The 72,089-nt window shown below is 44.1% G+C and overlaps 1 protein-coding gene across 1 annotated transcript; it reads left to right on the top strand.

Annotated features, from left to right (window-relative positions):
* Nucleotides 1–43,904: 43,904 nt before the first annotated feature.
* On the top strand, nt 43,905–68,022 carry LOC129132426 (RNA-binding E3 ubiquitin-protein ligase MEX3C-like). Its single transcript, XM_077193176.1, has 2 exons — nt 43,905–44,490; nt 65,600–68,022. The coding sequence occupies exons 1-2, from the start codon at nt 43,905–43,907 to the stop codon at nt 66,823–66,825; spliced, it is 1,812 nt and encodes a 603-aa protein (XP_077049291.1). The 3' UTR covers nt 66,826–68,022.
* The last annotated feature ends 4,067 nt before the right edge of the window (nt 68,023–72,089 follow it).

Here is a 72,089-nt window from a genome sequence, read left to right as displayed (position 1 = left end):
TTCCAGTGGCTGGAAGCTTTGCATCATTTCCCTAAATGTCTCCTGTGCAAAACCATGACAAGGACTCATTTTAGAGGTTTTAGAGGTGTTGAAATTGCCTGAAAAAATAGCTGTAGTACATGTTAAAGGACACCAAAGGGGAATGACCTCAGAAATACAAGGGAGTAATTTGGCAGATCAAGAGGCTAAAGATGCAGCAGAGAATGGGACCAAAGGGGGTTATGTTAATTTTGACCCCAGACAAGGAAGAATTTGAAGTTCCAAAGTTTAGTGAAGCAGAAGAAAATGAATTAAGTAAGATAGGAGGAGAGAAAGATCAGTTTGAGAAATGGAAACTTCCTGATGGGAGACAGTTAATAAACCACTTACTAGGAAAATATTAGAAAATATGCCTCAAAAAACTCATTGGGGCACTCAGGCTTTGTGTGATCACTTTTTAAGGAATTATGGGTGCATTGGGATTTTTGGATTGGGAAAACAAATAACTGAGAAATGTATAACTTGCGAAAAGGTGAATAAAAAGGTAATGAGAAAAACAACATTAGGAGACTGCGAGTTAGCTCTGCGACCATTTCAAAGTACCCAAGTGGACTTTACTGAACTTCCCCAAGCGCAGAGGTGGAAGCTTTTATTAGTAGTAATAGACCATTTAACTCATTCGGTAGAAGCAGTTCCCACTGTCAGAGCTACAGCTAATGTGGTATGTAAAACCCTTTTGGAACAAATTATTCACAGGTATGGAATGGTTAATAGAATAGACTCAGATAGAGGAACACATTTTACGTCAAGAGTCTTACAGCAAATAAGCCTTGGGAATAAAATGGGAATTACATACCCCATGGCATCCACAGAGTTTGGGCGAGGTAGAAAGAATGAACCAGACTTTAAGAGAACTTTAACAAAATTAATGATTTAAACCCAAATGTCATGCATAAAATATTTACCTTTGGCTCTATTGAGGGTCCAAATACAACCCAGGTCAGACCAGGGAGTGTCACCCTATGAGATGATGTTCAGATTACCCTTTCTGACCACCCAACATGAAACTGCTACCTATGAAGTAGGAGAAATGAGTGTTAGAAAATATGTAACCACAATTGCAGAAACGCTTGAAAATTTGTGGTTAATAGGGATAATCCCTCAAACTACACCTTTAGAATTTAAAATAAATAATATCCATCCAGGGGAATGGGTATTAGTAAAAACATGGAAAGGGCAATCTTTAACTCCACAATGGGAAGGTCCTTTTCAGGTACTACTGACGACTGAGGCAGCAATCCAAACCAGCGAAAGAGGGTGGATCCACACCAGCAGAATCAAAGGACCTGTGAATGAACCTTAGGAGTGGACTATCACATCTAAACATGCTGATACCAAATTGACTCTCAAGCAGGGACTGGGTGGTAATAAACTGGGAAGACCTAAATGATACAAGGAGTGTGCAAAGAATCACACTTAATTCGTAAATAAGGCCAAGCTTATATCAGTGGTTTCAAGTGCCGCCTGGACAAGTTCTGAGACACCTCTGATACTCCTTGGGAAGGAATACTTCCACTTCAAACAGAAGGATTGGAACTGTTTCAGTCAGCAAGTTCTCATATTCTTAAACCCGACAGCCTGCAGGGCTGGTTTTGCCCCCGAGCAGGCAGCACGAGCCGGATAGCTCAATCCCTCCCGGGGACAGAGTGTCTGAATACCCAGGCCGCTCGTAGCCATGGCTACCTTAGCAAGCCCAAAGGATATCAGCTCTTTAGTGATTCAGCTCTCTTAGGATTCCAGCTCTTTGCTTGCTAAGGCGCCTGGCAGGCTAGTGGGGAAGCAGACGCGAGAGAGGAGAAGCAAATGTCCTGGGGTTCCACAGCGATGGTTTTATTGAGGGGTCTGTGAAGGGTTCCAGCGACGGCTCTTCTTCTGCGGAATGGGCTAAAACACCCCTTTTTATAGGGTATAAAGGGATCCAAACTTGTCCAGTAGTAGGGGTTAGGGGAAAGTGACCTATGGGGTTACAGAGATAAGCTAGGGTCCGAAAGGCGGAAGACAGGAGCTTATTTTGCTATTTCATCATGACTCAGCAATTCCTACCGTTAGGCCTCGGCCCTCCATAGGGCCCTAGCCAACTCCATGGAGCCTGCTACAACTCCACTTTCTGTTTTTAGAAAAAAGGCGTTCGTTCCCTATAGTTCTTTTGAAACAGTGAACAAGGCACAAGAACATAGCTAACACAATAACAACTACAAGGAGAATCCACAACATTCCCTTAACCAAAGATGCAACCCATCCTGTTAATCCCCAATGACTGAAAAGGTCATTGACCAATCTGGGGTTTTTTCTACTTTCAAGTCCTTCACAAGTTCTTTCAGTTTTTGGATGTTTGCGTGAATGGATTCCGAGCATGAAGAGAGGTTGAAGCAGCACATCCCTTGGAAGTCTTCACAGCCGTGTCCGTGGGCAAGCAGCAGGAAGTCGATTGCTGCTCGGTTTTGGAGCGAAGCCTGTCTTGTGGTTTCTTCTTTCTTTAAGAGATCACTCAAGGCTGCAGATGTAGTGTTAGCTTGTTTACTGAGCCAGCACCCGAGGTGATTTATTTCACCAAGGGCTTTGGCAGCAGCTACCCATGGTAAGAATAGGGAGACAGCAATCTTTTTTGGTTTGTTCCAATTGTATAATTTGGGACCACAGTTTTCATCAAATTCAGTGTAGGACCTTTTGTGGCGTTTTGATTCACTTTCTTTTTTCCAATTATGTAACAGGGTGATGTTTGGAGTGAGAGTAGAAAGTTTTCCAAGGGTACAGGGACCTCCCTGGAGTCGGGAGGGGATCCCAGCCCATACTCTGTCACCACAGATGAGAAACGTTCCCTTGGGTAATACTTTGGGATGGAGAGAGGACACAGAAATAACACGAGCCGTGTAATTGCACCAATCGTGAGAGTTATAGGCTTTGTTAATTGGTGATATGTCTTTTTGGTATGTGCTTTTTGTCTGGTCAATTTCTGGCCAATTTTTTTTCGGACGTCTAAAGTAAAATTTGACACAGTATGTGGTCTTGGAGGACCCCAACAGGTCCAATTCTTGGGGTTCCTCTAGAGCATTGGGCAGCATTTTTGTCCACTCGTCCCAAGTATCTACCAGATTGTGTCTCTTACCTGTGGTATGGAGGATCTCTGAGTTATAGACAGGCCAGTCATCTGCTACAAAGGGAATTCCTACTAGACATGTGGAAAGTGGGTTATCAACGCTTCCCATGGACAAGCACATGTTGTCTTGTTTTAATGTTTTTGCTAAGGTTACCCAAACATTATGGCTAGGCTGTGGGCTAATCCAGCCAAAGGCACGCTGTACGGTGAAGAACATCCAGGCAGCAGTGAGGACAGCACCAACGGAGATATTTTTCATCTTTGGACAGGAATAGGGCTTCTGATAGGGAATATAAGCAAAATTTGTTATCTTTATGATGGGAAGGTTTTCTCCCTTGTTCTTTTCTCTGTTCCCCTCCTTCCCCCCCTTTTTTCCTTTTATTTCTAAGCTAAGCTAAGGGAGGGGGAGTGGGTATAAGGTTAAGGGGTTTTAAAAAGAGTTAGGAAAAGGGAATAATAGGGTTTTTTGAGGTAAAGAAAAAGGGGTAACAACATATAATTCAGAGAACACTTTTGTGTTCAGGCTATCTATGGTTTGATGCAGTAGAATGCTATTTAGCTTTCAATTTTGTCTGCTGTTGCGTGATGGTGAGGCAAAGTGGAAAATTTTTTAGGGTAGAAATCCATTTTGATTTAGGTGAAATGTACATCTTTAAGTCTGTAGTTTGAAACATAGCTATGTAGCTTGACTGCAAAGCTTAGGCTCAGAGATTTAGTGAAGGACAGAGATAAAGGAAGGGAGACAGAAGGTGATAGAGAGAGACAGAGACTGCAGTGAGAGCAAGTCAACCTGACCTAGGAATTCTTTCTGATAAAGAAGAACTAGCGGCAAATGTCATGCGAAATTCATAAAAATGAACATGTATGAACCTATTGTGAAATTGTATGCATATGTATCTGAGAGAGGGATAAAAAGGGACCTGAAGTTCCCAGAGGTACGCATGCCTTTTAAGGAGAGTAATCTCCGCATGCGTCTGGTGCTGTAATAAACATACTGGTTTTGCAACTTTCACAAAGTTGTGGAGTTTTTGGCTATATCTCTGCAAAACATTTTGGCGACCCAGGTGGGACTTCTCTGTCCCCACAGGGGCAGAGGGAATAGACGGACCTCCAAGGCGCGCCCCGAGATTTTCCTGGAGGGGCTCCGCTCGTCTCGGCTTGCCTCCTGCGGAGACAGACAAAGACCTGCTGGCGTGTGGAGGATACAGTATGTATTGAAGGACCCCCGAGGGAAAAGAGAGATAGGATGACTGAATAAGTTACTCAGAGATGTCTAAGTGCTCGGCCTGTAGATGCAGCTGATAGAGCAGCTGGACTAGAGACGGGGGTTCCCTGTCTGATAGGGCGGACCGCTAGTGACCCTGGGGGTGGGTCAAGTGAACCTGTGTGTGTGTGTGTGGTGTCCAGACACTGTATCATTGTATGGTGAATGCATTGCGTGGTTAATGTTAATGTGTTTGTAATCATGCAAGTGTGTGGCGTATGAAAGAGAGAGCGAACAAGTGAGTTCACCCATGGCATGGGGAGTGAGTTCTACCCGTGTTTGAAGCGGCCAGGTGAGGCTTGAGGCGCCGGCTGAGGCAGGCTGTGGAGGCAGAGACTGCCCTGCAGAGAAGTGGAACAAGTAGAGAAACGTCAGTGAGGGTATTTATTGTGTTTAAATGTGATTTGTGTAGATTTGGCACATTTTAACCGTGAGTACGAGCTCAGGGAGTTCCTTTGCCCTGGTAGTTTAGACTTGATCTCTGGAATTTTACTGTGTGCTGTTATTTTGACTGTGTCCAGAGAAAGCTGATGTGGGTAAATGCTGAATTATTGTATGCTGTGTTGAGAAAAGTGGGCACTTTGAGAGATATGCCCTTTCCCAGTGCTTTTGTGTAGTGATTTTCTTCCCCCGCATTGTGGTAATTTGATTCTCGGATTGTATAGTGGTGATTGTGGAGATTTTAGGATTTTGTTTGCAACAAGTGTAGCATTTTACACAGAAGAACTATGGTATGGTGATTTATGTTTAACTGTGGTAAAGCAAATTAAAGGAATCCCAAGAATTCCCCCCCACAGCAATTCAAGCCCTGGCTTTGGTGAATTTAAGATAAGGGGGGTGTGTGTGTGTGTCTGTGTTTGTGGGCATATCAGAGTTTTTGCTGTAACAAGCACAGCCTTTTGCAAGGCAGTAAAGTGAGTGTCAGTAGAAACAATGCTTTAATTAGATTGTGCAAGAAGATAACTAGAAAAGACTGACATTTTGTAAAACAGAGTTTAGACAGAAGAGATGAATGAGTTTATAGGACTTCAGTAGGTATTATAGTAAGCTTAGACTGAGAACAACCTGCCGTAGAGGTTAAGTGATAAACACCGAAGTGATAAGCGGGATAGCCTGCAGGCAATTCCTGAGAGTTTGGTGCATTGAGAGGCTGGCGCCTTATATGCAGTGCAGAGTTTGGAAGAGGTGCTGGTATTGCTGTTCTGTGTCTTAAGTGTAAATTAAAGGTTCCTGATCAAGCCAATTCAGAACCTGAGATCTTAAAGCTTGTATGTGGAGAATCACATCTGATACCTGTCACCTGGAGATCTGTGTGTGAGGAAAAACTGAGAAAAGACACTGTGAGGCTTGGGGGGAAACAAGATAGCATAAGGAGAAAGAGATAATGAGAACTGACCAGAGCAAAGAAGTTCCTGAACTAGCCCCTTTTGGGAGGGGCTCACTGGGACAAGGCTACCAGTAGGGGCAGCTCAGAAAACAAAAAGATTTATAATACCTCATTGCAGTTAATGCTGTTTTTAAGACAAGAAAGTAAATGAGATGAGGTTTTGTATGCTGATATGTTTTTTTGTTTTAAGAAATCACCAAGAATGGCAAAGGGACTGTGAGATCAGACCGCCCTCGGACCCACTGGTCTTGGCCCTGGAAAAGGGAATCAAAGCAAAGAGAAGGCAAATCAAACGTGTTATTCAGCATGCAGCATAAGATAGCAATGTATGAAGTCAGACAAAGATTATCATGCTGAAACGCAAAGCAATTACAGTTCGCAAAATGAGTACATATGATTTGTTAAAGGCTCCTCCTAAAGTAAGGGAAGAAGGATAAAGATGACCTCCCCAAAAGGGAAGAGGACTCAGGCTCCAAAGGTATACCCATTCGCACCCATCCCCCTCCTGGCAGTCCAATTTCATCCAGAACTAGGAGGTAACAGACCCCTCTGCGAGAGGCAGTGAGACCAGAAGAAAGAAAAGGGTAGAATTTTAGATGATACAGGGGCCATATATTCAGTTTTAAAAAAAGCTTTAGTACCTGTGGAGAATGTTTATGTTGTAGTGTGGAGAACAACTGGCCAGTCTGAGAAGGCATACTTTTGCAAACCTTTAAAGTAACATGTGTACTTAGAAGCTTTTGTATATACTCAATTTGCTAAACATTCTCAAATGAAGAAGTTACTCTAGAAGCAAATCATATAAAGATGTTAGGCTTAACATTAACAGCCATTTAAATTAGGAAAGACATTAGTAAAGAGATATTAGAATAAGTAAATAAGTATTTTTGAGGGTATGGGCCTCTGCTGTACAGGGAGGGTGAAAAATGCCCCCCCATAGTAATCAAGCTTAAGGAAAGAACACAACCAGTAAGAATTGAGCAGTACCCCCTGAAAAAGATGATAGGGAAGAAATCAGCCCAATAATTGATAGTACTAGATTGAGGGCTGTCAATAAGATAACAAAGAATCTATACCCTGTGGTAGCAAATCCATATACTTTACTAACTTGTTTAACACCTGAGCTAACCTGGTTTACTGTTTTAGACATGAGAGATGCCTTTTTTTGCCTCCCTATCCACGAAGCCAGCCAGAAAATTTTTGCATTCAAATGAGAAAGCTAGAAGCAGTGCAAAACACAGCTCACTTGGTCCATGTGCCTGAAGACTTCAAAAATTCCCCCACTCCGATTGGAGAACCTGCAAAGACCCAGAGTCCCGAGAATCTCCACAAGAAGAATGGAGGCTGTTGCAGTATGTGGATGATCTTCTAGTAGCCACTCAGACGAAGGAAGCATGTGTGGCCTAGACAGTAAGCCTTTCAAATTTCCTAGGACTCCAAGGATACAGAGTATCAAAGAAAAAGGCACAGGTAGTGAAACAGAAAGTAATCTACCTAGAGTACAAAGTGAGTGCTAGGCAACAGACTTTAGGGCAGGGAAGCCATATGCCAAACCCCAAAACCCCAGACAATAAAAGAACTCCAAACCTTCTTAGGCAGGGCAAGGGGGTGCCAGCTGTAAGTTTATAATTATGGACTGCTCATCAGACCCCTCCATGCTCTTATTGCCAATGGAAACAGAGATCTCCAGTAGACAAAGAAGCCACACAAGCCTTTCACCAGCTAAAGAGTGCCCTCATGTCAGCTCCAGCTTTGAGACTTCCAGATGTAAGTAAACCATTCTTTCTATCTTCCCAAGAAAGACAAAGAATTGCCCTGGGAATACTGGCTCAGGACTTGAGTCCATACCAGAGGGCAGTTGCTTACTTCTCCAAGCAACTAGATGCAACAGCCAAAAGATGGCCAAGTTGCCTCAAAGCTGTAGCAGCAGTCATGCTGAATATTCAAGAGGCACCCAAGTTTACTCTGAGACAAAAATGACTGTGCTAGTGTCCCACACAGTGTCTGCAGTACTGGAAGTAAAAGGCAGCCACTAGTTCTCACCACAAAGGTTCCTGAAATACCAAGCCATCATGGTAGAGCAAGATGATGTAGAGATAGTAGTGACTAATATTGTCAACCCAGCTTCTTTTCTCAGTGGAATCAAAGAGAAGCAGTACACCACGATTGCCTGGAGACCATTGAAGCCACCTACTCCAGATGCCCAGACTTGAAAGACACTCCTCTGGACGATGCAGAGACCTAGTTCACTGACAAGAGCAGCTACATTGCCAGTAAAAAGCAACATGCTAAGTACACAGTAATTACCTGCAGTGAAGTAATAGAGTCTAGACCCTTACCAACAGGTACCTCTGCACAGAAGGCTGAGATAAATGCACTGACCCATGCCTTAGAAACAGCAAAAGGATGCATTCAGTCCTGTGTGACCGTGGTCACAAGGGTTTTCAGGATGAAGAAGAGACGAGAATGTTGACTCCATGATCAGAAGGCTTGATTTATTATTTTATGATATATGTTACATTAAGACTATACTAAAAAGAAATAGAAAGGAAAAGGTTTCTTCAGAAGCTAGCTAAGATAAGAATAGAAAAGAATGAATAACAAAGATCTGTGTCTCAGACAGAGAGCAAGAGCCAGCTCTGTCATGAGTGGTCAGTAAATCCAAACATCCACAGGAGACCAATCACAGGTCTACCTGTTGCATTCCACAGCAGCAGATAACCATTGTTTACTTTTGGTTGCTGAAACTGCAGCTTCTCACAAGGAAAAATCCTAAGAAAGGATTTTTCATGAAAGATGTCTGCGACAGGCAACAGCAGCTCTGATCATATGGGGAGGGGGTGAAGGTAATTTTGCAGCTGAAATTCAGAAAGTTGTCTGAGATAATGCGATTGATTTTGAAAAGAAGTTTCAATCCTAGTAGACTATAGTAAATTTCACCTATTATCCTGCTTCTAATGTGGCCACTGCCTTTGTGCTTACCATATGTAATGTCACTGTTTACATTATCCATCCCATCATTGCACCAAGATTAAATCATGAAAAAACAGTGCTCTACCCTTCAGAACATAGGGTGTGGGCACGAAAAGTGAATGAAAAGTCATTTTAATAATTTTAAATTTTTTTTAAATCATTTTAATTTTTGTATTTGTAATTTGTTAAGATTATTGAGTGTAGTTTTTCGTACTTAGCCCGAGTGACATCCCACCAGTTGATTAAAACCAATTACACAATGTATCACTGACTATCACCTACTCCTATTAGAATAGACCTTACATTAGTAATTAAGCACCAAGACCTACTAGAGATCTTGAAGAAAAACCCAAGAAAGCAGAGAGAACTGTCCAACATGATACAAAAAGAAATAACTAGAATTCTGCAAAGAATAAAACAAAATGCAGATCATCACTGGTGAAATGTGATCTTTAAGTAGTCACCAACTGCAAATAGAATCTTTAATAAGTTGTGTCATCCCATTGTAGTTTTGTTAATATTAGTTAGAATAAGTTTAAAATTATCCATTATATTGCTAATTTAGAATTAGAGAATACTACAGCGCATAGCTGTGTTAACTTCCTTATCAAACATAAATAGCAAAGCACTAAAGTATACTTATTGTCATAAGAATTTGCATGAAGTAAAAGAATTTACTTCCTCCTTTTTAAGAAAAGAGAGAATGAGGCAAAGTGAAAATTTTCCAGGATAGAAATCCATTTTGATTTAGGTGAAATGTACATCTTTAAATTAAGTCTGTAGTTTGAAAAATAGCTATGTAGCCTGACTGCAAAACCTAGGCTCAGATTCAGCGAAGGATAAAGGAAGGGAGACAGAGGGTGATAGAGAGAGACAGAGACTGCTGTGAGAGCAAGTCAACCTGACCTAGGAATTCTTTCTGATAAAGAAGAACTAGCGGCAAATGTCACGCGAAATTCGTAAAAATGAACATGTATGAACCTACTGTAAAATTGTATGCATATGTATCTGAAAGAAAGATAAAAAAAGACCTGAAGTTCCCAAAAGTACGCATGCCTTTTAAAGAAAGTAATCTCCACATGCGTCCAGCGCTCTAATAAACATACCAGCTTTACAACTTTCACAAAGTTGTAGAGTTTTTAGCTATATCTCCGCAAAACAATGGGGCGGTCTGTTCTTGTGTTTGTGGGTATTTGGCGACGTCTTCATCTCCAGGCTGAATTGGTTTGGTTTTGAGGAGGTCTTGTGTTTGACTCAGGAGAGTTCTTGTCACCATTTGCCAGAGTAGTGTTTGCAGTGCCTAGGTATGGTTTCATGTTTTTTCCTGGGTACCACCTTGGACCAGATGGTAGTAGCACGCACGCATATCCTCTACCCCAGGTGATCAACTGGAAAGGCCCAGAAATTTGGTGTGTTTCAGGGTCCTTCATGAGCACAGGTGGTTTCTCAGTGAGCTTTGCTTGGGTGGTATTTGCCAAGTGGAGAAGTATTGGTGGGTCAGGTTCTGATGTTGTACAGTTCAGGAAGTTGATGATGTAGAGAGCCTTGCAAAGTCTTTCCACTGGAGATATGATTCTCATGTCTCCGTGCTGCTGATTGAGGACTCTTTTGAGGGTTTGATGTGTCCTCTCTACAATTGATTGTCCTGTGGGATTTGCAGGTAGACCTTTCTTGTGTTCTATTCCCCACTCACTGAAGAACTCTTTTAACTTATGGGATGTATAGGCAGGTCCATTATCTGTTTTGATCTCCTTTGGTACTCCCAGGGTGGCAAAGGTGAGGAGGAAGTGTTTTATTGTGTGCTGCGTAGTTTCTCCTGGATGTGATGATGCAACTACTGCTCCTGAAAACGTGTCGACCAATACATGCACATATTTTGACCTTCCAAAAGGTGTGAAGTGAGTCACATCTGTCTGCCACAGTTGGCAGCTGTTCAGACCTCGGGGATTGACTCCCATCCCCATAGATGGTATCTGATAGTTTTGACAGTTTGGACACGTAGCAACAATAGCTTTTGCCTGATTTTTTGAAAGCTTGAACATTCTGATAAGGGCAGGTACATTTTGATGGAAAAATGCGTGCGACGACTTTGCTTGGGCAAAGATGTTAGGGACATTAGCAGTTTGTACTGCCATGGCTAATGCATCTGCTTTCCTGTTCCCTTCTACGATGATACGTCGGAGGTCCGTGTGTGACCTCACATGCATTATATGGTAAGGTTGCTTTCTGTGGGAGATTAGGTGTATTAATTTAGAAATCAACTGGTACAACTTTGTATTGGAAACCTCTTTGAGAAGAGCATGTTCTGCTCTCATAGCTATACCAGCAACATAAGCCGAATCTATAAACAGATTGAAGGGTTCGTTTTTGAACTTCTCAAAGACTCTGACAACAGCTGCTAACTCAGCAATCTGTGGAGATCCCTCCACTATTTGTATGTCAGATTCCCATTTTTGTGTCTGGGGGTCTTTCCATGTCATTACCGACTTGTGGGAAGACCCTGAGCCATCTGTAAAGATAGTTAGAGCTTTGAGAGGTGTTCTACTTTGGACTAATTTTGGGGTCAAATGAAAGGTTACATCAGGGTTAAAAAGTTTGTGTTTTGGGATCTGAACTGAAATTTGGCCTGTATAGCTATCTAGGGCAAACTGGAGATTTTCATTGGTCTGGAGCAAATCCTCCAAGTCCCCAGTGGTTATTGGCAAGTATATGCATGTGAACTCACACCATGCAAGAGAGCGGAGGCGAGTTCTAGCCTTTTTTATTAGATGTGCCATGATTTCCTGGAAGGTGGTAACTGTCTTTGTAGGTTGGTTGTTTGTAAAAATCCATTCCAGTATCAGCAAAGGGTCTCAAAGCTGAAAGTCTCATTGGAAAATCAGTCCATAGAATCGAGGTGCTTTTCCCAGGATGACAAACTGGAAAGGCATGCTGGACTCAAAGCGATGGGCTTTGCATGAAGACAGGGCTTCCTGGACCTTGGTGATGGCACCTCGGGCTTCTGTTGTGAGAGTGCATGGAGAGTCCAGGTCTTCGTTGCCATGAAGAAGATTGAACAGGGGAGCAAGGTCCTCTGTTGTAATTCCTAGCAGTGGATGTACCCAGTTGATGGATCCGCACAGGCTGTGTAAGTCTCTCAGGGTTTTTGGGTTGTCTCGGATGGCGAGCTGCTGGGGTACGATGGTTCTTTCCCGGATCTGGACTCCAAGGTAAGTCCATGGTTTGGTGTACTGGATTTTGTCCTCACAGATCTCAAATCCTGCCTTTTCTATGGTTTCAATGGTCCTTTTAACTGTTTTGTCCAAGTAAGCTTTATCTGATGCACAAACCAGGATATCATCCATATAGTGGTGGATGATAGCATCTGAAAATAATTTCCGAACGGGAGACAGGATGTGAGCCACGTACCACTGGCAAATAGTGGGACTGTGTTTTAGTCCTTGGGGAAGAAAAAGCCAATGATATCTTTTGAGTGGGGCCTCTTTCTTAAGAGAGGGAACAGAGAAAGCAAACCGTGGAGCGTCCTGATGGTGCAGTGGAATGCTGAAGAAACAGTCCTTAATATCTATGATAGCAAGTGTCCAGTCTCTAGGCAGCATCGATGGGGAGGGCAGGCCAGGCTGGAGGGGGCCCATGTCCTCAATGACCTTGTTAATTTTGCGAAGGTCGTGGAGGAGCCTCCACCTGTTTGTTCCAGGCTTTGCAGTACGAAGACTGGAGAGTTCCAAGGGCTGGAGGATTCGATGATGTGGCCTTTGGCGAGCTGTTCTTCCATGAGGGTGTGTAGTGCGCGCAGCTTGGCTTTAGAGAGTGGCCACTGTTCAATCCAGATTGGGTCATAGCATTTCTAGGTGAGACGAGGTGTATCTGGCAGTGCGTGTTGCTCAGTGGCCCTGATTAGAAATCCCGAGTGGGAATACGTAGGGAAGCCCCCTACTGGGATAGAACATCCCTGCCCCAAAGGGTGATGGGAGCCCTTACCACAAATGGGTGGATGGTTGCCAGCTTGCCTTCAGGCCCTTCCACGAGGATGCTGTTCTTGCTTCGCATGGATACCGTAGCTCCACCAATCCCTGAAATCATGTCTGCAACAGGTTGTAGATCCCAGTGTGCTGGCCATTTGGAGCAAGTGATGATGGTCACATCAGCACTGGTGTCCAGCATCCCCGGTAGGTGGATCTTCTCTCCTCTGCAGGTAAGACCACACTCGATGGTAGGCTTGATTGGTCCCACAACTTGTGCCCACATTGCTGTAGAGTTGAGAGGAATCTGTTCCCTGTGATCCTTTGGGAGTAGAAAGGCTTGTGTGATTGGAGTTCCCTTTGAAAGGAAAAATGGTAAGTCCGTGCAGTACACCTGGAGAAGAATCTCTTGTCCTGGGTGCACGGTCTGCACTTCTGGAACAACGAAAATTTCCTTTGGGCTATGGAGAGAGTCACCTAAATTAAGATGTCCGAAGGACCACCTTTTGGCCCATATTTGCCTGTGGGAACACGATAAACATTCTCATTAGCAAAGTCAATGGACACAGCAGTTACCAGTTGGCGGCAGGTTCCCATCTGTATCGCCCTGTGTGTTGGATCCTCTTCTTGTGGTTCGGAATCTCCTGGGATGGTGCAGGGTTGGGTCTGGGTGGCCTTTGATTTGCTGTCATAGCCCGGGGCCCCACCAGGCTGCGCGGGGCATTTCCCAAACACTGCTGGTAGTGCTGCTGATTCTGGGGTCTTTGATAGGTATTGCGGGGGTATCGGGGAGGTGACCTATCTGGGCAGTCCTTTATATAATGTCCAAGATCCCCACAGTGATAGCATTTAGCTTGGTCTTTAGAAGCTATTACTGCATATGCCCCAGAAACTCCTTCAGCAATACCTTTGGCAACTGCTTGGGCCACTGTATTTTCTGTGGACATGTGACGTGTACAGCATTCCAGCATTTGCTCTATGGTGGGGTCTGTATCCATGGGTAGAGACCTCAGAATGGCTTTGCATTGTTCATTTGAGTTACTCAAGGCAAGTTTACATAAGAGTTCCTTCCTTGCCTCTGAGCTCTCTATCTGTTTCTCCAGAGCATCTCAAAGTCTGTCCACAAATTTGATAAAACTTTCATCTATCCCTTGTTTAATAGTAGAAAAATGCATTGTTGGCATTGACTCATCATGCATGAGAAGTAAGGAGGTTTTTGCTGCAAGTGCCACATCTTGCAGTGCCTCTTTATTCAAGGTTTCCAATTGGTCCCCCGGTTTCTGTAAATCCCCTTCCCCAGCCAGCTGTTCTACTGTAAAATTTGTCTTATCGACATCTGCAGAATATGAGTCTGATAATGTTTTTAATTGTTTTTTCCAATGCCTTTCACATAACATATATTCTGCTGGGGACAGGAGGCAATGGGAAATATTTTTAATATCGTGGGGAAGTAAAACATGTGCTAAGAACATAGCTTCTAAGAAATTTCGAAAAATATGTGAGCCTCTGCCATGTTCTTTGGCTATATTTCTTAATTGTATGAGTTCCTTATTTGAGTTTGGTTTCCACATCTTTATAGCGGATCCCTCGCCATTTCTTCCCTGTCTATACTCTACATGGAAAGCATTCATTTTCTGCGCCAGCTGCCAATCACCCGTCTTAATCGCTTCTATCTTAATTAGAGCCCATGGATCAATGTCCACTGTATTAAAATCAGAGTCACTGGAACTATGCTTTTTATGGCATGTAGAAGTGGGATTTTTCAAGGGCTTAGGGGGCTGTGAGGAGGCACATGGCATAGCTTGGCCAGAGGGAGGCACCATTGGGGCTGGGATGGCAGCACAGCGTGCACAGGACTGGGGGAGAGGGGTGGTACCGTGGGGGTTGTCTGGGATTCCGCTTGGGTGACATTGAGGGTGGGTGGGGTGCTGGGAAAGCTGGGGGTGGGGGCAAGGGGGGAGAGGGGGTGAGGGGCCAGTGAGACCGGTCTGAGGTGCCTCGGGTACAGGGTGGCGTGCCAGAGCTGTGGTGTGCCAGCAAGCAGGGGGACAGCCTTATGTGGCAGGCAGGCAGGAAGGGGTGGGGGCGGGGATACAAGCAAACACGGGAGTGGTGGCAGCAGGGGTTGGGGCTGGGATCGGGGGACCAGCGGCGGGAGTGGGGAGGACCGGAGCGGGGATGGAGGTCCGGGAGGGAGGGTGGGGGAAGCCGCGGCGGAGGGAGGCAGAGCCACCGTGGGGGGGGGGGGGGGGCTGCAGCGGGGGCGGGGGAAATGGCGATATAGGTGGGGGTGGGAGGGGTGGGCAAACCCGAGCCGGAGGGAAAGGGCATGGCTTCGTTCTCAGATAAGGGGGAGGCTGCGTTTGGGGGGTTGGGTGGGGGAGGAAAGGACTAGTAAATATAAATCTCTCTCGTTCTGGGATCGTTTCAAAGTACGAATAATAACGTGTCCCTTCCAGCAGATAAAAACGAGAAAAAAAAGAAAAAAAAAAACAAAAAGGGAATTAGGACCCAAAGAAAAAAGCACGCAATAGAGGCTGATTTAAAACACACTTCAGCCGTGTGGGGTCCGAGGACTGCTAGAAGGTAGTCTGCTTTCATCAGTCTCCTCGAACAATTTCGTTCAGATGTAAATTTCTGAGTGTCGAACTGACACCCCCTGCAGAGAAGATCTTCTAAAACGAAGAGCTCTCTCCACAAGAGGACGCGGCGTTCTGAAGGCAGTTACTGTTTTCCAAGGAAAACGCTGCTCTCCTGAGGTATTCTCCTCCTGTTCGATGCGCCACGTAAACCCGACAGCCTGCAGGGCTGGTTTTGCCCCCGAGCAGGCAGCACGAGCCGGATAGCTCAATCCCTCCCGGGGACAGAGTGTCTGAATACCCAGGCCGCTCGTAGCCGTGGCTACCTTAGCAAGCCCAAAGGATATCAGCTCTTTAGTGATTCAGCTCTCTTAGGATTCCAGCTCTTTGCTTGCTAAGGCGCCTGGCAGGCTAGTGGGGAAGCATACGCGAGAGAGGAGAAGCAAATGTCCTGGGGTTCCACAGCGATGGTTTTATTGAGGGGTCTGTGAAGGGTTCCAGCGACGGCTCTTCTTCTGCGGAATGGGCTAAAACACCCCTTTTTATAGGGTATAAAGGGATCCAAACTTGTCCAGTAGTAGGGGTTAGGGGAAAGTGACCTATGGGGTTACAGAGATAAGCTAGGGTCCGAAAGGCGGAAGACAGGAGCTTATTTTGCTATTTCATCATGACTCAGCAATTCCTACCGTTAAGCCTCGGCCCTCCATAGGGCCCTAGCCAACTCCATGGAGCCTGCTACATATTCTGGCCTTAGCCTGTGACTTCTATAAAGAAGAGGAGGACTTACAACTTCCATCAGTGCCATACCATGTACACTGTCTCATTCATCCCAACACCAGACATGCTAGCTGGGTTATAAGTAAATGTTTAAATTGTGGAAAAAAATGGTATTGTAGTTCACAAAGTCAACGCTCGCATTGCATGAAGTGTCAAGAACCAAATCTATTCCCTATCCAGATAGAACTAAGAAGAAGTGAAATAATAACTTTGCTTTGTGGATGGGAATAACTAGTGCCTTTTGAATGGGAGATATTTGAGGAACAGTGGGAAACTACAGTTAAGGAGTGACAAAACTATTTGCCTGGAAATTAGCAAAAAGGAAGTGACGATGAGATAGAAAGCAACCCCAGATTGTCCGCTGTACTCACCACCAAGAAGATCATATACACCGGCTATGGGCAGCAGCCCTATAGGCAAGGGAGGTGGGGATACAAGCCATACCGGAACTCTGTTATTCCTTTTTCTGTCACTCATTTGTTGTCTTTTCCCTTTCGGGATACCAGCAATATCTGTCACAAATGCTACTGGAAGTTTTACATGAAAAGAAACCGAGGTTCCTTTGTTATTACACCCATGTCAACAGTCACTGCTATTACTGTTGAAGGTTGGATCTTCTTTTCTGTTCATTCCTTATCACCCGGGTGTGAAAAACGCCATTCACTTGTGTTAAAATTTTAGAAGTTTAATAGTAATAAAATAGTAATGAAAATAGTAATAAAAATTAGGACAATAAGAATTTGGACAATTAAAGATAGGACAGTAAAAGACAATAAAAAACAAAGAATTACGGACATCCGGGTGCTTTGCTCTGCCACAAAGCATGTTTTCCTAACAAAGAATTAACCCTTAAAAGCAATAGCCTATTGCATCTTCATATATCTCATATATGATTCAAACATTCCTTTCAAAATTAAGGGTGTTTCTGCTTAATGTCTACTTCCCCCCCTCACCTTATAAATCAGTCACCTTGGTCCCGCGAAGTCTGAGTCGTCCAGATAAGGAGGCAATAATTCTTCTCTTGCAATTTTGGTGTCTTGTTGCTGTTGTCTCTGTGCAAAGAATTTCCTGATTATCTTATCCATTCCTTGAGCTAGTTACAAAAAGTTCTCACATCACAAAGTTTCTATTTTAATATTATGCTATAGCCTAAAAACTATATTTACCACACTACTTAAAAAGATTATTACAGCATAACTTTCCAACATAACACATATAGTATTTATTTTAATATTTGCAAAGAGCAAATCATATAATATGCATTTTTCATAATCCCCCTCTTATTCTTTATAAATTATTTGGCTTGAGCAATATTTCTTGTCCACTTGCTTTCTTTGGACTATGCTGGTAATCAAATAAAACAGGGGATTTGTTCTAGACTGCAAGGCAATGTGTATTCTATTTGCTATCTGTTAGAAGTGTGGTGGTTATCTTCTGTTAATTGTGCAGTTTTCTTTAACTCTTCCACAAACCAATCCTCCCTCCAGGGAGACATCTGCTGTTAATGGGCTATTGAATGTCACTGCATGACTGATAAAATTACAGGATCCCATTGTGAGATGTTCCGCCCAGAGGGAGGAACCAAGCATTCCTAACTGGATATAATCTGAGATTTTTGGGACACGAGCACAGCCTTTCCCCTGGATTCCCAGAGGAGCAGCTGCCTCTTCCACTGGATCTTTAGAGGAAGACTACACCCTTCTACAGGATCACTGCTTCAACAGAACCACATCTGCCACTCCAGGAGGACTGCAGCCACCATTTCAGTTGGATTGCTCCCAACACCCTGACCCACAGTGTGTCAGGTTGTGTTCTGACTCTAACAGTGTTGTTTTGTTTTACTGCATTGTTTATTTTATATTTATTTTCTTCCCTAATAAAGAACTGTTATTCCTGCTCCCATATCTTTGCCTGAGAGTTCCTCTTAATTTCAAATTTATAACAATTCAGAGGGAGGGAGTTTACATTTTCCAGTGCAGGGGTGGCTCCTGCCTTCCTTAGCACACACCTGTCTTTTCAAACCAAGACAGGATTAAACAAGGAAGAAATATCAAAACAGTTGTAACACTTAAAAGGAAAAATCCTAATTTCTTCCACCATCCTATCCCCAATACATTACCCCACCAGCAAGTTTTTAACATTGTTTTCCAATTTTAGACTGGTACCTGGGTTATTTTTCTGATATCTTTTGCTTTTTTCAGAATGACATCCCCATTGCCATCTATTTCCAACAATCTGATATATTAAACTTTCCACAAACACCCCCTTCTTTAGCCAATAAATAGTCTAAAGCCAACCTATTCTGATACACTACAGTTGTTGTTTGGCTTTGCTGACTTGATATTAATTCCAATGCCTGAGCAGCTTTGTTTGTCATCATCTCTATAACTGCTTGGAGTCTTATAATGCGATTCAGCATATAATTTGAGGCCATTACAGAGTTAAATTGCTGTGCTGGTTTTACCTTTTTGTTTACTAGTTGTTTTTTTACTGAATCGTGGACTATATCCCTAAGATCAAATGTAAAACAAATCCATCTCTCTCCTTTTGGACATTCAATCCCCTGTCTATTACCACTTTTTCCTGAGTTTCTTGTAATCCAATATTTTTTCTTGTTTTGCCTACAGGTACTTAATTTGGATGGGTTATAACAGTGACTGTTGACATGGGTGTGTGTAATAAAAGAGGAATTTTGGTTTCTTTCTATGCACAGCTCTTGGAAGCATTTGTGACACGATCTTGCCACTATCCCGAAAGGGAAAAGACAACAAATGAGTAACAGAAAAAAGAATAACAGAGGTCTGGTATGGCTTATACCCCCATCTTCCCTGCCTATGGGGTTGCAACCCATAGCAGGTGTATATGATCTTGGTGGCGAGTACAGTGGTCAACCCAGGCTTGCCCTCGTTTTCCCTTGTCACTTCCTTTTTACTAATTTCTAGGCCAATTGTTTTTGACACTCCTTAACTGTGGTTTCCCACTGTTCCTCAAATATCTCCCATTCAAAAGGCACGAGTAATTCCTATCCACAAAGCAAAGTTATTTCAGTTGTTCTTAGTTCTATCTGGATAGGGAATAAATTTAGTACTCGACACTTCCTGCAATGAGAGCATAGATTTTGTGAACTACAATACCAATTTTTTCCACAATTTAAAACATTTACTTATAACCCAGCTAGTGTGTCCAGTACTGGTATGAATCAAATAAAGTATACAGTATGGCACTGATGGAAATTGTAATTCCCCCTCTTCCCTGTACAAGTCACAGGCTAAGGCCAGAATATAAGAACTCTTTGACCAAAACAGTCCTGATATCTCTCATGTTTGAAGTGGAAGTATTCCTCCCCAAAGAGGTTGTGGAGGCATCTCTGGGCTTATTCAGGCAGTACTATGAAACAAGTGATGTAAGCTTGGCCTTATTTCTCAATTAGGTGTGATTCTTTGTACATTCCTTGGATCATTTGGGTCTTCCCAAACCATTACCACCTAGTCCCCATTTTAAAGTCAATTTGGTATCACCCGGTTTAGAAGTGATAGTCCATTCCTAAGGTTCCTTCACAAGTCCTTTCATTCTGCTGGCATGAATCTACCCTCTTTCCCTGGTTCGGATTGCTGCTTCAGTAGTACCTGAAAAGGACTTCTTAATAGCACAGGGACTGTACTATTCACATTCTCTGAACAGAGAGAGACATAATTCTCTCTCCCAGGATTTTTCCTAGGGAAGGCAGTGAGAAAACAATTCTTATCTCTACTTGCTGCTCCTGTTGTTTGGCACATGTGGAATGTGTTATGGAGATTGTTTCCCGAGAGTGATTTGTTAATTGGATTCTGGTGATGGTTGTTTGGATTGATTGGCCAATTGGGTCAAAGCTGTGTCGTGACTGTCTTAGTCACGTTTTTCTTTAGTAACTTTTTAGTATAGTATCTCTTTAGTATAGTTTTAATATAGTATTAGTATAATATAACCTAGCTTAATAAAGCATTGTTCAGCCTTCTGAATCATGGAGTTGGAGCGCATTACTCCGGCATTGGGGGCTCCCAGCAACGATACAGGGACGGTGATAAGAGGATGACAATACTATATCGGCTTTTGCCATCAGCTTGTCCCAAAACTTTCTGGGTTTAGCAAAAAGTTTTTTTCCACAGCCACCTCTTCTTCTTGTATCCAGCTGTGCCAACAGCTGCAAAGGCAAATTCTTCTTTTTTTGTGAGCTACAATTAGTTAAACAAGAAGGGCCAGACTGATTTAAACGCGAGATGAATCACATCTATTGCTTTTAACCCTTTGGGCAACATTTAACTATTTTGGCATTACAGACCCATTCCTCAGAACAGAAGCCTTCTCTTCTTAACAGCAAGAAAACAGAAAGAAAAAAAGAAATCTTGCTTTAAAAAAATAAAATTTGTGAGGTTTGGAGAGCCAGCGAGAGATTAAGGCTATCTCTGCCTTGATCTTATCTCTTGCGCTGGCCCCTCTTCCTCTTTTCACATCAGTGCTTTTAATGCCGTCCCTTGCCCTTCCCCCGCTGCCACCGCCACTTTACTGCAGCGGCCCCAGCCAGGGCAGACCCTGCACTAGTGGGGGGAACTCACAGACAGCTACCAGTGCAAGGACCCTGGGGGCATGCCCCGGCTCCCTTTCACCCTCTCTCTCTCTTTCTCTCTCTCTCTCTCTCTCTCAACCCACTTGCTAGGGCCAAGGCAGCCATCCTGGACTTGTGACCCTGGCAGGCTGGGAGCCACCCTCGGCAGCTTTGCCACTGAGCCAGCCTGCTCCTGGGCAGCAAACCTGCGCTATCTGCACCCAGCACCGCCACCGGGCTGGCGAGTGCATCTGGCAACCCCTCGCCCTCTGAGACCCTGGCACAACCAAGCCAGCCGCCAAACCCCAGCGGTACCCCATGCAAACTGAGCCCTGCGCCGCCTCCACTGGGTGGGCAGACACTGGGAGTTGCTGCGCCGGGTCACCCCCATGAATTGGTCCCTGCCGCAGCCCCTGAGACCCCACCACTCGTACAAGAGCAGCCAAACACCTTCCAACCTTGGCAACCCCAAACCTGGCATCCCCAGGTGCTCCTGACATTCTTTTTCCTTAGTCAACATATCCTCTTTTCCCTTCAAGGAAGGCCTGTTCTGCTAACCCTTCCCAGACCCCAGTTCAGCATTGAACAACCTCCTAACAACCATGTGTTAAGACACTTCCTTGCCCTTCATACAGAAACCGCACTCAAACTCCTGTCCTCCTCCAGCACCAAGACATCATCACTCCACATTCCAACATCCCAGAGTCTGCCAATCATCTCTCCCCCTTCTTCAACTCCTCTCTTCCTTCCCTTCTCACTTTTCTTTTTCCTACCTTTTCCTCTTTTCTCCAATTCAATACACTTCGGACTTTACGAGGTGTACACACAACTAGTTTACTTCCAAACGTAAGCTTACGACTTTCTTCTACCAGGATTGCAGTAGCTGCTATAGCTTGAATACATACTGGCCATCTGTGGCTCACTGGGTCCAACATCTTTGATCAGTAAGCTACTGGTCTCTTTACTCCTCCCCACTCCTGAATTAGAACCCCATGAGCTACCCCATTTTCTACATTTACGTACAGATGAAAGGGTTTTTCTAGTGAGGGTAAGCTTAAAGCTGGTACTGAGGCCAGTTTTAGGTTCAAGTCTTCTAATTTAACATCATCTTCCTTGGTCCACTTTATATCATTTGTAAGTCTCTTCCTAATAAGTTGCTACCTGCCCCAGGAACTAACACGACATCACCTATCTAAATTCTAGTTTCTCTCTCAATTACCACATCTTTAATGACAAGAACTGCAAAACTCTCTCCCCTTGCCCTTGCTACATCCAGTGTCCCTACTTAGACTACAACTTTTTGGTATATTTAATAGGCAGGTCCTTTCTGCCCCTGTGTCCACCACAAATTCTATTTTTTTTTCTTGGAGACACACTTTTAAAGTTATCACAGGCTTCAGATAGTATTTGTCCCCCAGAAAATAGAGCTTATGACTTCTCTATTCCTCCTCTGGGTCCATCTCTCGGAAGATTTTCAGATCTTATATCCGATCAGGGCAATTTCCTTTATAATGTCTTTCGACCCAACAGTAAAAACAGATATTTCAAGAATGCTCCCAATATTTGGTTTGTACTGGAGTTCTGTTCTTTTCCTTTCCCCTGTCTCTACGACCTTCATGTCTAGGAGTGGTGCCTGGAGGTTTTAGATTCCTCTAGAAATTACTTTCTCGCATAGTGGTTACCATAATTTTTGTTTTCCCTTTAGCTTTTTCTTCATCTCTCTGGACATAAATCTTTTGACCCTCTTTTAATAACCCATCTAGTGATCTATCATACTAGTCTTCTATTTTTTTCTGGTTTTTTCCTAATATCTGGCCAGGCATTAGTGACAAAATTAATCCTTAACAGAGCTTGTCCCACAGTAGTCTCAGGGTCTATTTTAAAATATTGTTTCATATTTCTCTTAAGTCTGTCTAACCATTCAGTTGGAGTTTCTTTTTTCCCCTGCTGTCCCTTAAAAGCCTTTTTAGCATTTTGCTTTCAGGGTGCCCTCTCTTGTATTCCCTTGATTATCAAATTACGATAATTATTCATGTGTTTCCTCCCCTTCTGAGAAAAAACTATTTTTATTATAGATTGTATTTCTTCTTAAGTAAAAATGTTTGGACTTAAGAATTGGTTTGTTTAGCTGTGCCTATGCGATTTTTCCCTCGTTTTGAGGAAAGATTAAGGGAGGGCTGTCTTTTTGGCTGAGCTTCTTGTGTTTCGATAAGGTTCTTCTTCTTCAGGGAGAACGTTTCCTTGAACAGCAGGAGCTGTCATTACCAAGGGAATGGAACCCAGGGCAGGGACAGATGGAAGTGTCGGAGGAAGGGGGGTGAGGAGACATATTCGCACCAAGGCTTGGTCCTCCAAGGGGTCTGCTGGTGGAACTGCCAAAGAAGGGGGGTCTTCCGGTGGAAACCAAGCCAGAGCGTGGATAGCCCGCACATGGTTCATGGCAGCTGGGTTGGCTGCTCCAAGTGCAATCAGCATAGACAAAGTAGGCAGGGCAGGGGCGGCAGCAAGTGGTGTCACCCAGTGCAGTCGGCATGGGCAGAGCAGCTGGGCGTGGGGCAGTGGGGACAGCTGCTGAAGAAGCGGTCAGGGATGGGACAGCCCGGACAGACAGGGCCCTCGGCATGGTCAGCTCGGCAACCACAGACCACAAGGCAAGAGGGACCCTCAGCATGGCCGGTGGAGCAGCCGCTGGCCAGGCGGCTGGGACTGGAGCAGACAAATTCACCAGCAGGGCCAGAGCTGGCACAGGGGCTGAATCAAGCAGTGCAGCCACAAGTGGTGAGACCGGAGCCAGGACGGGGGCTGGGGGGGGGGGGGGGTGTAATACAGCCACAAACAGTGGGGGAGCAAGCGGGAATGGAGGAGGTAATACCTGGAAAGGATCTTTCTTTTTTTTTCCCCTCTTGTTTCTAGCTCTTTTCTTTCCCCTTTTTCTTTTCTTGCTTTGTCTCAGGGGTTTCTGATATTTTAAAGATTTTTATTGTCCTATAATCTCCCATCCAGCATGTGGCATATTCTCTTTCTTCTGGATTAAATAGTTCTTTTGAATTTATAAATACATTTAGAGCCTGACAAATCCAAACTTCAAAAAACCGTATCTAGGCCAATAAACATGGTCAGATCTTATTTCCTGCTTTGCCCATTCTATCATACAAAATTGGATCATCTTTACCTTGTCCTTTCTCCTTATACAAGGATTTGTATCCCTGTTAGCTAACATAATTCTCAGAGGGCTATCTTGGGGTATCTCTGCTGGTACCCTTTTATTCCCCTTTTTTTCCTGTACCAAACTTACTGGTTTTTTGTTCCGTTTTTCAAGATTTTATCTATTCGTCCCCTGCCTCTCTTTCCCACTTTCTCTAACAACCTAAATACCACCTTCTTCCCACAATGGAAAAAAACCCTTCCTCTCACAATACAATTCAATACAATACACCTCCCTCCAAGGAGATATAGTAAAGCTTAAAATAAACAATCTACATTGCATATACTTTCATTCATCTACATTTACTCACTTTTATTTCTCACTCACTCTCACACATTCATTCACACCCTCAGGCCTGTTCATTCATATTTCTCGACTTCTGCTTAGCTGAGTTCTTGGTTCTTGTGCCTTGCCCACCTGGACTATGTAAGGTATCTTTTGTTCGACACCCCAGAACCTTAAGTACTGATACACCTGATTTTCCCCACTGACCTAGGTTCAGCACCCTGTGAATTTCCCTTTTTTTTTTTTAACAGAGAAAGGAAATGTTAGCAAGCCTCTTAGACTTACACAAAGGGAACCCTTGTTGCCAGAGAATCACTAGTCCATGTAGGCCCCCCCCAACCCCAACTCCTTCCACCTCCCCTGAGGATTGGCTATCCCTCTTCCCTAGACATACCCTCAGAGTCAGGGGTTTGGACCTCCACACCTTGCCCAAGCTGGACTTCCCACCCTCATACCCTTGAGGAATGGGTCACATGACCACCCTTCACAGCTGCAGTGCTATAAAAGTCCTACAATACTGTAGCCCCCCTTGCCTTGGGGTCGGCCTCTCCAGGCTTCAGGACCGCCGGGCCTTCAGGAAGGACCCTGAATCTGGTCGCCTCTGGTGCCAGTTCACCTGCGAGGCTGCCTGCGTGTGACTCACTCTCTCTCCCCACAGTTCCCACACGCCTGGGGAACAATGGCTTGTTTGCAGGTCACATACACCTTTTGCCACAGCCCCCCACCCACCCGGGAAGCTGAAGCTGATTTTGTGTGTGACTCACTCTCACACACAAGACAACAATAAAGTACCTTTTACTTTCAAATCACTTGCTCAAATTTCAGATATTATTGGCCAGCCCTGGATTCTCTTGGGTATCCCTCAATCCAGCTGTGTTGTCCAACCCTGGATGTTCTTGGGCATTTTTATCCCTCAATCCAGCTGTGTTGTCCAACCCTGGATGTTCTTGGGCATTTTTATCCCTCAATCCAGCTGTGTTGTCCAACCCTGGATGCTCTTGGGCATATCCTCAGTCCAGCAGAATTTTGCTTAACCCTGGATGCTCTTGGGCATACTAATCCCTCAAGCCAGCAGGTTTAATCCTGGATGTTCTGGGACATTTTTATCCTTCAACCCAGCAGAACTTTTAGGGGCCCCCTCCACTTTTTTTATCCCACTTTCCCAGTGTATTATTCCAGGAAAACCCTTCGGTCCCTCTCTCCAAGGGGTCCCACCCCTACCCTGAGACCCAGTCCCAGTTTCCCCAGGGGATTCTCTCACTCCTTTTATCTCTCGCTTTGTCCCTTTACTGGCCGTTTTTCTCGTGAAAAGTTGGAAATGCAGCATGGTGTAAGTCTCTGTCTGAAGTTTCCCTCATCTGCCTTACCATCGTCATGAAAAGGACAGAGATTAGGACCACCGAGGAAAAAGGACCCTGCCTGAAATCCTGGCCTTGGAGATGGTTGCTTGCCAAGATCCTGAGGCCTGAGCACAGCCTCTGGCATTGCTAAGCTATTGTTCACAGGTGTGTTTGCTGTATGCAACACTGAGCCCAGTGAAAGAAGAAAGGGGCACTCTGCCCTTTCTCCAGTTGCACCCACTTTGCAACAACGGCCCTGGAATTTCCCCACCCCTTGGCTTGCCCAGACTTTTCCTTTGGTAGCTTTTTGTGGTCCCCACAGAAGACCCCTCACTTGTTTTACAACCACCATGATGAATGGACTGAGATGGGAGAAGCCTCTCCCTCAAGGACTGAGACATGAAACCCCTATGTGGAAAAGCCCCCCCTCCTTCCAAGGACCGAGACTGAAACCCCTAACCCCGGGGGAGGTGTGTGGGGGAGGTGAGCTGACCAAAGCAAGATATTCACCTTCAGGTGTGACCATCAGACCAAGAAGACAATGGTTCTCGCCCACTGCTGAGAACATGGACTGTTTGTACCCTTCTTCAACACCCTTTTTTTTCCCCAGAAATTACAACAGACTATTCTTTACTTACTTTTGATTCGATTTCAAGACTCATCCCCTTTCCCCATCAAAAAAGAGTATAATAGGAGTTCGAATCAACTAGAATCTCCGAGATCTCCCCTGACGTGACCAAACGAACTCCATTGGCTGGACTTTGAAGGACTTTGTTGTTCTACGTTTGGTAGCCATATACCTTCCTTCTCTTCCTCCCTCTTTTTTCCTATTCTTCCCTTTTTCCCCAATTTCCCCCAATGCATTTTGCTGTGGTCATTCAATAAAGGTGCATTTGTTTTTTGATTATTACTGCAAATCCCCTTGCCATGTTGGTTTTTTGCACTTTGAGATCAATTAACGAACCATCACAAAACCCGTTCGTAAGGATGGATCGTGACACATGGGAGACTCCTCACCCACATAGCAGGTCTGGGATAACCAGCCCGCCTCTCAGTCACACACATTCATCTCCCCCGTACCTGCCCCCCAGAAAAAGTACTTAGAATCCTTTTTCCTTTCTGGGTCTTCATGTACATTTAGTCTTAGGGGGCCAATTACCACGGTTTTAAGGAGCCTTTTCACTTTTTCTTTGTTTTATTGTCTCTTTTTGTCCACCGGGTTGGAACCTGCGTCTGCCAATCATGCCAGAAGAAGTTTGGCAAGGCTGCCAAACTTGACAGGGCGTGCCTTCCTCACTCAGAATCCTCTGAGGTTTCGGCAGCAAGCTGTTATATCTGAGTCATGGTACCAATTGTGAAAAATGCCATTCACTTGTGTTAAAATTTTAGAAGTTTAATAGTAATAAAATAGTAATGAAAATAGTAATAAAAATTAGGACAATAAGAATTTGGACAATTAAAGATAGAACAATAAAAGAAAATAAAAAACAAAGAATTATGGACATCCGGGTGCTTTGCTCTGCCACAAAGCATGTTTTCCTAACAAAGAATTAACCCTTAAAAGCAATAGCCTATTGCATCTTCATATATCTCATATATGATTCAAACATTCCTTTCAAAATTAAGGGTGTTTCTGCTTAATGTCTACTTCCCCCCCTCACCTTATAAATCAGTCACCTTGGTCCCGCGAAGTCTGAGTCGTCCAGATAAGGAGGCAATAATTCTTCTCTTGCAATTTTGGTGTCTTGTTGCTGTTATCTCTGTGCAAAGAATTTCTTGATTATCTTATCCATTCCTTGAGCTAGTTACAAAAAGTATCTTACATCACAAAGTTTCTATTTTAATATTATGCTATAGCCTAAAAACTATATTTACCACACTACTTAAAAAGATTATTACAGCATAACTTTCCAACATAACACATGTAGTATTCATTTTAATATTTGCAAAGAGCCAATCATATAAATATGCATTTTTCACACAGGGAATTTCTTCCCACTGAGTTGCTGATGGGAGCTGATGTCTGGGTGCTTGGGACAAAGGGGGAACTGTGGTTTTTTGGGTGTTTTCCCTTGGGGGAAGGGGCCGGGCTAAGCTGCTGGCCCTCTCTCAGTTTGTTTTTTTTCTCAGAGGAGAAGGATTGGAGCCTCTGCTCTTGGGAAAGGGAGTTTCCACTGCTGCTGTCAGAGCCCGGACCAGAGCTGATTCTTCTGCCATAGGGTGAGCCTGTGCTCATGAGAACAGCCATTGAACTGGGACCTTATTAACACCTACCTCACTAAAAGAGAGACCTATTCCCATCTGCTCGTGTGGTTGGGATCCTGAGCTCGGCTCTCCCTGCCCTGTTGGGAGCCCCTCACCCCCCTGCCTGCCGAGACATCCTGCCGGCCCAGCTTGCTGCTTTCCTGGAGTCCTACTACAGGCACCAGAGCTAGCTGCCCCAGGGTTTTGTAAAGCGGAGACTCTCTTCCATCCCTTCCCGTCTTCGGACAAACCCACCATTGCCATGTGCTCCCCAAGACCGCACCGGAGGGACCCCTGCAGCCACGTAGGGATCATCGCACCTGCCGTGTCCAGCGGGAGCCTGCCAGCACTCCTGCTGGCTCTGACCATAACTACACCAAAGGGAAAAGTGCCGCAGCCAAAAGGCTGTTACTGGGTTCCGGGTTCTGTTTGTTATTAATGCCGTAGTTGTTGTTTATTGACTTTATTATACATACTAGTAAAGAACTGTTATTCCTATTCCCATATCGTTGCCTGAGAGCCCCTTGATTTCACGATTCTAATAATTTGGAGGGAGGGGGTGTACATTCTCCATTCCAAGGGAGGTTTTGTTTTCTGCCTTCCCTATCAGACACCCATCTTGTAAACCAAGACAGGAACCCATTCCAATTAGGTGCCTGTATGCAGAACGGGAAAAAATACTGGATTGTGGAAAACTGAGGAACAAGTGGTAATAGGTTGGGAAGTGAATGTCCAAAAGGGGAGAGATGGCATAATGTCACTGTGCTAGGGTGATGTTATGATGCTTGTATCCCCATCCATGTGTTCTGTTTATGCTGGATATTATGTTCTGTGCCTTCAAGACGCTCTGAAGACTGAATGTTTTGTTTTGGTTTTGCTATCAGCTGCTCCCCCACAGCTGGCGGGACACACAGACAGGGCAGTACATAGTGCTGCTTTTGCTTTTTGCTTGGCTTTTTGCTGTGCTCTTGCTCTTGCTTCTGCTTCTGCTCCTGCTTTGCTCTTGCTTTTTGCTTCTGCTCATTAGTTAGTTTAGCTAAGCAGTCCAAATTTTTCCTGGACTGTTTCTCCTTTCCCTTTTTTTCGACCTACTCGAACCTGCTCTGGACTGGGACCTGGGAAACACCGAGAGTTTGCACCTTGTGGCTGCAGCAGCTGCCCCAGCACTGGAGGGACTTATAACAGAGCGACCACCCCCGAGAGAAACTTTCTGAATTTGTCATCTTTTTTCAGAGCAGTGAAAGAGTGGTGTCATTCGATATTGTTCATTTTGTGTGCTGGGGGTTGCTGTGCCTGTTAAATAAACAGGTTCTTTCCACTTGTCTCCAAGGAATCCTTCCTGAACCACTTGGGGGGAGGGGCCGTGTGGGTTTGCTTTCTGGAGGGGCCCCCTTTGGAGGTTTTCTCCCAAATTTGCCCTAAACCAGGACAAAATTTGGCACCCAAAGCGTGGGGCTCGAGAGAGAGTGGAAAAAACCCTATTTTGAGTGCATTTTTGTTGCCATTACTCTGTGTTCATATAAAGCAGTTAATTGCCATGCTTTTTGAATTCATAATGTCTTTTGGGGTGAAGGCTTGCATGCATTTCTGGTCCCTAGGTTTTTTTGAGATCTTAATACCTCTATGGTCCCTGGGCTTATTTTCTTATCCAGAAATAGCTCTAGTATTGTCCCTAATACATAATTTTCACAGCAGAAGGGCAGTGACCAGAATAGCTATCCTGCTGGGCTTGGTGGTAATGATTTGTAAGAAGTTTATAAACATGCTGGGGTCTGTTCCAGGTATGAATGGTTCATGGCTATGGTTATGCACCCAGTTTGTTAGAGGAGGAGCAGGGAATGAGGATTTTCAGCCTTTGCTTTCCTTCTTCTCCTCTGAATCTGTTACATCACTACTGGAGAATTTTCAGTTTCCCCTGAATGTTAGAGACCATCTTTCTGGTATTTAATCTGATAAGCTTCCTCTATACAGTCTTCAGCTTCTCTAGAATGAGGGCTGAGATTTCTAGACGGGCTGATGAGACCCCTGACCCAGGAGTAGTCCCAGGCGTGGAAAATCCTGAGTGGTGTGGGAAATGGGAGGATATGGGCCAAATCCTGAAGGAATTCTCTGACCCTATAGTCTGGGACTTTCCCCATGAACAAATTCAGAACCCAGCTGAGGTGGGGAAATACCTGAAAGAGAAGCACCAGGATGACCCTAAGGAGAAAAATATCATTGCAGTGAGCTGGGCCTTGGCATATGCTTATCGCACATTGCTAGATACTCTAGGGCAGCAGACAGAGGCAGGGGGGCAGGGAGATAAATCAGCAGCCATCCCAGTCATTTAGACTACAGCCAACACCCCAGGCTCGAAGCCAGCAGCCAAGCTAGATAGTGAGCCTAAGCCAGCAGCTAAAGCACACAATAAGCCTCAACCAATGGCTGTTGCTACCAGCACTAGAAGTGGAAAATGCACGGACAAGACCGATCAACCAGTGGATGATTGTAGAGAGCTTTTTGGATAATTGGTTAGCTGAGAAAGGACATTTCGATGTGATACTGATGGATAAGGATAGGGGAAACAAGCTGGGGATTATGTAACCGGTGTCCAATCACTGACAAAGGTCATAGTGACCTTCGCTGAAACGGGAAGACGGGGGAGAAAATCGCTTGCCAGAAAATGTAGATATCTTAGGTAGAGAAGCTAGAAGAATGCAAACATAGAAGCAAAATAATTGTTAGAAGATAGAAGTAGGTGTGGTTGATCCAAGTGTGCTTTAACCAATAATGAGCTCAGCTTTTGCAATATGTATAAGCTTCATTAACACCAATATAAATATGTGTGAGTTTTCAATAAACTTGGGGATTTGTCATCCACGCATATTGTGTGCTGCAATTCCTCCGCCGTTCACAACAGATGATGATGATGATGATAATGATGATGATGATGCAGGAGAAGGACTCTCAATGCCTCCTGACATAAAATCAGGAGTCAAAGCAGCAGGTGCAAGATCAGAAGCCAATATTGAGTCCTTTTCCCTGAAGGACCTTCGTGGCTTATGGAAGGATTACACTCGAAGACCTGATGAATCCATAATTAGTTGGTTAGTCCATCTTTGGGATGCTGCAGGTGAGGCTACAATTCTGGACAGCAATGAAGAGAGGCATTTGGGATCCCTGTCACATGATCCTGTCATCGACCAAGGAATGATGAGGGGGGCTAACCCTCACAGCCTCTAGGCACGGGTCTTGGAAAGTGTAGCACAGAGATACCTGTGTGCAGATGATCTTTATATGCAACAAACACAGTGGAAGACCATAGAGCAAGGGATTCAACACCTGAGAGAAATGGCAGTGGCAGAGATTATCTTCTCAGATGACGTAATAACTAGGAATCCAGACTTGGTACCATGCACGTCTGTGATGTGGCGAAAACTTGTACAACTTGGGACACATGAATATGCTTCTACTTTAGCCATAATGAAGAGGGATGAGAGGGATGAGACCATGCTTGATATGGCAAGGAAGCTCCGAGCATATGCGGATGCTGTACATGGCCCAACACATGCCAGAATCGCAGCAGTGGAAACACATCTGCAGAAATTAGAGGACAAGATAGAGGAGAATCATAAGAAGCTCAGAGAGGAGATTAAAGAAGACCTTCTCCAAATCTCAGCAGTACAGATCAGAGGTTCTGCTGCCCAATGCAGATGTTCCCCAGATGGAGAGGGAAGGTACACCCCACGAGCTGAGCTGTGGTTCTTCCTGCGTGATTGCAGAGAAAACATGAGGAGATGGGATGGAAAATCTACTGCTGCTCTGGCACGACGGGTGCATGAATTGAAGGAAGACAGGGCTCAGAGAGGAAGTTCCACCAACAGGAAAGCAGCTCCAGTTGCCCGTAGCCAAACTGCCAGGTATGATGGTGATGATGACATGTCCAATCCCCTTGAAGGAACCTCCAAGACATATGTCCAAGGAAAGAAGGATAATCAGGCTTAGAGGGGCCCTGCCTCTAGCCAGGTAGAGGCTAGGGAAAATCGTGTTTTCTGGTCTGTGTGGATTCGTTGGCCTGGCACATCGGAACCACAAGAGTATAAAGCTTTGGTTGATACTGGTGCTCAATGTACATTAATCCCATTGAGACATGTGGGGACAGAGTCTGTTTCTATTGCTGGTGTGACAGGGGGATCCCAGTATTTCACTTTGGTGGAAGCTGATGTGAGCCTGACTGGAAATGAGTGGAAGAAACACCCTATTGTGACTGGCCCAGAGGCCCCATGTATTTTGGGTATAGACTACCTACAAAGTGGGTATTTCAAAGACCCAAAAGGACTCAGGTGGGCATTTGGGATAGCAGCTATAGTGACAGAGGGCATCCAGAAATTGAACACCTTGCCTGGACTGTCCGAGAATCCATCTACAGTAGGACTTCTGAAGGGAAAGAGCAACGAGTGCCAATTGCCACTTCCACAGTGCATTGTCGACAGTTTAGAACCACTTGAGATGCTGTGATTCCCATCCATAAGATGATTCGAGAGCTGGAGAGCCAAGGGGTAGTCAGCAAGACCCACTCACCCTTCAACAGCCCCATTTGGGCTGTGTGTAAATCTGAAGGAGAATGGAGATTGACTGTGGACTACCATGCATTGAATGAAGTGACTCCACCGCTGAGCGCTGCCATACCAGACATCTGGAACTCCAATATGAGCTGGAGTCCAAGGCAGCAAAGTGGTACGCTACTACTGACATTGCCAATGCATTTTTCTCCATTCCTCTGGCAGCAGAATGCAGGCCTCAGTTTGCTTTTACATGAAGGGGAGTGCAGTATAACTGGAAGCAACTGCCCCAGGGGTGGAAGCACAGTCCTACCATCTGCCATGGACTGATCCAGACTGCACTAGAAAAGGGTGAGGCTCCAGAACATCTACAGTATATTGATGACATCATTGTGTGGGGGAACGCAGCCACAGAAGTGTTTGAGAAAGGAGAGAAAATCATCCAAATCCTCCTGGGAGCTGGTTTTGCCATTAAAAAGAGCAAAGTAAAGGGCAGCTCGTGAGATTCAGTTCCTAGGAGTGAAGTGGCAAGATGGACGGTGTCAGATTCCTACAGATGTCATCAACAAGATCACAGCTGTCTCCACCAACCAATAAGAAGGAGACACAAGCTTTCCTAGGTGCCATAGGCTTTTGGAGGATGCACATTCCTGAGTACAGTCAGATCATGAGCCCTCTTTACCTGGTCGCCCACAAGAAGAACACTTTCCACTGGGGCCCTGAGCAGCAACAAGCCTTCACCCAGATCAAGCAGGAGATTGCTCATGCGGTAGCCCTTGGCCCAGTCAGGACAGGACCAGATGTGAAGAACATGCTCTACTCTGCAGCCGGGAACCATGGCTTGTCCTGGAGCCTTTGGCAGAAGGTGCCTGGGGAGACTTGGGGTTGACCACTGGGATTTTGGAGTCGAAGCTACAGAGGCTCTGAAGCCAACTACACCCCAACAGAGTATAGTAGAGGAATTGTATTAGAATATCTGTATAGAGGCTTTGCCCCAGAGGTCCTGGTTGCCCTTGATGGGCTGCAGCTGTGATGTCCTTAATTGGGCTGCAGCTGTAACCAATGAAGATGACTGGGATAAAAGGGGGGGTGGGATAACCAGTCAGGGAGAGCCTTGGAGGAGCCCTGACCTGAAAGAGAACAGCATGCAGCTGAAGCAGTCAGTGAAGATCTACAGTCATGAGAATACGCCGAAGAGGTATGGACTTTAGAAATCTAATAACAACAATATGGGACTCTAGAAATAATAGAAGAACAACAGAGGAAGAAATCTTGGCTGCCTATGAAGGAGTTCTAGCTGCCTCAGAGGTGATTGGTACAGAAGCACAACTCCTCCTGGCACCCTATCAGTGCTGCGGTGGATGTTCAAAAGCAAGGTTTCTTCCGCTCACCATGCCACCAGTGCTACATGGAGCAAGTGGATTGCTCTTATCACTCATCATGCCTATATAGGTAAACTGAATCACCCTGGGATTTTGGAGGTAATTACAAATTGGCATGAAGGTGAGAATTTTGGTGTCACAGATGAAGAACAAGAACCAGTGATACGGGCTGAAGAGGCTCCTCCATATAACCAACTGCCACCAGAGGAAACACGCTGTGCTCTTTTCACTGACGGTTCCTGTCGCATCGTAGGGATGAACCGGAAGTGAAAAGGAGCCGTATGGAGCCCCACACGACAGGTCGCAGAGGCCACTGAAGGAGAAGGTGGATCAAGCCAAATTGCAGAACTCAAAGCCGTTCAACTGGCCCTGGACATTGCTCAGAGAGTTAAGTGGCCAAAGCTCTACCTTTCTACTGATTCATGGATGGTAGCCAATGCTCTGTGGGGATGGCTGGAGAAGTGGAAAGAGGCTAACTGGCAGCATAGAGGAAAACCAATTTGGGCTGCTGATGAGTGGAAAGACATCGCTACCAGCGTAGAGAGACTACCTGTGAAGGTCCGCCATGTAGATGCCCATGCCCCCAAGAGTAGAGCTAATGGGGAGCACCAAAACAATGAGCAGGTAGATCAGGCTGCAAAGATAGGGGTGTCCAAGATAGACCTAGATTGGGAACACAAGGGACAGTTATTCCTAGCTCGATGGGTGGAGCAGTGGCCGGTGAAAAGTGAAACGCCCAGGCTAGATAAGTGTCCAGCCAACCTCCAGCCAGTAAGGCACTTCCCCAACCCGGAGTCAGGGCCTTGTGCCTAAGGCGATGTCAAGCCTTGCGGACGTGTGGCCGCAGTAGAGAGCTCCGAAGTCGCAGGATGAAATGAAGAGGCGACCCTCAGTTTCTTCGGGGGGGTGGTTTTATTGGTAGGGAAACGTGGAGTTTTCGGTGGAAGAAGCTGAGAGCCCCGAGGCAGGGAAAAGCCTCGGTTTTACAGAGGGTGGGAGGGGTGAAAGATAGCAAATCAGAGAGGGATACATTAAGGATTGGCATGATTGGAGAACCCATCAAACACAGTTGCGGGAGGGACCCTGGCCCCTAACCCAATCACTCGACACCCTGGCCCGAACTCTATAGAAAAAGAGGCAGGGGTGTCGAGTGACAGGCAGGCTGCCAGGGGTGGGGAACAAGAAAGATACATTTGGTAACCAAGACAACTGGGGAGGGGTTTGGGGATTGACACAAACTGGTAACAGGGCAGGACTTTCTGAGAGAACAATGGGGGGAAAACTGAACAAGCATAAAACACACTACAACAGATGGGCCCATGATGCCTCAGGCCATCAGGGCAGGGAGGCCACATATAAGTGGGCACGAGACCGAGGGGTGGATTTAACCATGGACAATATTTCACAGGTTATCCATGACTGTGAGACCTGTGCTGCAATCAAGCAGGCCAAGTGAGTGAAGCCCCTGTGGTATGGTGGGCGGTGGTCCAAGTACAGGTATGGGGAGGTCTGGCCGATTGACTATATCACACTGCCCCAGACATGCCAAGGCAAGCGCTATATGCTGACTATGGTAGAAGCCACCACTGGATGGTTGGAAACCTACCCTGTGTCTCGTGCTACGGCCCAGAACACCATACTGGGCCTTGAAAAGCAAGTCCTGTGGAGACATGGTACCCCTGAGAGGATTGAGTCAGACAATGGGACTCATTTCAAGAACAGCCTTATCAACACCTGGGCTAGGGAACATGGCATTGAGTGGGTGTACCATATCCCCTACCATGGACCAGCTGCAGGCAAAGTGGAGAGGTACAATGGACTACTAAAAACACAGCTGAAAGCCTTGGGTGGGGGATCTTTCAAAAATTGGGAGCAGCACTTAGCAAAGGCCACCTGGCTAGTTAACACCCAAGGTTCACCAACCAAGCAGGTCCTGCCCAGTCTGATTCCCTGAATAGAATAGATGGAGATAAAGTCCCAGTGGTACATGTCAGAGGTTTGTTAGGGAAGACCGTGTGGATCAATTCTGCCTCGAGTACAGACAAACCCATTTGTGGGGTTGTCTTTGCTCAGGGTTTAAGTTGCACATGTTGGATAATGCAAAGAGATGGAATGACACGATGTATACCTCAGGGAGATCTGATTGTGGGGTGAGAATGATATGCAAATATCACTGTTTGTTGGATGTTACTGCCATTGTCTGTACATTAAACCATACAGACATGAGATAGAAGGAAATGTGTAAGTGCTGAAGGTCTGAGCAAGTGAAAGATGGAGTTTTGAGTGAGTAAAATGAAAGTGGGGAATCCTGCAGCTCTGTAGTATGGGGCCTGGATTCAGTGGTCCGGTGTGGGGATGTGATGAGGGCATGATGGGTATTGCTTGTAATTTTTGGGGGAACAGATGAAAGTTTTATGTGAATAAAATGCATGATGTGTGGTAGTATGTTGGGGATATGGGGATAAGGGCTGGAATGTCCTAGGGTGATGTTATGATGCTTGTATTCCCATTCGTGTGTTGTGTTTATGCTGGATGTTATGTTCTGTGCCTTCAAGACTGGCTCTGAAGAGTGAATGTTTTGTTTTGGTTTTGCTATCAGCTGCTCCCCCACAGCTGGCGGGACACACAGACAGGGCAGTACATAGTGCTGCTTTTGCTTTTTGCTTGGCTTTTTGCTGTGCTCTTGCTTTGCTCCTTGCTTTTTGCTTCTGCTCATTAGTTAGTTTAGCTAAGCAGTCCAAATTTTTCCTGGACTGTTTCTCCTTTCCCCTTTTTTCGACCTACTCGAACCTGCTCTGGACTGGGACCTGGGAAACACCGAGAGTTTGCACCTTGTGGCTGCAGCAGCTGCCCCAGCACCGGAGGGACTTAGAGCGACCACCCCCGAGAGAAACTTTCTGAATTTGTCATCTTTTTTCAGAGCAGTGAAAGAGTGGTGTCATTTGATATTGTTCATTTTGTGTGCTGGGGGTTGCTGTGCCTGTTAAATAAACAGGTTCTTTCCACTTGTCTCCGAGGAATCCTTCCCGAACTGGTTAGGGGTAGGGGCCGTGTGGGTTTGCTTTCTGGAGGGGCCCCCTTTTGGAGGTTTTCTCCCAAATTTGCCCTAAACCAGGACAGTTTCACATTAATCCTTAGGGGTAGAGTCCAAAATTTGGTAAAAGAACAATTAGTAAACAAAAAGGCAAAGCCAGTGCAGTAATCTAACTCTATCAACCACACATCAAGATTTGTATATGAAACTTAAACAATTAGAAAAGGAAATAGATATCTCGAGATTTGGGAAAAACCTGTTTGTGAAACTGGAGGAAAGAATAAGTAAGGGACTTAACATAACCAACTGTTGGGTCTGTGGAGGGGCTTTGATGATAGAGGAATGGCAGTGGAAAGGCAGTAGCTTAGGCTCAGTTGAACTCCTTAAGTGGAATCGGACAAATATAAGGGGGGGAAACCGACTAGAAGGGTGGATTCTAAGTTCAACAGTGATAGGAAAAGAATGTCTCTGGTGCACCAGGAAAGTTTTTTTTAACGAAGTAGGAAATACTCCCTGTAAGAGATGTAAAGTCAGTAATGGAACTTTTACATGGTGGATTCCAGAGGAACCAACTGCATTGGACTCAGAAAAAAACAAAAGAAAAAATTGCAAGTATAATAATGAAATTAGACTTGCCAATGTAATGATACAGGTAAGGATCCTTATTTTGCGATCCCCGAAATACCCAAATTTTGGGAGAATATAAATCAACAGAAAAATTATTATTGGAAAGCACCAGATGGCTTATTTTGGATATGTGGGAAAAGAGCATACCCAAGACTCCCCTCCCTGTGGAAAGGGAGTTGTACTCTGGGAATCATACAGCCAGGATTTTTTCTTTTACCAGGACCAGATGCAGATCAATTAGGAGTACCAATTTACGAGGACCTAAAAAGAAATAAAAGAGAATTGATCAGAGGATTTCAAAAATGGGGAGATGAGGAATGCCCTCCTGAATGCATATTGGAAACATATGGGCCAGCCACCTGGGCACAAGATGGGAGTTGGGGATATTGAACCCCAATTTATGTATTAAACTGTATTACAAGACTCCAAGCAGTTGCAACGATAATAACAGAACTGGTCAGGCATTGGAATTAATATCAAGTCAACAAAGCCAGACAAGACCTGCAGTGTATCAAAATAGGTTGGCTTTAGACTATTTATTAGCTGAAGAAGGGGGTGTTTGTGGAAAATTTAATACATCACATTGTTGTTTGAAAATAGATGACTATGGAAATGCCATCTTGGATATAGCCAAGAATATCAGAAAAATAGCCCATGTACCGGTCCAAAATTGTGAACCAATGCTAAAAACTAGCTGGTGGGATAATGTATTGGGGATCGAATGGTGGAAGAAATTAGGCTTCTTCCTTTTATGTGCTACAGCTGGTTTGATATTTCTTCCTTGCTTGATCTCCTGTTTTATTTGGCTAATCACCAGTGTAGTCCAAGGCATGCAAGTGGTAACAATGCCTATGGACCCAAAATTGGCTACATCTGGAATGGCACAAAAAATCATGGTGTTAAAGAAAAAAAATAATATGGAAGACCCTTTGAAGATGCAAAATTGATTTGTGAAAAAAATGAACAAATAATGGAGGTTAGAAAAGAATTTTTGCTCAAGCCAAATTATTTATAAAAAAGGAGGGGTTGTTACAGATATATATTATAATATTGGCTTTTTGAAAATATTAGAATGGATGCTGCCTTAGGTTGGAAATAAGCGTGTGTATTGTATTCCTATCTGTGGAGCAGTTATCTTCTGTTAATTGGGCAGTTTTCTTTATCTCTTCCACAAACCAATCCTCCCTCCAGGGAGATACCTTCTGTTAAATGGACCATTGAGTCTCACTGCATGACTGATAAAATTACATTGTCCCATTGTGAGAAGCTCCACCCAGAGGGAGGAGCCAAGCATTTCTAATGGGATATAATCAATGATTTGGAAGACCATAGGCAGCCTTTTCCACTGGATTCCCAGAAGAGCAGCTTTCTTCTTCACTGGATTCCCAGAGGAAGACCAGGCCTATCTACACCACCATTGGGTGTAGATGAAGAGAGGAAGACTATACCCTTCTACAGGATCACTGCTTCAACAGAACCACATCTGTAACTCCAGGAGGACTGCAGCCACCATTTAATTGGACTGCTACCAACTCACAGGGTGTCAGGTTGTATTCTGACTCTAACAGTGTTGTTTTGTATTACTGCATTGTTTATTTTATTTTTTAAAATTTTCTTCCCTAATAAAGAACTGTTATTCCTGCTCCCATATCTTTGCCTGAGAGCCCCCCCTTAATTTCAACATTATAACAATTCAGAGGGAGGGGGTTTACATTTTCCATTTCAGGGGAGGCTCCTGCCTTCCTTAGCAGACACCTGTCTTTTCAAACCAAGACAGATGCTATATATATAATGTTAAAGTAACTTTGCTATAAAGATATAGTTTTTAATTATCTTGTTAATTATGCTTAGACATAGTACTGAAATAGCTGATATAGATATGCTTGTGTTAAAATGCCTGCTTGGTTGGGATAATATTCAAGGAACATGTGATGAAGACCCCTGCTACTGATATGACTATCAACCCTTACCATCAGTAGAAAGTATGGACCAAAGCCCATAACTGGCAGTGATAAGAACGGACTAAAACCACAACCAGGAAACACACATGCTCTAAAAAGGTGGACCCAAAGATAAGCCATGCTAAACAGTTCTTGAAATGTGTAAATGAATTTGGGGAAAAGTTTAATATGCATAATTGTTTATGAGTATGTAACAGGCTGATGCAATAGAAAGGGTATATAAAGGGTGCTTCCAAAACAGCCGGTGTGCTCTTGGCTGAATGCCAAGAGGCATATGGCCTTAAATCTTTGTTTTATTGTCTTTGTCTCCTATTGTCCTTTATTAAACTTTTTAAATCTTTACAGGAAAGTGAACTTAGTTTTTTCCACACACTGGGACCTTACCTCACTAAAAGAGGGACTTTTCACTATCTGCTTGTGTGCCTCAGGGGAAAACCCCGGGATTCCGAGTCCACATTTCCCCTGCCCTGCTCGGAGCCGGGCTGTCGCTGCCCTGCCCCTGCCACTTCTTTGCCACTGCTCTGAGTCTTCGCTACACTGTAGCCCCGCACCCCAGCCTGCCGAGACATCCCGTGGTTCTCGCTACAGCTATAGAGTTTGATACATCTTGTCTATCACCTGGGATTGTTGCTCATTCCTGCTGGCCTAGCTTGCTGCTCCTGAGAGTCCTGCTGGGGTACTGGGATCAGCTGCCCCTGGGTGGTTGTGAAGCAAGCCTTTCTTCCATCCCTTCCCGTCTCAGTCAAGTCCGCCATTACCACGTGGTGTCTGAGCTCGTACCGGAGCACCCCCTGCAGCCGCGAGGAACTATCGCACTTGCCCTGCCCACCAAGAGCCCGCCAGCGCCCCTGCCAGCTGTGACCATCACTACACCAAAGGGGAAAGTGCCTGCGGCAGAGAAGGCTGTTACTGGGTTTCTGGTTCTGTTTGTTGTTGCTACCATAGTTATTGTTGTTTGTTTGCTTTGTTATATATACTAGTAAAGAACTGTTACTCCATTACTCCTTTTCTCATATCTCTGCCTGAAAGCCCCTTAATTTCAAAATTTAAATAATTTGGAGGGAAGGGGGTCATATTCTCCATTCCAAGGGAGGATCCTGCCTTCCTTAGCAGACAACTGTCTTTCAATCCAAGACACCTGTCTGCATGCTCATGTTGTACCTTCTCAAGTCCCTTGATTGGGGAGTGCACATATTATTTGAATTCTGAAAGTCATTTGTGGCAATCCCAGATATGAGCATAGATTGGGAGAAGAAGTCATTAAGAACAGCCCTGTGGAAAAGGACTTGGGAGTTCTGGTGGATGAGAGGCTGGACATGAGCCAAGTGTATGTTTGCAGCCCAGAAGACCAACCACATCCTGGGCTGCAGCAAAAGATGCATGCCAAGCAGGTCGAGGGAGGTGATTCTCCTGCTGTATGCCTCTCTGAGACCCCAACTGGAGTATTCTGTCCAGGTCCTCAGCACAAGAAAGACGTGGACCCAGAGGTGGCCACAAAGATGATCAGAGGATTGGTGCACCTCTCTCCTATGAAGAAAGGCATGGGATTGTCCAGCATGGAGAGGAGAAGGCTTTGGAGAGACCTCATTGCAGCCTTCCAGTATCCTAAGGGGCTTATTAAAAGGAGAGAGTGGGGTGTCGCAGACATCTTTCATGAAAAATCCTTTCTTAGGATTTTTCCTTGTGAGAAGCTGCAGTTTTCAGCAACCAAAGTAAACAATGGTTATCTGCTGCTGTGGAATGCAACAAGTGATTAGTTTCTTGTGAGTGTTTAGATTTCTTGACCACTCATGGCAGAGCTGGCTCTTGCTCTGTCTGAGACACAGATCTTTGTTATTCATTCTTTTTCTATTCTTAGCTTAGCTAGCTGCTGAAGAAACTTTTTCCTTTCTATTGCTTTTTAGTATAGTCTAATGTAACATATATCATAAAATAATAAATCAAGCCTTCTGATCATGGAGTCAACATTCTCGTCTCTTCTTCATCCTGAAAACCCTTGTGACCACAGTCACAGTGGGGCTCTTTATACAAGCAGATAGTGACAGGAAAAGGGGCAATGGTTTTAAACTGAAAGAGGGCAGGTTTAGAGGAGATGTTAGGAAGAAATTCTTTACTCAAACAGTGGTGAAGCACTGGAACAAGTTGCCCAGAGAAGTTGTGGATGCCCCATCCCTGGAAGTGTTCAGGGCATGGTTGGATGGGGCCCTGAGCAACCTGATCTAGTGAATGGCATATCTGCCCAAGGCAGGGGGCTTGGAACTAGATGATCTTGAAGGTCCCTTCCAACCCAAACCATTCTACGATTTTATGAAGTAGTGTTTTATGAAAGAAAATGTGACAAGCCTGAACAACCCCTCTTGGGTCAATCAAAATGTAGTTCAGATTTTAATGATGTTCTTTAATAAATTCCTTCAGCCATGATGGGGGTGAGTGAAGCAATGGGGGAAGACAGAGGGTTAAAATAGCTTCCCTGGTGTGAAGTGAGCTGTGAGGAACAGGTCCCAACAAGCCATCAGGTAAGTAATTCTTTTTTCAGACTTAATCTTCCATCTCAGTTTACAGTTAAGCACATAATCCTTCTTGCTTTGATATTTATACCTCACTCTACATCTTCTCTTTGTTCCACCAAAAACAGGAAAAAAAAGAGTAAGACTAGGCAGAGAGATTCAGATGTGTGTGAACCTTGTAGGTCCCTCTTCTCTTCTGGGAGAAGGTCAACTTCTGGTGTCATGGCAGGGCTTGGGATGGTGTTAAATAGATCCAGGTACAGGACTTACTTCCCTTACCCTGTATGACAGTCTAGCTGAATAAATGAATCCCAACAGTTTTTGGTGAGACATCATTTTGGAGAATGCTAAGGAAACTGGGAATTTACTTCACCTGCACGTTAGAAATATAGTCCTCCTGGGGGTTATAAATGCCTTGGAAATGACTGGAATTTACAAGATACTGCTGGAAACCAGACACTTCTAATCTGTTTCAAAAATGAGCTGGTCATTTATGGGTGAGCAGCAGGATGTGTCCCCCAGAGAGTTCCCAGGACCATAGAATCCTAGAATCATGGAATGTTTTGGGTTGGAAGGAATTGTAAAGATCCCTGCCAGGGCCAGGGACATCTTCCACTAGACCAGGTTGCTCAAAGCCTCATCCAACCTGGCCTTGGTAGGAGTTGCCATGTAGGATTTATGGGGAGCATCTGTTGTGTGTGAAGTCATGTTGCTGTCACAGCAGGGATGGTCCTGAAGCTGTGAGCTCATTTTGCCATTCAAAAGAGCAAATTGAAGTGAACCAAAAGGCAGAACTTCAGCTACATCAACTGGCTTCCACCTGCATCTACATTTGATATACCCCATAATCCTTCCGTACTGCCAACTCCTTCAGACAATAGATTCATGTAACTATTTTACAACCAATATGGACAGAAGTTTGGAGAATTACATTGTGACAGTGTTCACAGGGGTTTTCAGGTGAGGGAAGAGATGAGAATGTTGACTCTATGTTCAGAAGTCTTGATTTATTATTTTATGATATATATATTACATTAAAACTATACAAAAAAAGAATAGAAGGAAAAGTTTCATCTCAGAAGGCTAGCTAAGCTAAGAATAGAAAGGAATGAATAATAAAGGTTTGTGTCTCAGACAGAGAGTCCAAGCTAACTGGGCTGGGATTGGCGATTAATTATAAACATCTAAGATGGGCCAATCACAGATGCACCTGTTGCATTCCACAGCAGCAGATAACCATTGTTTACATTTTGTTCCTGGAGCCTCTCAGCTTCTCAGGAAGAAAAATCCTGAGAAAAGGATTTTCATAAAAAGATGTCTGCGACATTACATATTTTTTTATTGACTGCAAAGTCATTATACAATTCTATCACCTCAGATATGAGCACGGTAGAAATAACTGGATATTCCTAAAACAGACTTTATAAAGGCTTTATTGGATTCTAATTTGTAGTATGGGCTATAAATTGTTCAAGCCACAGTGCTCATACCAATGTCCCTGACACATTGGGCTACCCTTGAAGATGCTCTGTTTAATAAAGCAACTAACTCCGTGAGAGATCGCTTTCAAGCACTTTATTATGGTTGTATTAAGATGTCCACAGCCAATTGCCTTTGCTTTTACCACAGAGAAGGGAGATGGGCTCTGTTGAGGATGGTAACTGTCAAATCACAGAGCCTTTACCTCAGCGGGGAAACACACAACAAGGTATGAGGGAAAAGAGGGCACCACGTCCATCAGACGGTGTCTGTCATTTTTGTCTGTTTTGGGGCTCACCTCGTCTCACCGGACCTTAATTCAGAGCACCCCACCGTCCCAGGGCTCACCGAAGCGCTGAGGCGGCGGGGTCGAGGGCGGGGCCTCCTGACACCCCATCCATCCCTGGCGCCGCCCAGGAACCGGCTTTGCCGCCCAATGGCGATTCGGCGAGCGCGGGGCGGGATCACCTCTTCCCCGCTGATCCCTCTATTCTAGCGCCGTCTGTAGGCCTGCTGCGGGGTGGGTTATGGGGCAGAAGGCCTGCTGAGAGCGCGGCCCCTGGGGTCCGGGTCGTGCTCCTCACGGCATGGCGGCTCCGCGCCGCTAGACCTTGCCCGGCCTGCCGTGCCTCCCCCGCCATGCCGAGCAGCAGCGCCGCCGCGGCTTCCTGTGCCGCCGAGCTGCCGCGCCTCTCCCCCCCCCCGCTGCCTCTGCTCCAGCAGCACATCTCCGGCCTCGGCTTCCGCGACCACGGCCTGCCCGCCGGAGGCAGCGGAGTGATGGGGGTGGCCCGGCAGCGGGCGGGCTTGGCGCCGCCGCCGGGCTCCCTCGGGGAGCCGAGGCTTGGCGGAGCGGGGGAGGCGGCGGCGAGGGGCGAGGGAGATCTGGAGCTGGAGGAAGAGGACGAAGAGGACCACTTGGCCGCGCTGCTGCTGCTCTCCACGTCTTCCTCGCCCTCCCAGCCGCTCCCGCTTCTGCCGGCGTTGGGATCCGTCCTGCTCTCGCCCGCTCTCGATGAGCAGGAGGTAGCGGCCGGGGCGCACGATCCTGAGGGCATGATGGCGGCAATGCTGTCCCACGCTTACGGCGGTGGCCTGAGTGGCGGCGGTTCGGTGGGCCTCAGCGGCGAGCAGACGGCGTTGCTCTGCGGAAAGAGCGTCAACACCACCGAGTGCGTGCCCGTGCCCAGCTCTGACCATGTGGCTGAGATCGTGGGCCGCCAGGGTGAGTGGAGGACTGGATGGGTTGTGGGGCGGCCTGGGCCTGCTGCCCTTCCCCGGGGTTCGTGGCAGGCCTATCCCCGCACGCCCCTGGGGCATGCTCCTTCGAGGCTAGCTGCAGGAGCCCCTTGCCTCGGTAGTAGCATTATGCCCCCTGGGGACGACCTCTCCCTCCCAGCCTCTAGCTTCCCCATGGGGTATAGGATGCTGGCACCAGGCCAGCCCAGCTTGAGAAGGCGAGAGCAAGGACTGGATTAGCTCAAACCTTCCATTTTTGTTCATCTGAGCTGTAAAATGCAGTAGGATAGCCTGGCAACGTACAGGTAAGTGTTGGCATAGGCTTTGCTTTTCAGTGACACTTGGCTCGTGGTCTTTAGTGAGAAGCTGACTTTCACTGTAGGAACTTAGTATTATGTTTTACAAAGATTTTTGAGTGAAGGGCTTTAATTTGCCTTGGAGAGCAAGGTATGGGCTGACACTGTTCCTACAGCTTTTCATGGTGCTCACCGATTGCAAAGACCTGAAGAGTCAACGAGATGGAGAAAGGAGCCATGTTTAGCCCTCCTCTGTGAAAGCCCTTGTCTTTCTGTTTGGGTTATGGCTTCCTGTTGATTGCTGTTGCTACACTCGGTGGGTCTCTATTATGTCATTCGGATGAGGTCATCAGTGATGTCACCATCATTCTGTGCCTTTTATATGGTCTTGTAGGAGTGGTGCTTGGAGGAGTTAGATGTTTTGCACCATCTTTCTAGTGGTGAACTTAATTTTAAAGGCCCTTTTTATATATTGGAAGAAGCACTGAGCAGTGTCAAGTGTAGGTGTGGAAACTCGGACAATGAAGTTGCCACTCTCTCTTCCCTTTCTGTGTTATTTTTAATTGTTTTGGGGGTGGTGTGTCTCCTTTGCTAATGAGCTTTGATAATGAGCAGTTATGCTGCCTAGTCTCTCTACACCAGTGTGGAATGTTTTTTTCCCTTGAGTATGGAAGAAATAGTAAGATTGGTCTAAACCAATGTGGTACTAAAGAAAGGCCCACTGAGCACCAATGCTTAGGCGAACTTGTTTTCTCTTTCTACATTTATTTTAGGTTTTTAGCAGTTAAGGGTGGGGTTTTTGCTGTATGTGTCAAAGGAGAATAGAAGGCTGTGCAGCAGAAATTTTCAGGTAGCTTCCTCTGATGCAGACAGGTCTGTTCTGTTCAAGCAGAAAATTTGTTTTCCAAGAAATGGTGTTTCAATGTCTTAAGACTATTCATGTGTTACTGGGGATGGTAGGCAGAGGAGAGGGGGGTGGGTGGAAAACAGAAATGAAAACTGCGATTGCTACAGTTCTCTAAAGAAATAAAAACTACTGGGCTTCAAGGACTGGTTAGGCTGCCGTGTTTATTCTCCACCAGATCAGGGTTGTTCTCTGTAGTATATTTTTCCATACTTTGAGTCACTTAATGACAAGATAATGGGGTTTGCATAAAAATAGGATCATTGTTCCTGAGGGTTCATTTGCTGCTTCTGCTTTTATTTTTTATCTGGTGTCATGCTGTTTGGCTTGTGATAAAATATTTAGCCTTGATGGGGAGGGATTTTATAATACCAAGAATTACAGCTACAAAAGAGGAAGGAGCAGGAGTAGAGGGAGCACTAAAAAAATTGTTACCAAATATACTTGCATGAAAACTTTGTGCAAGGAGGCCCTTCAAAATTCTCATTAATGGGAGACTTATGCTTAAAGACTGCCTCATGTAACTTGTATTAGTTCCACTAAATATTTGTCAAATGTCTTAAGACATACTAGTCCTTGCATCCCCTTTCATGGTACAGAACTCTGCTGGCTCATTGCATGGGTTCGAGGCTCTTGCTTTTTCATCCACTTGCTTTGCATGTGTCTGTGCCCTAGCCCACAAAGTGTTGTCAGTTGTAGTGCAGCTTGATCTGCCTTGAGCAAGGCTGGTCAGAGCTGCATCCTTCACAGATCATTCTGCTCTCTGTAAAAATGAAGATGCATATTCTCTTCCTAGCAGACATCCTAACCAGCTGGTTACATTATCATACTTTCCACTAGACCAGGTTGTGCAAAGCCCCATCCAACCTGGCCTTGAACACTTACAGGGATGGGGCATCCACAGCTGCTCTGGGCAACCTGTTCCAGTACCTCACCACCCTCACAGGAAAGAATTTCTTCCAAATATCTAATCTAAACCTACTCTCAGTTTGGATCCATTCCCCCTTGTTCTGTCACTACATGCTCTTGTAAATAGTCTCTTTCCATCTTTCTTGTAGGTTCCCTTCAGGCACTGGAAGGCCACAATTAGGTCACCCTGAAGCCTTCTCTTTTCCTGGCTCAACAATCCCAATTCTCTTAGCCTTTCCTCATAGGAGAGGTGCTTCATCCCTGTAATCTTGGTGGCCTACTCTGGACTCCAACAGGTCAATGTCCTTCCTGTGCTGGGGACCCCAGAGCTGTATGTAGCACTGCAGGTGGGGTTTCATGAGAGCAGAGGGACAGAATCACCTCTCTTGCCTTGCTGCCCTGGCTGCTTTTGATGCAGACCAGGATACAATTAGATTTCTGGGCTGTAAGTGCACATTGCTGGCTCATGTCCAGCCTCTCATCCTCCAGCACCGCCAAGTCCTTCTTGGCAGGGCTGCTCTTGATCTCTTCATCTCCCAGCCTGGATTGCCCTGACTCAGGTGCAGAACCTTGCACTCAGTCCTGTTGAACCTCATGAGATTCTCATGGGCTCACTTCTCAAGCTTGTCTGGGTCCCTCTGGATGGCATCCCATCCCTCAGGTGTGTTAACAGCACCACTCAGCTTGGTGTCATTTGCAAATTTGCTGAGGGTGCACTCAATCCCTTTGTCTATGTCATTAATGAAGATATTAAATAACACTGGTCCCTGTACAGACCCCTGAGGGACACCACTTTTCACTGATGTCCATCAGGACTCTGAGCTGTTGACTGCTACCTTCTGGATGCAACTGTCCAACCAATTTCTTATCCATTTAACAGTCCACTCATTGAATCAATCTCTTTCCAATTTAGAGAGAAGGATATTGTGTGGGACTCTGTCAGAGGCCTTACAGAAGTCCAGATAGATGACACCTGTAGCCCTTCCCTTGTGCACTGATGTAGTCACTCCATCATAGAAGGCCACTAAGTTGGTCAGGCAGGACTTGCCCTTGGTAAAGCCATGCTGGCTGTCCTGAATCACCTTGTCTTCCATGTGCCTTAGCATAGCTTCTAGGAGGATCTCTTCCATGATCTTCCCAGGATTATCTTGAATGAATTCAGGTAAGTTTTATGCCAGACTCCTCTGTACTGCAGTACTTTAATTATGTAGGGGTGATGAGATTGAAATGCTACTTCTGATAGATTTCCACAAAGATTAGGTTTATATTCTGTTTCTGTCTGAGGTATAAAAAGAACTTGAATGTCTGCAGTCTAAAAACATCAGCTCTGAAATACCAGGAATGCTGAGTTTGAGTTAGGCTTTGCTTGAGGCCTCATTGCTGTGTCTGAGAGCATGTTTTTTGTAAGTCCTAACTGAAAAAGTAATGATAACCAGAATTCCACAGTATTCTTTATCCAAATTTAATTTTTTTGCACAGTGGAAGAGACTCTCTAGACACTTTATCAGACCAAAGGAGCTTCTGAGTCCTAAGCAAGCTGTAAACAAGCAAAGACCTTATGGTGCACGCATTTAACGTTTTTTCCATTGTGTGTGAGTTTCAGAAATAAATACAGCACTTAAGGCAGTGGTGTTCCCACAGCCCTGCTCTAGGTTTCTGGATTCCAGATTAGAATCATAGAATGGTTTGGGTTGGAAGGGACCTTCAAGATCATCTAGTTCCAACCCTCCCCTGCCATGGGTGGGGGTGCCTTTCACTAGATCAGGTTGCTCAGAGTCCTATCCAACCTGGCCCTGAACACTTCCAGGGATGGGGCATCCACAACTTCTCTGGGCAATTTGTTCCAGTGCTTCACCACTGTTTGAGTAAAGAATTTCTTCCTAACATCTCCTCTAAACCTGCCCTCTTTCAGTTTAAAACCATTGCCCCTTTTCCTGTCACTATCTGCTTGTATAAAGAGCCCCACTCTCTCCTTTTAATAAGCCCCTTAGGATACTGGAAGGCTGCAATGAGGTCTCTCCAAAGCCTTCTCCTCTCCATGCTGGACAATCCCATGCCTTTCTTCATAGGAGAGAGGTGCACCAATCCTCTGATCATCTTTGTGGCCACCTCTGGACCCACTCTAACAGGTCCATGTCTTTCTTGTGCTGAGGACCTCAGACCCCTGGATGTGATACTCCAGGTGGGGTCTCAGAAGGGCAGAGTAGAGGGGGAGAATGCTGGGCATGTCTTTTGCTGCAGCCCAGGGTCTCGTGTGGGCATTTTTGCTGGCAGCTGTGCACAGATGTGGGATGCCACAGCTATAGAAGTTGTGGAGTGCTTGAAATGTACTTTGTGGTTGATAGTTGAAACTATGTTAGAGGTTGCTGGGTTACTGTGACAGTAGTTCAACGTGTTGCTGCTGGAAGCATTTACATCACTGGAAAAGGATTAAGACTTTAATGAATAAGTTTAGTGCTCCTTAAAAGTTGTGTATTATTTCTAAAACATGGCAGATTTTTGTGCCTTTTTTTTCTTTTTTTTTTAATGTTATTTTTATTAATCTTAAATGTTCTCAGCCTTTTCTTATTCCCCTTGCCCCTCGAGAAATGAAGTTGACAGACACTTTTTGAGGTAGTGCAATATATTTCTTTGTAGTCTTTGAGGTAGCAAAATCTCAAAAGTGAACAACAAAGGAAAATATTTTTGTATCCTTTTATTCTTTTAAAGGCATGTGACTAGGAGCCAAGAAAACTAGATTCTATTCCTGGCAGTGTATAGGCTTCCTGTGTGAATTTGAACTAGCTGTTGAATCCACCCTTTGCTAACTTGGCCAGTCATCATGCTGAGCAGAAAAGCTACTTCCTTTGCTGTCAGCAGCTAAAAATCCTGCATGCACTAAGTTGCATTGGTTTAAAAAACTAAAATCAAGTTAGAGAAAGTGCTCTTGAGAAGTGGTAGCAAGAAAGCTGTGTTGCTGAGGAGGTGACCTTGTTTGCATGAGAAAAGCTGGAATTAAATAAGCAGGTATCCAGACTTAAAAAGCTTTTGGAGGTCTAATTTTGAAGGTTTTGTTTTAATTTCTAAATCATGTGAAGGACTTGTGAAAGTCTTCTGTGGATCACCTGAAAACTGTTTCCCTTATGTATAGTTGGTGATGCTAAGTCTTCAGTGCCTCCTGCACTTTGCACTTGAAGTAAGACACATTTAAACACTAAAATCTCTTTTGAATAATGCAAAAAGAGGGGTAGTGTCTAAAGACAAACAGAAAACCTGAAAGATGCTGGAAGGGACAAAGTGTCCTGTAGACATGCTGCATCTCTGAGTATATTGACTGTCTTCCAATAGTGATTGCTGGAATATATTTAATACATTCCAGTGTTTTGACTATCCAAGTAATGTGGTTTTTCCAAGTGTTTATATCCTCGATAAAACTGACACTAGTGGATTTTCTCCCTAAAACATTACTAGAGTTGGGAGCTGCTTAACTCTAAAGCAACGCTTCTATGCAGATTTAATGATCCGGGACTCTTTTTTGTTCTTTGTTTTTCAGTGTGGGCTCTTGAGCAAAATATTACTTTGTTTAAAATAATCCTGGAAATTGAAACAAAACCATAATTCTGATAAGTTGGTAGTTGATAACTATCTAATATAGCTGAACAGCCAAATAAAAGCAATAGCTATCACTCAGGTAGTAGAAAAGTGCTAAAGCAACCCTAGAGTTAGATATCTTATAATAAAATATAATAATAGTAATATAATCCTAGACCTTATGTTAGGATATCTATGTACTGTATTTAGCTATTGAGGGAGTAATTATAGTCCTTTCAAAAATACTGAATATCTGGTTTTATCTCTCGATGTGTTGTGATAATAGTATTACTGAATTATTGACAGTACTTATATAGCCTTGACTGGTTATTAATTACCTGTAAGGAGTAGTCAGCATAAGCATAGCTAACTAACCTGAATTGCATGTTTGTTGTTTTTGGGGTTTTTTTTAAACTGGATTCTTAAGATTTCTACTTTCATGGATAAGTTTAATTTGTATGACAGAAGTTGTCATGTATCTCGGTGCCAACTGATTGCCACAGACAACAGACCACAGGTTCAACTAATTTAAGTGAAAAAGGCAATTACACTTCATATTAGTTTTTTGCATCTTCTATAAGAAGCCAGTTATTAAATATTATATTAAATGCCTTGTTCTAAAGACTGAAATAAAACTTGAGGTATTTGTTGGAAAGCTATTTTTTGAGGTAGTTGAAGTCTTGTCATTTTTAGAGCCTGGAACTTCAGGATCTGAAACATGTGAGCATACTGTGGCCTGGCATAATCTGAAATTACTGCTGAATTTTCAGTGGCCTATTGCTCTGATACCATGTAACAAATGTGATTTCAGTTGTTATTTGTCATTTCTGCTATGCAAAGATCCAACTCAAGTTGTGGAGTGTGTTAGAAAGGTGCAAGTTTTCCAGCTGGGATTGTAAATCCTTGCTCATAAATGCTGTTCTTGTCTGGCTTCTTGGATGGGAAGGACACCAAACACAGTGCACGCTCAGGAGACTTTGTGTAGTCTGCCAGAAATTCTGTAGATTTTAATGCGTGAATGCATCATAAGATTAGTTTTTAATGAAGCTGAAATTAAAAATCTTGGAAGGTAAAATACCAATTTCTAATTGTCTGGTCCTTTTGATTTTCTTGGAAAATTGCTGTGTTATAAAAGAGTATGGTTTTCTTTTTTATATTTATAACATACACATAAAAAAGAAATCCTGATTAATGTGCTTCTGAACTGCACTGGATTAACTTGTCTGGCATGAGAAAATGGATGAATTCTTTTAAGCTGTTTGTAAAGTTGGTAGATGTTGTGTGTTTCCCTGTCTCAGCTTGTTACCCTCTCTTCTAGTACACTGTGGTCTGAATTTCTGGAAAAGAAACTTTGTTCTAAACAAGGTGTTGGCTATCTCAAAGATCTTAAATTTTTTTTTTCATGCAATGCTTCCATCCCATACAGCCAATTTCTCATTGCAGGCAAAAAATTTAGCAGGGATAAGGTTGCAAACTTCCTGTAGCAAAAAATGTTGCTGAGCCCTAATACACTTTTATTTAATCAAAAGAAAGGTCAAAGAGCTCTAAATCAAGCATTTGTTTCCAATTTCAGTTACTCCTTAATGTTTTCATTTTATCTTTCATGTATTCTTTTAAAAGCATGAGATTTTGTCAGTGTCTGAGATCTGTTTCCTTTACTGGTGTGAGTCAGTAGTTCTCAGTCTGCATCAGGTTCTCAGTTTCTCTTTTGAACAGACACGTTATCTGCTACTTTTTACCTTCTAGATCATTTAACCTTTGACAGTATATTGTGGGATTTCGTCTATAAAAACACAGATCTAGTAGCATTTTTGAATCAAGGTTTTGGTGTAGGTGAAGATTTGCATAGTCTTTTGCAACCTTCCTTTATTGACATGTCGTTATAGAGTGCGACACAGCACAAAGTACCACAACTCCATCAGAAGGGTGCAAGAGAGATTTATTATAGTAACATGTTGCTTTTATACTTTTTCAAGATATTTACATTTACTTAACATACACATTCACTGTCCATTGGTTATAAGAAAGAAACAAAATTCTCACTAGGTGATCAAGGAGCCACTGTCATTCTATGAGCCAGCTAGAGTCCATATCTTTTAACTTTCTCTCCTTCATCATGTCTCCATGGTGACAACCTTGGTGTCTTCCTCAAGAGAGATACGGGGCTTTCCTTATCTTCAGGAAGCCTTTGCTGCCTCACAAGAACAGCACAGAATGTCTTTCCTACATTGACCATTTACTGCATGGCATGAATAGTGTTTCTTTTTAATATTGTCATGCAGGTCAGCTTTCCCAATGCTGTTGCTCACACAAATCTGTTTCATTCACTAGATCAGTGTTCCTAATCAAAACAACTTTTTTCCTGTAGTTATTTGTTGGATGTACTCCCTCTAACTATTGCATTTCTGCTATTGTACCTTCCTAATTTGGCTCAACAGCTGCTACCTTAGTCCTGGTGCTACAGCAGTGCAAGTAACTAATTATACAATTTGCTGCCCTCTGGCTTTTTTGCTCCATGGAACTTGCTTACAAAGTTGCCATCTGTTTTGGGAATTGGAGTATTCTTCTGCCTGTGAGATTGCTGATTTATTTGATAGTGTCCTGGACTGACTACTTCATTCTGTACTAGATTTATATATATATATATATTAATAGATGCCTAAGAAATCTTTAATAAAGAGTTTCTATGTGGTTCTTGAACCACAGCTTTTTTTTTAGAAGAGGGAAATATTCATGAGAGCTTTTGGTAGCCTTCTCTTGGAAAGCTTTCTCAACATCATCAGAGACTCTTAAAGCTGCCCACATTTCCCATCTCTTAGCTTGGCACAAATAGGATCAAAGTCCTGCTTCCTTTGATCTGGCACAGCCAAGTGGTCGACCTCAATTCCTTGGCTCTTGGTTAAAGCACTTGAGATCTCCTGAGTCCTCTGTCCTGGTACCTAGGCAAAGCCTGTGTGGCTGCAGCACCTCTGGTGCACTTGAAGTGCTGGTCTGGAAAGTATCTCATATAAAAACACTTCTACAGATCCAGCTGGATAATGACAAGTAGATAAGTCATGTATCATCTTCGCTTTGTATTTTTTTACATGTGCTAATGCTAAGTAAGTGGTCGGTTGCTCCTCAGAAATGGGTGTGATGGAATTATAATGGGAGCAGTCTTGATCCCTATGTATAGCATAGAAACATAGAATATCCTGAGTTGAAAGTGACCCACAAGGGTCATCAAAGTCCAACTCCTGGCCCTGCATGGGTCAACCGGAAAAATTGCACCATGTGCCTGAGAGTATTGTCAAAACACTTCATGAATTGTCAGGCTTGGTGCTGTGACCACTTCCCTGGGAAGCCTGTTCCAGTGCCCAGCTACCCTGGGTGAAGAACCTTATCTTAATGTCCAACCTAAACCTCCTCTAACACAACTTCAGGCCATTCCCTTGGGTCCTGCCACTGGTCACCAGAGTGGAGATTTGTGCCTGCTCCTCCACTTCCCTGGAAGTTGTAGACTGTGATGAGGTCTCCCCTTAGTATCTTCTAGGCTGAACAATTCAAGTGACCTCAACTGCTCCTTGTATAGCTTCCCCTCCAGATTCTTCACCATCTTTGTTGCCCTCCTTTGGATACTCTCCAATAGCTTTATAGCTTTCTTATATTGAGGTGTCCAAAACTGTGCACAAAACTTGAGGTGAGTCTGTGGTGGGTTGACCTTGGCTGGACACGAGGTGCCCATCAAGCCACTCTATTACTTCTGCTTCCCAGCTGGACAGGGGAGAGAAAATAAGATGGAAAACAATTTGTTGGCTGAGATAAGGCAATTTACCAAGGCAAAAGTGAAAGCTTGTGTGTGCACAAGCAAAGAGGAAGAAAAATTTTTTATTTTCTACTTCCCATCAGCAAGTGATATCTAGCGGGGCTTCAGCATGTGTAGCAGTTGCTCCAGAAGGCAAACATCATAAGTAAGGAATACCCCTCTTCCTCCTTCTTTTCTTAGCTTGTATATCCCTTATGGAATATCCCTTTGGTTAATTTGGGTCATCTGGCCTAGTTGTGTCCCCTCCCAGGATCTTGCCCACTCCCAGCCCCTAATGGGGGGAATTTTGAGAGACAGCACTGATGCTGTGCCAGAGCTGCTCAGCAGTAGCCAAAACACTGGTGTGTTATCAACACATTTCTAGCTACCAATGCAAAGCATAGCACTGTGAGGACTGCTTTGGGGAAATGAACTCTGGCTCAGCCAGACCAAATACAGAGCCATGTTGATATGTTCCACAGGCAGGCACAGAGGTTTGGTAACTGCAAGTCCTGATTTGGGACAGATTTGGGAGGGAACTTCCTGAAGAGGTCTCCTCTAGAAAGCAAATTCAAGCAGCCCCTCCCTCAACCAGTTTGGGAGGTAAGCCTCCTTCAAGAAAAGTGGAAAAAACTGTTTATTTAACAAGCTAAGTACTCACAAACATGAAAAAATGAATAATATTAAACAATGGAACCTCTCGTTGTTCTGACGAGATGGCAAATTCAGAGAGAGTCCTTCTCGTGGGGTGTAGCTCGGCTCGCTCAGTCTCTTATCAGTCCCTCCTGCACTGGAAAATGCCGCATCCTGGGCCCCGGTGAGCCATAGGTGTGAGCTCACGGTGCTTTTCTGGGTTTTTGGTCCAGAGCAGGGCTGATCGGTTCCAAGAAAAAGAAAAGCCACAGTCTGGGGAACTTCTCTGCCTTAGCTAGCTAAAAAACTAACAGCAAAGGAGAGCTCTCTTCTGCTGTCCGTGGTGCAGGCAACAGTCAGTGAGAGAATGCGGGGGAGCAAGTGCAGTTTCTGCAGACAAACTTCGCGCACTTCTTCTCCCCCCCTTCGCTCTCGGATCTAGTTTTAAAAGTGCAGAACTCAATATCCAGCATAAACAAAACAGATTATTGGGGATACAAGCATCATAAAGTCACCCTAGGACATTGCAGTGTATCTAAAAGCTTGTGATTGCAGGGGTGAGTTGTTGATGGGTCAGGAGGCAAGGAAAAATATCTTTAGTATAAAATGCTCTGATTTTTTTTATTATGTAGTGAAAGGTTCAAGAGTTAAGGACCAGGAAAGATCACTCACAGATAGCTATCACTGGCAAAACAGACTCAACTTGTGGATATTAATTGAATTTATTGCTAACAATATCAGAGCAGGATAATGAGAAGTAAAATAAGACCTTAAAAACACCTTCCCCCCACCCCTCCCTCCTTCCTGGGTTCTTACCTCCTCCCCCACCATTGCAGGGAGACATGGAATGGGGGTTATGGTCAGTTCATCATGTCACCAAAAATGTCAGGTGTGGTGGTTTTGGTTGAACCAGGCAGAAACACCAATTAAGTGTAGTGGTTTTGGTTAGCCAATCCGAGTTTCCCGGCCAATGCACCAATTAATGTACCGGGTCTAGTGCAGGCCAAATGCCAGTGCACCCACTAGAATTATTTTATCATTTTCTGCTGCGAGATAAGGATTAGGAGAGCAAAGCAGGCTCAAAACTTTAAAGGGTATAAAGAAAACTTTATTAACAGAACTAAAAATAAATAGTAAGAAATCAGAAGAAACCTTCAGGTCACTTCTCCTCCCCCCAGCTCTTCTTTCTTTTCCTACTGACACTGTATAAAGAGACAAATTTGTTTTTTTCAGTCAGTTTACCACTTTTAAAATAATCTTTCTTCAGTTCACTTAGGGAAAGGCATCTCCTGCCGTGCCATGGAGACTTTTCCACAAGAAACAGTTCTCTCATGGTTTTAATTGTCATGAATAGCAGCCACCCAGAAATGTGCAATCGTGAAGTCCCTCCCATGGTTTGGTAGTCTTCCCACAACTACCACCATGGGTCATCTCAGCTTATTGGGGTGCAATTTTAAGGATGAGCTGTTCTAGTATAGAAACAAAAGTTTTTTTGTTTTATCTCTGGGAACAGAGATTTTCTTCTCCCATCCCTGGGGCCAGGTTTCTCATCTCTCTCTGTTCAAGCTTTTCATTAGATCACAGCTACTTCAACATCTGCTTGCTTCAACACTGGTGCTTCTGCTCACGACTATGGCTAGAACGCTACATCCCCTCAATGTATTCCATGAATTAGGAGGGGAAAAAAAAGAGTCTGATGTATCAATTATATTGTCACCATAGCCTTACAAGAGAATTTCAGCCCAAAACTAAGGCATCTCCTCATTCTCCTCCCATCTGGTATTTGACTCCTTCGCTGACCCCATGTTGTTTTCTTTGTGTGTCTTCACCCTTTCCTTTTTCTCTCACTCGAGAGAGGATTGATGTCTGCAAATTTCATCTGTGCACTAAGAGTTAATATCTCGCTCAGGCCTGCGAATTGTCATGTGATCTCTGCGGGTGGCGGCTGGTCTTGTTTCCTGGCTGTTTTCTAACCCCTGTCACATTTAATTCCAGCCGCGGGGCTGCTTTCTGCGTGGCCAGCTCAGCCCGCAGTGCGGCTAAGATTCTGCCGCCGCTGAGTTCCAACCACAGCCGGCAGGCCAGGCCGCCTCTGCTCGGCTTCGGGTGGAGCTGAGCTGGGCCCCGCTTTGGCTGTGAGCTGCCGAGCCATCCTGCTGGTACCGCAGAAAATCATGCGGCTGAGAACAGAGGTGGCCCTGCAGCCCTGCACAGAAAATGCCCCTGAAGCTTATCAGGGTTAGTTTAGCAAAACTTATAAGTTTCAGTAATCTAATAATCACACTCTAACAATAAAAGAAAGTTAGCTATATGCTGGCCAGAGTGGAAAACTACACTGCTTAACTTCTTATGATTAATTAAAACAGTTTAAAAGTTAATTAAAGCCATTAATTAGAAAAAAATCATTAGGAAAGTTATATAATTTCCAACAATCACATGTTGTTCCTGCTGCTGCTCAGGGAGAAGAGTCCTTCCCCTATTCCAGCATGGGATCCTTTCCATGGGAAACAGTCCTTCATGCTTGTAATATATAATGTAAAATAATTCATGCTTAAGGGGAAATGTATAAAATAAAAATTGTAAAATGAATTTAACATCTAACGAGCCTCTGACCACGAACAACCTGGAGACAGATTACCACATTGGAATTATGAAACTCCTGGTGGCAGCAGGAGAAGAATGCCTCATTAACTAATAAAAGAACATGGCTGGCGCGGAGATGGGCTTCCTCTGGAAGCATCAGGGAACACGGAACACCGAAGGAGATCAGCACTTGATAGATATCATCAATCAAAATAACGGAAGTCGTCTAGAAACATACATCTGAATACATGACCTCCCCTGACATGATCAGCGCCTGCCACTACTCAGGAAACAGCAATTGTCCAACCCTGCACAGTGAAAGAAAACTTCATATATATGCGGGGTTACAAAAGAAATCAGGGCACCTCTGCCTCAGGCATAAAAAACTGTATAAAACAGCCCTGCTGGAGACAGCATTTGGCATTCGTGAACAGAGGGAGATCTGGTGCGATAGAGGTCGGATCTAGGTTCACCCAGCGCCAATCCCGGGCTCGACGCTGTCTCTTTGACTGTGGTTTTTGAGGATTGTATTTTGATCTTGAAAATAAAATCTTTCACATTTATTAATTTGGCTTTCTTGTTGATCATTTATAACAATGATGATGGGCTTCATAATGTAAGTCCATCCCACAAGCAACAATTCTCAATGAACTGTTCCAATGTGGCCCCCTTTTCATGGGGTGCAGTCCTTCAGGCACAACCTACTCCAATGTTGGTCCCCTACAGGGTCACAAGTCCTACCAGGAAACCTGCTCTAGTGTGGGCTCCTCTCTCCACAGGTCCCTGCCAGAATCCTGTTCTAGTGCAGGCTTCCTACAGGGTCACAGCCTTTTTTTGAGCATCTACCTGCTCCCATGTGGGTCCATCTTGGAGCTGGCTGGCATTGGTTCTGTCTGGCAGAGGGGAAGTTTCTGGCAGCTTTTTACAGAAGCCACCCCTGCAGCCCCCTGGCTACCAAAACCTGGCCACACAAACTCAGTATAATGTAGATCAGCATCTTTTGCAAGTATAGAGAAATGACCATCTTCCTTAAATCAACTAATTATATTCAACAGCCAGTTAAAAAAAATTAAATTGTCAAGAGTTAAAATTTTCTACTCCATTAATTAAAACAAGGTGTGAGATGAAATTATTTGATCTTAGTTGAAAGGTGATAGTAACTAATCAGTCTATCAACTGACTAGACAACAGGTAGTATTTAAAATGGCTTTAATAACCCAGCAAAATGCCACAAATGTTCTGGTTTTAATTTTCTTGTGTAGCCAGCCTGCTTAAGGAAGTTTAGCCATTAAACAATTTAGAATAGGTTTTCATTTTCTCTCCCAATGCAGCTTCATCTCTGCTTAATAAATGGGGCATTTATCTTTTTTGTTCTGTATAATCACAAACTGTAGAAATACTTTTAGTTATTTCACAACTGAGAGGAAGAGTTCTGTTTAAACAAAAGAATGCAGCTTGGGAATGAACAGCTCTTCTGAAATATGTCAAGCAGTCATTTTTAATGAAGTAGATTATTTTTTCCTTCTTTGTTAATCAGGTGTGCAGTGTTATGTTTGCAGACCAGCAGCTGTTGGCCTTGTGGTACTACCATCCAATGTTTCAGTCAGGTAACAAAGGATTTGCACATAGTCACAGGGGTTCTTGCTTTCTGATTAAAAATTTGTGGCAACCTAGCAATGAAATAAGGGCTGTGCCAGCTTAACAGACTCTCCCTTTAAAGCTGTGTCCATATACAGCTGTTGCAGGCTGTCATGGTTTGATGCTGGCACAATGCCAGTGCCCCCATGAAAATACATTCTCCCTGGTGTCTGCTGTGAGATGTGACCAGGAATAAGCAAAGCAGGCTCCCACTTAGAAATAAAGAAGAGAAAACTTTATTAACCTACAGCTATATGTAAAAAGAAACACACAGAAAGAATGAAAACCTTCCAAAAACATTTCCTCCTCCCCCCACCAAATTTCCAATACATCCATCCCTCAGATCACCAACTCTTGGTCCATCACCACCCTTTAGATAATCAATTCTCAGTTTATCAAGTAGAGAGGAGTCCCTCTTGTGCCATAGGCTTCCCCTGGAAACACAGTTGAAACCTCTTGTGTTTCCATGTCACACGTGGCACCGCCTGGAGATCATTTGCCATCGTGACATCTTCCTTCCATGCCCAGTGCTTTCACCACTGTGCATGGACCAGAGCTGCTTCTAGGGTTTTCCTTTTAAGGGTGCTTTGTCCAGTTCCAAAAAGAGCACAGTCTCTCACTTTCGGGACACCTGTCCCCATGAAATTTCACCCCCTAGGGCCGAGGGGTCTCAGGAACAGAGATCCTCTCCTCCACTGAAGATCGAGAGCACCAACCACCACCCTCCTCATCCGTTGTCTCTGTTCATGCACTCCCATAACATCACTGCACTCTCTTGGCTCCAAGCCATTGCCTCCCCCTAGACGTAGTCTCTGTGTCACAGGAAAAAAATGGTTCTGTCCATGGCTATACAAGAAAAGTCCAGCCAAAGGCCACTCCATCATCTCCTGCCACCTAAGATTCTTCTCAACTTCTCTCGGACATCTTTCACTTGCACAATCCTGCATCATACTTGCTCATTTCCTGCTATTCATCCCTATCTCTCTTCTCATTCAGGAGAAGGATCAGCATTTGTAAGGTTTCCATCATGCAAGAAAAGGGTTAAAAATCTCAGGCTCTGCCTGTCCAGAACTCCCACAGCTGCCTTGCCGAGCACCTTCTCGCCGCACCCTCCCCCCCTCCCCTTCTCCTTCTCAGCCGGCCTGCTATCAAATTTCAAGGTGGCACAGGCACAGACACCAGCTCTCCCTCTCTCTCCTGGGCGGGGGGGGGGGGCGGGGGGCTGCCCGATGACTCTCCAATGTTCCTCCACCCTTCCATCCTGCAAGGGCCTCTTCACCTCCCCTCTCTGTCCAAGCCGGCTGCATGGCTTCCCCTCTCCTGCCCAGCCACAGCAGCTGGGCAGGGGAGAGGTCTGACCTGTTTCCCTGCCGGAACCCAAGAGGAAATTTTCCTGGGAGTGCTCTGCTTTTAACCTCCCGTCTTCTCAGAGGCGTATCCATGTCTCCAGTGGCCACACCAGGTGCCAATATTCAAATCTGAGCACCTATTGGTTTGACCACAGCATCCCAAAAAAACTCACTTCTTCTCAAACCACGACACAGGCTCATAGAAAACAAATCCCTGCATGTTCCTGTCAACACACTTGGCAATGCTATGCCATCCCCTGCTGGTCTGGAGGGACTTCCCAGACCTTGCCCTTGCTTTCTAGGCAAGAAATTAGCTATGGCTCTGCTAGCAGCTCATGGTTTGGGGTTGATGTGAGTAATTATTTTGTTGCTGCTTTTTTACTGGGTGTCAGCTTATTATGGTGGTCAGAGCACTAAAGACTGTATTCAGAATAGAGGCTGTAATACAATATTGTCTTTTATCAGATAACTGCAAAGCTACTGAAAAATATATTCCTGCAAACTATGGCTTTCTCTTTAGTGCTGATGGGCTGTGAGATCTGTGGTTGCTCTGGGGACAAGTTGAAGGATGCCAGACTTGGTCAGGGCTTCTCGTCAGCCCTCCCTCCTGTTTAAGAGATGAGTTGATGCTAATACAGCTTCACCCTGCTTGCTGCTTTTCCAGCCTAGGCTGTACTGGTAGCTTCACACACTAATTGTGTTTGAAGAGCTGCAGGAAGTTCTCAGTTTTGATCCCCTTAGCTAGTTACTTGTCAGGAGCAGGGAAGGAAAACAAACTGATTTCATTTGATTGTGGTTCACAGGGGCTGCTCACTGATTTTTTACCCACCATGACTTCCAGGCTTCTATTTGGATAAATTTCTTTCAGCTTTTTTTTCCTAGATCCCTCCGTAATTGGGGAGGCAAAATTAAATAGACATGACGGTAAGAAGGTTTAAGTTCTTGTGTGTGCCTGAACCCCAGTTTTGCAGCACTTGGCAAGAGGAATGTGGTATAAGGTGTGTGTCCCTGCTGTGACAGGTTGCATTTTGCTACTGTTGATAATTGGAAGGATTAAGGACTTCTGTCCTGTGGTGAGAGAGGGGATACCACACAACAAAGGGAACCTCATCTATAAATTGATCCATGTCCCATTCCCACTGTGTGACATGGAGGTGAATTCAGCAGAAGAAAGAAACTGGGGAAAGGTTACATGTCTCCATGGCTGTGCAGAACAGGAGTCTGGAATGCTTTTTTGGGGTGGTTCTTGGCTCATGGCAGCAGCTCAGCTGGTGTGATGTGAAGCAGGTGTGCACAGGCTTCCCACTGTGGTTACTTGGCTCTGCTGGCTTCATTGGGGAGTTTCCTTCATGGATTGAATGGCCTGAGATTGGGTTTGATGTCTCTCATCCTGTTAGTGATGATGAAAGGTGAAAAGGGGAGTGAGGGCTGAGCTGGTTGTTGCTGTGTGATGGATGAGGACTGCAGGTGCTATGGCTGCTAAACTTAACTCATTTCAAGGGAAAAAATTATTCTGTCTTCTTATAATCTCTTTTTAATTAGGAAGTATTTGATCATTTCAAATTGGCAGTGTATGAGGTAAACTATTCCTTTAGAACTACCCTTAAGTTTCTTTAGGAGTATAATGTTCATTGTGTGGTTAAAATGTACAGTCAAATAATCCTCTTAAGGGGAAAAAAAATGGGGAGAAGGCTTGAGAAGAATGATACAAATCAGCCAGCACAGGGTGAACACTGCCTACAGAACTTGGCTCAGGCTTGGCTCCTCGTCAGGTGCCTGGGCATGCAAGCACTAAATTTTTGCCTAAATAAAAACAAACTAAAAGATTCTTGGTTTAACTGTGTCTGTATGTACTTATGGCTGAATGTGCTGCTTAGGAATGCTTATGCTGTTGAACCAAGGATGGTAACTGGTATTGAATAGACTTTTGTTATCACACCAAACTAAAATCACTTGGAAAGGTTTGATTAGATGAAACTTCTGGTCTAGAAGTCCCCTTTTCAGGCTTTTTTTTCTATGTACTTCAAAATCTTGGATACAAAAATCTTATTGCAAAAGTGTGGGTGACATATTTTTTCTTCCCCTTTGTCTTTCCCAGTCTCCTGAGCTTAGATACAGAAACTTCTTGATTTATCCTTTGGCCCTGTGATTTCATAGCTGGCAGAACTTGTCATTATGGCTGCAGAATTGTTGTAGAGGGGATGGGATCAGCTGTGCTTTGCAGCATTGCCTCAGTAGTGACTAATGGAAGAGAGTGGGAAACCAGAGCAGCTGAGTAAAAGCAAATAGAAAGGTCATTTGGCTAGAGTGGTATTATGGGCTACTGACCTTGTATTTTGACATGAGTGTCTTTTGTGGGGATTTCCAGCACTCGTTGTAGGCAAAATCCAGTGAGTATTGACTGACTCATTCAGAAATATTGGGTTTTGTATGTGGTGACTTTCTTCAGTTCTTCCTAACTTTTCAGATACAGATTGAGAGTTGGTCTTGATGGTCTGGGGAGTCAGCTTTCCGCTGAAGCAAACTTTCTGATGTTTAAAAGTCTTATTCTGTTGCTACAAGGTTTTGAGGCAGTGTTTGGCCTCTGCTTTCTAGGTATGTGACTCATACCTTAAAAGCAAAGCTATACCCATCTTGGTCTGTCTTCTGCAGCCTGAGGAAGAAAGGCAAGAAGGCTTTTCTTTATACTAGAGTGGTTTGGAAATGTGACACTGGCAAAGCCATCTCTGGGAATTTGCAGGGAATGGAGTTGAAGGTGCATAATTCTAACTTAATTTGAATTTCTAAAATATCAGGAAAATCTTGTTTAAAATGTAAGCTGTAAGACTTGGTAAGGCTGTTTGGAATCTGGAATTAAGTGGGCTCTGAACTGTGATATATAATATAGAATTATATTGCTATATAGATGTCTATGTCTAAATGCCTCTAGTATTCTTTAAATGTTGCCTCTGTAATTTTTCGGGAAATAAGGATATATACTTGGGTGGAATGGAGTAAATGAAAGTAATCTGTATATATTGGAGAATAATTGATACACAGCAGGAGACTGACTTTGTGTTTAGGTGTTTCAGTAAAAAGAGTGTGAAAATGTCAATGACACCATTTTACAGATCCTTAGGGTTTAATGTTTGAGCCCACTATATTTTCTGAGTAACTGGGAAGGAATCGTTATAGATGAGTAAATGGTTGGCTCTCATAATTAAGGGGTAAACATTATATGTATGTTAAAAGAAGTTTTATAAATGTATAGTTATGTTACTGCAATGTGCTCCCCCCAGTATGTGTTATAATGGGATGGTCTTGGTAATCTGGGCATTTGGGAAGGTTGGCTTGTTACTATGGCAGCACCTGACCTCCAATCAGAATGTAAGAAAGTGACTTCTACCACTGGACAGCAAGGAAGGAGTTGACTGACAAAGGCTCTAGGAGGCGCTAGAGATGTAAAAAGGCAAAGCATCCATCTTTAAGATGAGCCAGCCACGTGGTAGGCAGCCATGAGGGAGGTTCCCAGGCCTGTTCTTCCTTATTTAGTCCTTTTGTTGTATTATTGTTAATGTTGAATAAACATTTGCAATTTTTAAAGTGAGCAGTTGTTTCTCAGAATGGGAATGGAGTGAGCAAGCAGATTTACTACAGGGAAAAATGCAAACAAAGAGATGGAAGGAGTAAAGGTAAGTTGCCAGTGAGGTGCTGCTCTCTAGTACATGTAGGGAAATGGCATGGCTTCAAAGGATGTGTGCTTTGCCACCTCTGTAAGGCATCTCATATCCATTTTCCCTTTTTTTTTATCTAGTAGAGCACTAATGCCTTCTCAGTGGGCTGTAGTGGGAGGTTGAGGCTTATGGGTTTGCTCTCTCCTGCTGACACTTGCTGATCAACATGTTTGGCTCTCTGGTCTGTATCCCCTCCTTTGCACAGGTATGTCTGTGTCTCACACCCTCTCTTCTGGGAGCCCTCCTGTGCTCCTCCATGTGCTTTCTGGGGGAGGTAGGGCCTCTCAGAGCCCTCACTAGCTATTGAAGATTAATGAACTTTCTTTCCAGCTGTGTCACAAAAACAAAGGACTGTTGTGTTCAGCCTTTGTCCTTGCTACGTGCAGGGGCCCTTCAAGAAGCAGCTCTTCCTCCCCTCTATTCCAACCAGCATCTGCATGTTTGCTGCTTTCTTTATATTAGTAGATAGTACTGAATAAAGTGCATCTTTGTGTGGTTTTCTAACTGTACAATTTATTGCTTGTGATACCTTGGGTGCAAAGGACTAACAAAACACTATTTACACTATTTTGAGTATCCAAATGGTTATGAGATGCTTAAAGTAAATAAGGAAAAGGTGAATAAATTGCTGCAAGTGGAATGATGCTTAAAACACTTGATCTGAAAATGTTAGTTATAGTTTTTTCAAGATGAGGTTCACTATAAAATAACATTTACTGTTACATGCTTTTGAATTTGTTTACAATAGGATAAATTCAATTAAGACTGAATCCAGTAGACTGTCTTGCATGTCATGGACCTGCTTGTGTCTCTTTATTTTGCAATGCCTGCTTTTCTGGTCCTGTCATGGGTAAAAGGGGCTTCTGTATGTATTTCAAAATGCCTTGAGTATCTCAGGAAAGAGCCTGTTGTCACTGTGTCATGGCAAACTTTATAATTCAGTCCCCAAAAATCAAAGACAAATATTTCATTAACTTTCTGCTTTTATTTCAGACTGTATTTACTCAGTTAATGAATGAGAGAAATTCCATGTAGGCATATACTATTAACAGAGTAAGCCTTATTTGCATGCAACAAACTGCTTGAACTCATACTTGACAGTTCAAGCAGTGGCTCCTTCATCTCCCAGGGAATAATAAAGTTTTAAATAACACTTACTGATAAAAGGAAGCAAATGAAGAGTTCTCAGTTAATTGATTTTATCTATACCCTATACAGGTTGTAATACAGACACTTCTCTCACTTGTAAATGCTTAATTTGCTTTTAGGTCATGCTTGTTGGTGGAAGACTAATATATCAGCAAATTTGTGTGTGAACCTTTACTCCTTTTGCAGGATCTTAGAAATAACTGAAGTGCACCCAATCAATGGAAAAAATTTAAACCTACTAGTATGTATGGGATAATCACAAAGGTGGCTGATGGAGGAAAAAGCCATTCATGTTTATTCACCATCAAATAGCAATTGAGGAGTTGCTGGGCTAAACCAGCCCAAGAAACATTGCTAAAATAGTTTGTGGCTATAAGTATCAGAGGCCTGTTTGGAAATGATAGGTATAAGTTGATACTGGTTTTGCTGATGTGGCTTGCAGAGATGCAAACAGCTGCTTCTGGTTTCACCCTATGGTTTCTTGAAACTCAAACAGCTTAGATGGCTTTCTTGTGGCTTTCTAGACTTGGATGTCTTGCCAAACTTGTATATGTTTCCTTTAAACAGGTTGCAAAATAAAAGCACTAAGGGCCAAGACAAATACTTACATTAAGACCCCTATTCGGGGAGAAGAACCAGTCTTTGTTGTCACTGGGCGAAAGGAGGACGTAGCCATGGCTAAAATGGAAATTCTCTCAGCTGCTGAACACTTCTCCATGATCAGAGCATCACGCAACAAGAGTGGTCCTGCTCTGGGAGGCCTGCCATGTACCCCTAATCTGCCAGGTCAGATGACAGTCCAAGTCAGGGTGCCTTACCGTGTAGTTGGGCTGGTGGTTGGACCAAAAGGAGCTACAATCAAAAGAATTCAGCAGCAGACCCATACCTACATAGTCACCCCCAGCAGGGACAAGGAGCCAGTCTTTGAAGTCACAGGAATGCCTGAAAATGTCAACTGTGCACGTGAGGAGATAGAGATGCATATAGCCATGCGTACTGGGAACCACATCAAGCTGAATAAAGAGAATGATTTCCACTACAATGGTACAGATGTGAGTTTTGAAGGAGGCACTCTCAGGTCTGCATGGCTTGTTTCTAATCCTGTCCCTCTTAGTTGCACCAGAATGATTTCTAATTATAGGAACGACAGCTCCAGCTCCTTGGGAAGTAGTTCCACAGATTCCTGTTTTGGAAGCAATAGATTGGCTGATTTCAGCCCAACAAGTCCATTCAGCAAAAGCAACTTTTGGTTTGGAGAAACATTGCCTTCAGTGGGCATGGAAGACCTTGCGGTTGACTCTCCTGTGTATGACTCCTTATCAATGCCTTCCCAAACCATTTGGACTCCTTTTGAACCTGTAAACCCTCTCCCTGGCTTTGGTAGTGACCCTGCTATTAATACTAAGCCTCAATGCCGAGGGAGACAGCCATCTACTCCTTGCCTGTCACCCACATTTCCAGAAAGCCTGGATCACCCGCTGGCTGGGAGAGCAAATAATGACCCACCTAGCACTGGCCACCAAGTAGGCCTCCCTATCTACATCCCTGCATTCTCCAATGGCACCAACAGCTATTCATCTTCCAATGGTGGCTCCACGTCCAGCTCACCCCCTGAGTCAAGACAGAAGCTCGACTGCGTGATGTGCTTCGAGAACCAAGTTGTTGCGGCTCTGGTCCCCTGTGGTCACAATCTCTTCTGCCTGGAGTGTGCCAACAAAATCTGTGAAAAGGAAGTCCCATTGTGTCCTGTTTGCCAGATAGCTGTTACTCAGGCAATTCAAATTCACTCTTAAATAGAGATATTATAGGGATATTATTATATGTGGACTTTTAAAGACTTGAAGGCATAGATGTAATGGTACCCTCTAGTAAACTTTCTAATGAATTCTGACTGTTTGACTTCCTTGGGATTAGACTGAAGTTATTAATAAATTTTTACTTTCTCAAAAGGCTGCTATGGTAACACTAAACTTAAAGGGTCTCTGTCTGGTACAGTGTAAGCAGATGGCATGTTTAGCAGAGATACATCTGGTATAATGTTATGGCACAGTGAGGGCAAGTTTTCATAAATTACACAACTGAAAAAACCCCTAAAAGTTTCCAGGCTTTTCTAAAGGATCTCTGTTAATTGTTTGGCTTCTGTGAGTTGGCAGCAATGAACCTTGTTGCCTAAATGCAAAAGTACTTGTCTGCTATGGAGGATGTGTAGTCTTATCTACATATCAAACAACACTTCCAATGCTATCTTCTACCAGCTTTGAGGAAATTTTTTTTTTTATGTGACAACTTATGCCTAATACTTCAGCATTGCAAATATCTTTTAAAGTATAGTTTGATTTATTGAAACGGATTGTGTTATTTGGCAGGTTCAGATAATAAATGACAGGTGGGAAGAGAGAAACTGCCAGATGCACCTTCATTTTGTCCTTGATAAGGGCAGTATGTCCAGAGGATCAGGAATGTCTCAATTTGTGAATTCCTACCCACTGCTTTTGTTAGTGTAATGCGGAAAAAGTCTGTCTGGCTTCATCTAGTTACAGTAAGGGCTTTGGGATGCACATACTTTGACTAAGAGTGATGATGCTGACATTCTGTTCATTAGTCTGATCAAGCTGTTCTTGACCTTTTTTAGAGAGTATATAGTTCAAAATGTGAAGCATTTTTATGTTAAATTCATGTCTTACTCATAAATATATATTTTTAGTAAGAAAAAGGAAAAAGGGGGAGTTGTGTAATGTCCTTGTATTATTCATGACAGCAGCTGTGACAGTGGCCCTGTAATCAGTTTACTTCATTTCAAAACTGTCTTTCCAAAAAAAAAAAGTCTCTTGAATGAGCTTCTTACATTTCAACCTGTGGATGTTTCTAGCTTTTTCATCCTCAGTACATTACCAAATCTGTGCTGACATATATTAAAACAGCAAAAACAAAAAAAAGACACAAAAGTAGAGTCCTGATGTATTTTTTCCTCTTTTTTAAAGCATTATTTTCCCAAGACAATCTTTTTCTCAGTGTAACAACAAAAAAGAAATTATGTATTAAACTAGTAAATATGCAGAAAATTTTATTTTTATTTCCACTTGAAGAGTTACATTTCGTATAAAAGTTTACAACTAGGAGTTGCCTTGAAGGCATATTATGTACTGCATAACTTTAATACTATAATTGCTTGTAGGATAGTTATATGTCAGTATTAAAATCTGATCTCTAGCTACAGTCTTGTAGATGCAAACAAATGTTCACTGAGCGTGTATTTTGTTTTATTGCATTGTACACTGCAACTAATAAGCCAAGGAATCAATAGACATAAGGTACGTGTACCACTTCTATAAACAACAAACTAAGAATAAACTGATAAACTATTGATCTAGCTTAGTATTTGCTAATTTTACTACACTCTTTGTTATGTATATGTAGGGAGGTCATAGGGATTATAAATTAAATTTTGGTAAAGTTTAAAAACTATATATTTTATGATAAAGGGCCTTTAAATTATGATGGCCGAAGCACTGATATTATATATTTGTTGTAAAGAGAATTATAAGAGTTTTATTTTTCTGATATTAAAAGTTACTTAATAAAGACTTATTTCCATTAACTTGAATGTTTTGCTCTCTTCATAGTTGTTACTTAGAGCAGCTTAGGCAGGCTGGGGCTGGCTGATGTCCCCCACGCAAGCAGGGGCATTCCTGGTGCTTAGTATTTCATGTGCAGGGCTCAGGCTGGTGGGATCCCATTCCAGTGCTGCAGAGCTCCGCTCCTGAAAGAAGTTTAACTGGTATAAACAAAAATTTAGGGGTTTTGTGGGGTTTTTTTTTGGTGGGTTTTTCCTCCCAAAATACCCTTGGCCCAATTTTTCCCAAAGTTGCATGGAAGAGTTTCCAGGAGCTGCTGGGTTAAAGTTTAAAATAAATCCATGCAAAATGAGCTGAAGTAGCTGAGGGGAGGGTGCAGATTGTTGCTAAGAAAACAAATGGGTTTTGGGCAAATGAGCTGCACCAGGAACTGTAGGAAATCTAAAATATTGAGGCTGGCAGGTACCTGCCCCAGGGTGTGACATTGTTTAATGGTGGACTTGGCATGGCTGGGTCAATGGTTTGACTCAATGGTCTTTTCCAATCTAAACCATTCTCTGTCCATAAGTCAAGGGGGAAAAGAAATATGGACCATATAGTCACATAGGTTGGAAAAGAACTTTAAAATCAGAGTCCAATTGTTAACTCAGCACTGCCAAGTCTACCCCTAAGCCATGTCTCCAAGTGTCACAGCTACATGCTTTCTAAATCTTTCCAGGGATGGTGACTCCATTATTACTCTGAGGAACCTGTTCCAATGCCTGACCACCCTTTCAGGGAAGAAATTTTTTCTAATCTCCAATTTAAACTGCCCCTGGCACAACATGACACTCATCCTACTGCTTGTTACTTGAGATGCTCCATGCCTGCTCCCCACTTGGGGTCTGCTCCCTCAACCTGTGCTAACCTTAGTGGCATGTCAGTGGTGCATCTCATTCCTGCTGCTGACACCAGCTGCCCAGGTGTCCCCATGGATCCCTACCCACAGCAGCCATTCCCACCTCTGCTATCACCATACTATGTGCCCTTGGTCATGTCACTACACCCAGAGGCAGCTTCACTGCAGCACCTACACCTGCCATCGTACTGGCCATGTGGCTTCCCTGCTCTGAGCATGGCCGTGCTGCTTTGCACTGCTTTGGCTGCATTGACTTCAAGACAATGCTTCACCCTTACTCAAGTAATCAACAAAATCAACCCAAACTGCCAGTCTGCCCCAGGGTGTCCCCATCTTCTGCTGCCATCCTATATCTATGAAGAACATGACCAAAAGGAGACATGACCCACACCATCTGTGGGATGCTCCCAAAGCTGCCCTCCTCCCCCCCCCCCCCCCCCCCCCCCCCCCCGCCCCTATGTTTTCAGACATAGAAGATGGAGCACTAGTGGACATCTAGTGGCACCTACCCCAGATGCCCCAAGGCAGCTACAGAACCCCCTGGTGCATAGCCATCACCCTGTGGCAAACCCAGCCTTGGGTCACTCCAGTACCCCCATGGACATGCAAATAGTAACAGTGTGGGCAGGAGTCTGACATGGGGCCATCTTTCAGCCCCTGGGGCAGCACAGAGGTGCTCAGACTGAGACATTTTGGGCCAGCTTTAGCTTTGTGATATGGATTTATTCTATGCCTACAGCCACATGGTTGTATCAGAGGGTTTAAATGCACATCATGTGCTGGTATATAGTTTCTCAGTGCTCTAAAGCCAATACCAGTGTGCTATCCAATGCTTTTACCTTGGTCACAACAATGACTAGCCACCAGTTACAAAATAATTGCTAAGTACCAGGAGGGAGCATCTGAAAAGCTCTCTGGAGAAGTATGGAGCTAAAACTGCTTTAAGGTGGCTTATGGAGGGATTGCAACTAAGCAGGAACATCTTGGCCACAGAAAATTCGAGGATTTGATGTTTCTGTATATATAGGAAGCTGTTTGGGGGTGGAGGGGAAGTATAATCTTTCACATTTCAGTTATTAGTCTAGTACCTTAGGATATACAACTTATGCATCCATGCCCTCCAGCCTGCCAGAGCTACCTGTGAAGCCCCAGACCCAGAGTGGGTGGGCACTGAGGCATTCTGTTATAACCATTCCTGCTCAAACAGGGCACCAGATCTGCAATGGAGAAAGAAGGAATTTTCACCCTGCCTCATGCTCATAAATCACTGGAGTGCAGAGGGTTGGTGTCTTAAGGATTTTTTTTTTTTTTATCCCATATCTGTCGCTATTGAGTAAGAAATGGACACAGACTCATCAGAAGGCTGATTGGCCTAATGTGCGCGCCATATATTTGGAACTGCTCCTTTTTATAAGCTGTTCTGATCCAGGTAGATTTGGTTGGTCATTCAGTTAATACATTTCACCTTATTGGCTAATTAACAAGATGCCCTTCTTAATCTTTGAGAAAAACAAGAAAACAGAGAGTAGGAAAACAACACCTGCAGGTTTTTTATAATAATAGGCTATCATTGTTTATCTTCAACTCCCTAAAGTCTCTCAGGCCGATTCTGGGAAAACTTATCTAGTTTTCTCACTCTCTGACCAGGCTGTCACATCCACAGGTCCCCCTTTTTGTTTAAAGGAGGAGGCATGTCCTAGGGTGACGTTATGATGCTTGTATCCCCATTCATGTGTTCTGTTAATGTTGGATATTATGTTCTGTACCTTTAAGACCGGCTCTGAAGAGGGAAAGTTTTGTTTTGGTTTTCTTATCAGCCTGGCGGGACACAGAGACTGCAGCTTTTGCTTTTGCTGCTTTTGCTTTTTGCTTTTGCTCTCTCGCTCTTGCTTGCTTCGCTTCTGCTTGCTTTTGCTCTTTAGCTAGTTTAGCTAAACTGTCCAATTTCTTCCCAGACGGTTTCTCCTTTCCTTTTTCTGATCATTTCGAACCTGCTCCGGACTGGGACCTGAGAAACACCAAGATCCTGCACCTTCTGGCCTGCAGCAGCAGCCCCAGTGCCGGAGGGACTGAGAACAGAGTGACCACCCCCAGAGAGACTTTCTGAATTTGTCATCTTTTTCAGAGCGGTGTCATCCGGTATTGTTCATTTGTGTGCTGGGGGGTGCTGTGCTTGTTAAATAAACAGGTTCTTTCCACTCCTCTCCGAGGAATCCTTCCAGAACCGGTTGGGGGGAGGGGCTGTGTGGGTTTGCTTACTGGAGGAGCCCTAATTTGGAAATTCTCCTCCAAATTTGCCCTAAACCTCGATAAGGCGGTATTTGTAATCCTCTGTGGGGCCCCTTGCAGAAAGGAGAACAAACACAGCTCCAGAGGTTCCTCTAGAAGTTGCTAGTTATCAATCAGAACCTCAATCGGACGCCATTTTGAAATGGTCTGAGAGATCAAATCTTGTGATTCCCTCTTACAAGAAATACACTAATTATCTTAAAATCAGTTACTTATTCTAATACAATATCAAGTCTAATAGAGTAGCAACTTATCATTAGTTTGTTCAAAGAACTGAAACAGAATGAAAATTTAA

The sequence above is a fragment of the Agelaius phoeniceus genome, chromosome W (assembly GCF_051311805.1).
Source record: "Agelaius phoeniceus isolate bAgePho1 chromosome W, bAgePho1.hap1, whole genome shotgun sequence".
NCBI lineage: Eukaryota > Metazoa > Chordata > Aves > Passeriformes > Icteridae > Agelaius > Agelaius phoeniceus.
The sequence above is the reverse complement of the archived record's forward strand: the minus strand, read 5'-3'. Positions and strand labels throughout refer to the sequence as shown.

What these genes read in the sequence shown, in the direction of transcription:
- LOC129132426 (XM_077193176.1), top strand. Translation starts at nt 43,905, where the DNA reads ATGCCGAGCAGCAGCGCCGCCGCGGCTTCCTGTGCCGCCGAGCTGCCG. An exon ending in TGAGATCGTGGGCCGCCAGG is followed by an intron (nt 44,491 to 65,599) that starts GTGAGTGGAGGA and finishes TCCTTTAAACAG; the next exon opens with GTTGCAAAATAAAAGCACTA.